This window comes from Narcine bancroftii, chromosome 3 (genome assembly GCF_036971445.1).
Source record: "Narcine bancroftii isolate sNarBan1 chromosome 3, sNarBan1.hap1, whole genome shotgun sequence".
NCBI lineage: Eukaryota > Metazoa > Chordata > Chondrichthyes > Torpediniformes > Narcinidae > Narcine > Narcine bancroftii.
In genome coordinates, this window is record NC_091471.1 from 253,154,505 (window position 1) to 253,226,593 (window position 72,089).

General features: G+C 37.4%; 1 protein-coding gene and 2 long non-coding RNA genes across 3 annotated transcripts; 1 reads left to right on the forward strand and 2 right to left on the reverse strand.

Moving 5' to 3' along the window:
• Positions 1-22,359: 22,359 nt before the first annotated feature.
• Positions 22,360-32,281, reverse strand: LOC138756451 (uncharacterized). Its single transcript, XR_011353076.1, has 3 exons — positions 32,196-32,281; positions 30,533-30,601; positions 22,360-22,494 (listed from the first exon to the last, which is right to left on the reverse strand). It is a non-coding gene; the product is annotated as an uncharacterized lncRNA (long non-coding RNA).
• On the forward strand, positions 32,185-39,079 carry LOC138756450 (probable G-protein coupled receptor 139). Its single transcript, XM_069922941.1, has 2 exons — positions 32,185-33,015; positions 37,681-39,079. The coding sequence occupies exons 1-2, from the start codon at positions 32,916-32,918 to the stop codon at positions 38,514-38,516; spliced, it is 936 nt and encodes a 311-aa protein (XP_069779042.1). The 5' UTR covers positions 32,185-32,915; the 3' UTR covers positions 38,517-39,079.
• Positions 39,080-47,862: 8,783 nt separating this feature from the next.
• Positions 47,863-58,137, reverse strand: LOC138756452 (uncharacterized). Its single transcript, XR_011353077.1, has 3 exons — positions 57,436-58,137; positions 56,010-56,078; positions 47,863-48,008 (listed from the first exon to the last, which is right to left on the reverse strand). It is a non-coding gene; the product is annotated as an uncharacterized lncRNA (long non-coding RNA).
• Positions 58,138-72,089: the final 13,952 nt, after the last annotated feature.

Genomic DNA, 72,089 nt, shown 5'->3' on the forward strand with positions numbered 1-72,089 from the left:
CGAGGTGTTCCTCATTTTGACCAGACTGGTGATGCAAGCACTGTAAGTGTGAAGTGGAAGGCAAGGCTGGAAGAATTTGAAGCCTACGCCGACAGTCGTGGCCTATCTCTCGATAGCGGTACGGTGGAACAAAAAGTGCAGAGAAGGGCGTTACTTCTTTTCACTGCAGGACCCACAGTTCGGGAAACTTTTAAGACACTTTTGAATACAGGTAGGAAGGATGAATACCAGAAAGCAGTCGATGCATTGAATGCACACTATGTAGTGACACCGAATGCTACATTTCAACGCCATTTGTTTCGGAGAACGAAACAAGAAGATGGATAAACAGTTGCTCAGTACCTGACGAGATTGCGCCAGCTGGCTGTTGGATGCAATTACATGGCAGCTGATTTGGACAACCAATTATTTTATCAAGTCTGCAGCACTGCAGATCAGACAAGCTCAGGAGACGTCTGCTGGAAAAAGTGAGTGAGTTGAAGCTCACCGATGCTTTAGCTATTGCTGCTGCATTAGAGGCTGTTGAGGGGAAATTTCATACCATGACCCTGAAGGACAACTCAAGCCAGCAAGTTAAGAGGCTATCACATAACCAGCCAAGATATACGTTGAGACATGACGTGGAGTGTTATCGATGTGGAAATAGAGGTCATTTTAGAAAAGACCCATGCTGCCCAGCAAAAGGGAAACAATAATAGAGAACATTAAAAAAAAGCCAATACATTCAGGTATGGGTCGCGGTTGGCGAAAACCCTATCCCTTCATGGGAAATATTTTAACAATTTAAACATGTTAATCCATGTATGGGCTCCAAACTTTAACAAATAGAAAATTATTTTTAGATTATTTGTTATCTTCTCTAACGGAATACATGACCTCTTCTCTGCATGCCGACAGTGAATAGTCAATTCAATATCATTCTTCCATGTAACTGCAAGGCATTTCCTAGCAATTTGAAAATTGCTCAACTTTAACTATAAGCATAATATTTTATATTATCCAATAAAATATTATTGTTTAAAATTGAATTTCAAATTTAAATATAACTTCCTAAAATTCTTTAATATTATTCAAAACTATTAAACCGTATCACATTTCCAACCAAATGAAAGAAAGTTCCTACTTCCATATGACATCTAAACCAAAAATATGAAGTGACATATTAAACTTTCTTCACCGGGGTTAAATATAATTGATGAAAATATTTCTAATGCATCAATCAGTATCGCACATTCACACTCTTAGACATACTATCTTCGCATATCAATATCTAATCATCTGGGGAGATGGATATATCTTCATCTGTCCTGTGCATTTATGAATAAATGTTTGTGTCGCCATAATAAAGAAAGCTTTATGCGCATTGTTTTATGTTTTTTTGTGACACATATGTTGGTCAGCAGCCACGAGGTGGAGCTGGCTACAGGGAAGCAGTGGAATATCACAGGACACCAGAAAATTGGGGGAACAACACACATTTGAGATTGAGAATTGAGTTGATGACCCATTGGGTGGTGACCAGGACACTGGACCGATGAAGGGCTCTGCAGCTGAAGAAAGGACATTCAGCGGACGGTGAGACAAGGAAAGGAACCGATGGAGGCCACGGGCTGATGACGACTTCGTGTGAGATATTCACAAGGGACTGCTGGAGAGTTGCTCAAGAACTGGATGAATGGGTATCACGAATCTGAACTGGGAGTCGAGAGGATGCCTGTGTGCTGTAGGTGGTGGAAAAAGATCCACGAGTGAATTTCCAGAGACATTTAAGAGGCCCGTGAATGTGCGGCATGGGAGCGTGGTGGGATGGGGATATAAATCATGTGGAGAGATTTGGTATTTCTCACTGGATATCATAGCCGATGTCAACATATTGTAGTGGCTCCATTGGCCAGTTCCTGAGCTCCTTTGTGCAGAATGTGTCCTTTTGAGCTGCAAGTAACAAACCTAGAGATGTGTGTTTGAGAGAGGACGGGGCTGTTGTTGGAACAGTTGTTCAGGAGACTCTCCCGCCCTCCCCCAGATAATGAAGAATCACAAATATTTTTAAATTCTCACTATTTATCATAAGCGCTTTCGCAGTCACTTATGCATCAAACTGCAGTTAATGTAGACAAGAATTATATATTGGTCATGGTCATGTCTGTAGGACACGAGGATGGGAAAACCTATCGGACAAGTTAATATGTTTCAACTGTTCATTGTGTAGTCGCTGATGTGAGGTTTGAGGTACCTGAACATGTGCTGAACTATTTTAAAACATAATGATCAACCTTTCAAAAATAAACGATCCTGCGCTACTGCTGACCGAGAGGTTAGCGTCCGACTGCAGAAACCTGACGGAAATCTGTGACCTTTGCTTTCGTGCAGAAGCGAATCCGTGGGGGTTCGCATTTCCCTTCCACTGTCCCCTCATGTTATGGTCACAGATTATGAAAACATTTTCATTCAGATAATTAACACTTTAGATGCTGAAATTGGAAGGAATGATGAACATGGTGGGTCGGACGAGGGTGAAACACAAAGGGGCGTCACGTATTGGGCAACGGGTGGCACTGTGCTCTCTCTCTGCTAAATGTGCCGCCGTTTGTTATTCCCAAAGGTTCGTTTAAATTCCTGCACCTGCATCGTTAGGCACAAACAAGAATGTTGGCTGTGTTTATGCGACGCTCATTTCTCTGGAGGTAACATCAATTACCGTTTATTGATGATCCTGGGATAGATGAAGGCTGTACATCTCGCCGCTCTCTGCTACTTTCTTACACAGAGCTGTCCCTTTCAGACTCCCCATCATCGTCAAGATGAGAGTTCCACTCACTGTCTTTCCATTTTCTTCGTTGCCTCCAATATTACAGACAATTATGATTTACTACCCGATTGTGGCTGTGTTCGGGGTCCTGGGTAAGTGATTGCACCTGGATTTGAAAGAGGTGATTTCTTCCGGCAGTTATCTGGACAAAACATGGATTTTGGCCTCCACTGCTCAAAATTTAATGCAATTTTATGATAATTTGGATAGACCATTTAGTGAACAAGAAGTTAAGGAAGCACTTAAACGTTTACAGAATTATACGTCTCCACGAGAGCATGGATTTCCTGTGGAAGTTTGTTAAGGAATTAAAGACTTAATAATTACTTCATTTATGCTAGTATTGTAGCTCAGTGCCAATGACTCCGCAAACCGAGGCGCCCCTTGGTGTTTCTCCGTCGAGTTCATACCCTCTTCCAGAAACCTTTTCAATGGAGAGAATTATGGTTATTCCTAACAAAGTCAGATATCCTTTAAGATCACCCTCATTTCGACCAATTTTATTGTATAACATTGTTCATAAAGTTATAGCGAAGATCTCAGCAAATAGAATAAATATCCGTTTGAGATTTCATATATATTGATCAACAGTTTTCTTAAAAACAAGAGAAACATCTCAGGATATAGTAAGATTATTGTTTAAGGCACAAAGAGGCGACTAAAGTTGCATTAGGTAACATAAAAAGCTTTTGATATATTCGAAAAGATTATTTAAAGTTTTAGGTAAATTTTGTGTTGGATTTAAGTTTGTAAATTGGATTAAAGCACTTTACAGATGTCCTCAAGCTGAAGTATTAGCTAATAGGCAAATATCTAAATAATTTAAGTTCAAGTTCGTCATTTATCCTTGTTTCAGACGTGGCCAATATCTACTCTGTTTGCATGTAATATAGAACATCTTGAACAATCTATTTGTATTGATGAACAGTTAAAAGTGTTTATGATAAATCAACTGAGCATAAGATTATTTGCAGATGATGTCTTTGTATGACAAAGACATAATGAGAGTCTGACAACTCTCACTATTTGGACTTTTAAAGCAACTGATAGATTATGAAAAAGTTTCTGGTTGTAAAATAAATTGGGATAAAACTGAAGATATGGAATTAGTTCAAGGTGATTATTCACAATGTAAATTAGATATTTAGTTCATATGGTCTAGCAATGTGATTAAGTATTTAAGAATACTTGTTTCAGACGTGGCGGATTTCTATACCATAAACTTTATTCAGGAATTAAACAAAATTGAATTTGTGGAAACATTTTCACCTTTATACAATTTAGCGACCTATTAAAGATAAAGGTAAACCTTTCAATTTAATCAAATGCACTTTAATCTTTCTCATTAATGGAACATAATACTAATTATACAATGATTGCAGATTTACATCTATCATAATCCCTAATTACTCAATTTTATCAGTCCATCAAAATTTACCAATTTGCCTAGATTGATCGTAATTGATCATAATTTTCTTCACAAATTGGTAGCTTTTCTTCCAAGACACTTAATGTCTAGAAAATTTACCGTACAATTCAAAACAATTTTGAAAATAAATTAAAGATTGTTTCGGATTATTTAAATATATCCAAAAATCATCAGAAAATAAATTAGCCTTATATTCATCCTTTCCAATTCTTATACCTGTAATATTTTCATTCTGCCTGATATCCAGAGCTAACAGTTCAATGTCCAATGCAAAGAGTGCTGGTGACAAAGAACAACCTTGATGAGTTGAACGTGCTCATATAAAAAAGGAAGAAGATTCACATTTTGCAACCAACCTTGATACAGGAGTATTATTTCATGCCTTCACCCAACCAATTAATTAGGGTCCAAATTTCTATTTCTACAAAATTTTAAGTAACAAATTGCATTCGACCCTATCAAAAGCTATTTCGGCATCTACTGACACTACCATTGGTAGGTTAGGTTGCTGACGTGAAGCATTGATTAATGAAACAACTCGAAGAATATTATTCAAAGCATACCTATCTTTAATAAAACTGTGCTGGTCAGAAAGTACTAATTAAGGTAAATACTTTCCTAAACTATTTGCTAATAATTTCACTATTGTTTTATAATACACATTAAATAAATATTTTAAAATAAATATTAAATAATAAATAAATTTATTTTAACAAAGAAATTGGGAGATAAGAAGAAACCTTCAAAGGCTCTCAGTCTTTTTTTTTGGTGTAACATTTATGATTGCACTCAAACACGAGTCTGTTAAAGCTTTTTCCTGAGTTACGTGATTAAGAACATCCATGAATACAGAGACCAGATCAGCAGAAAAAAAAACATCATATCCTGGTTACTTCCCATTAGGCATTTGTTGAATAACATCCTTTATTTCTAAATCCATAAAAGGAGAATCCATCTTTCTCACATCCTCCTCCTTCATTATTGGTAAGTTTAAATCTGGCAAAAATTCTTCAATAGAATCATCGTCTCACACTCCCTCACAAGCATTTAACTTCTGACAAAATAACAAATTGGTCATTAATTTCCTGTGGTTTAAAAGTAACTGAATTATCCTTCCTCACAGCATAAATAATCCTTGAAGCTTGTACAGTTTTCAAGTGCCATGCCAAGATTTTATGTGCGCTGTCTCCTAACTCATAATAACATTGCTTAGATCTTTCAATCAAATGGTGAAATAGTTTATTTTGCAATGTTTTATATTTTAGCTTCAATTTTGTCAAAAAAGCCTTATTATCTTCTGTAGAATTCCTTTTAAATTACTTTCGCAACTGTGCTATTTATTTATCCAACAACTGAGACTCTCCCAGAAATTTTTCATTTTTCATTTTTCATTTTCCTTTGATTTCATGGAAATGCATTGAAATCATCCCATACAATAAAATTACTCCTGACTGTATTCTTATTCAAATCTAAATATATAGCAATTTGATCCTTAATAAATTTTACAAATTCCATTTCTTTCAATATCATTTGGTTAAATAACCAATGAAAGATAGATTGATTAAAATCTGGTCCCACCCAAGAAATAAACAGCAAATAATGCTCAGAAATTATATGACTCTTATATTCAGCTTGAGTGACACTTGCTTGCGAATGTACTGATGCGACAAGTCAAACCTAGAAAATGAATCATGACGTGAAGAATAAAATGAAAATTCTTTCTAAGTAGGATTTAATCTTCTCCAGACCTCTATCCAATTCATTTCTTTCATCAAAGAAACCAATTGAACTGCTGCTTTCAAATTTCTGAAAACTTTCAGAAATTTGTCCAATAATTGGTCTAAAACACAATTGAAGTCTCCCCAATCAAAATATTCTCTTTGTCTTGACCTAAAGCTAAGAAAGCCTCAGACACAAGCTGTTCATTATCAACATTAGATGCATACATATTCAATGAAGCCGATTGTTCATTCATCAGATTTGTTTCAATTGATTCCTTGTTCTCTACTGGAATTCTTTTTTTAAAGATTTAAATAAAGTATTTTAAGAATTGTTATGGAAAGTTACATTAAGAAGAGTGGCAATGGGTATATTGACCTAGAAGTAGGCTTTAGGAGGTTTGCAAGTACCTAATATTTAAAATTATTATGAAGCAGATCAATTAAGATTTATTAATTTTATGTTAGATATTTCGCACCCCTCCTTATTGGGTGAGGGTGGAATTGTCTGCGATATTGGAACCTTATCTCCATTAGTTTCTATGGGGACCCAGTGTGAGATACATCTGGACAAAAACAAGTAAGACGAATAAAGATTAATGCAGGAAATGAAACTTGTGGATATATGGAGGATGCAACACGCAAGAGAGAAGAAATGTTCAGATTATTTGAATAGGCACAAAACTTAAATCAAGAGTTGATATGTTTTTGTTTGTCAGCCCATATTCATGGGAGAGGAAGGAAAACTGCATATAAAGCCAGGTCACTATCACATCATTCACCCTATTATTAGCAATAGAACAGGAGGATATCTGACCAAGAACATATAGATAGTTAAACTCCATGCTACTTAAAAGATGGGAGTTCAGGGAATTGATTGAATGCTAAATTAAAACATATTTTTAAATAAGCGCAGGATCATTGAGAGACAAATTTATATTACGGGATGCAATGAAAGCCTTCATTAGAGGGCAGCTAATATGTTATGTGACTCAGATGAAAAAGGATTTTAACTGGAAAGAGAACAGTTGGAATGGGAGATATTAAGTAGAGGAAAGGAATTAGTAAAATATAATGACATAACGAAAAGGATAGAATTACAATTAATTAAGATAAAATAAAAAAATATTACAATCGTACAAGTTAGAGAAGAACATAATGAAAACAAAGCAAAAGTATTAGAAAATGGGACAAGAACACATGTAATATTAGCCTGGCAACTTAAAACAGTTAAAGCACGATACTGGCTTCAAGGGAAAGGGACAAACATATTACATATAATCCATCAGATATTATTGAAAACTTTAAGGAATTTTATGACCAATTGGAGTAAACTCAGTACGATGGGCAATATGATAAAAGAGATGAATTTTGAGCTAAATTGGACTGCCAAAACTGCGAGGAACAAAACAAACTAATAAAATCATTTGAAATAGGGAAAGTAAAGGATTTATTGAAAATAAGCTGCTAAACAATAAAACACCAGGTGAAAATACATTTTCAATACTTTAAAACATTTAAGAGTTATTAATTCCTCCTCTCCTGGAAGTAATGAACCAGATAGAAGAAACACAAAACTTCCCAGATTCATGTAAGACTGCAATAATTACAGTAATACCAAAGATGGGGAAGGATCCATTAACACCAGCATCATATAGACCAGTATCTCTACTTATCTCAGAATATCAGATAATTGCAAAATGATTAGCACAGCTTAGCCGATTGTTTACCTGAAATAGTGAAACACGATCAAACTGGATTTATTAAGAAAAGACGAACAGCAAACAATGTCTGTAAACTTATTAATCAAATTCATGCAGTTGAAGGAAATAAGAAACCAACAGTGGCTGTTCCTCCAGATGCAGAAAAAGCCTTTGACAGTGTAGAGTGGTATTACCCATTTAAAATATTACAGAAGTTCAATCTAACATGAAAATATATAAATTGGATTAAAGCATTGTATACTGAACCATTGGCGAAGTTAAAAGTAAATGGATTTACTTTAAAGGAGAAGGAGTATAATATCAGCTTATTTGCAGATGACATCATAGTATACCTAACAGAACCAGAGGCATCAGTAAAAGAATTACATAAGAAATTGAAGGAATATGGAGAAATATATGCGTACATGATCAACGCAAATAAAAGTGTAGTGATGCCAATGAGTGATGCAGATTATACAGAATTTTAAAAATGAATCACCATTTATGTGGCAAGCACAAGCAATCTGATACCTCAGGATCAGGTTAGATAATAACTTAATCCACTAATACAAACTAAATTATCAGCCACTAATAAAGAAATTGCAAGAAGACTTAGAACACTGGAAAGAATTACTGCTAACGTTGATAGGGAGGGTAAACTGCATTAAAATGAACGTGTTACAAAGAATAAAATACTTACTTCAAACATCACCAATTCCCTTAACAGAACCATTCTTTAAGGAACTAAATAGAATAATTTGGAAATTCTTGAGTAAAGGGAGGAATCCAAGGATAGCGGTAGATAAATTAGCAGAGAGTATAATCAAGCTGGTTTAAAGTTACCACATTTTAGAAATTATTATAGAACCGCACAATTAAGGTATTTATCAGTTTTTACCAGAAAAGTGAAAAATAACCCAGAATGAACTGAGATAGAACGAGAATAAATAGGGGAAAAGATACCAGAAAGGATAGTTTATAAGTGGGATGAGAGCTGGTGCAATATAAAAACCCAGCAGTACTGCATCATTTTCTTAATACATGGAAGAAGATCCACTTACAAAGAAAAAAACATGAATGATCAAATACCAGAATTACTATTGACGCATAATCCACCAATAAAATGAATAGAAAAACGTTTTTGTGAAATACTTTATTAAATTTTGAACAATTGAAGAGTAAATATGGAGTAACGCATGGTATAATGTTTGCATATCATCAATTGAAAGATTATTTAAAGTATAAATTGGGAAATAGCTTGAGATTACCTGAAGGAAGCAGCTTTGAATCCGTTATTACAGACAAAATGATCATCAAAAGATTTATAACCATTATGTACACTAAGATGCAAGATAAATAAAATGAAATAAACTATTAACCTAAGCAGAAGTGGGAAAACGATCTAAACATAAAGATAAAAAAATGAAGTATGGGAAAATTTATGTTCGTGAACGATCAGGAAGACAATAATCACAACATTATGCATGATACAGGATAATTGGTTACACAGGGTATATAGTACTCATCTAAAATTTAAAAATGGGATTCAACAATATCAAATATGTGTTTTCACTATACGAAGAATATGGGAACAACATTACATGCAACTTGGGCATGCTTGAAATAAATACCTTTAGGGGAAGAATTAATTCAGAGACTAAATAAAATTACAACAATAAACCAAAAAAATCAGAGATTTTCTCTTTTAGTAACTTAAGAAGTAGCGGAATAGGCCTCAAATTGGATAAAGTGGAAAAGAAATCATTATGATAGATTTAGCGATAGCAAAAAATGTATAATGTCATCTTGGAAAATGGAAGGGAGCATGAGTATACAGCAATGGTACATGGAAATGAATAAATGTATTCCATTGGAAAAAATTAGATATAATTTTAAAAATAAAGTCACATCGTTTTAACAAATTTGGGAACCAGACATGGAACATATCAGAGAGAGCTTGCCTACGAATCCAGCCCCTAATGAAAATGATAAGAAGACAAAAAGACTAGATTCAGCGTGTTTATTTTCCATTGTGTGAAAAGATTGTTTTATGGTTTTATGGTATTGTATATGTTGATTATTTATGGATTTGGATGGGGTGAGTTGATGGGAGGGAGGGAAATGGGGGGATAAAGGGGAGAAAGACCAGTGTGTAATTTTAATGAGTTATGTTTGTACATATTTTGATTGACGTGATTCACAATGTAAAAAATAAAAAAAATGAGAAGAATTATACATTACCCCTCAAAAATTTAATAGATGGAAATTAGATATATCCGAGCATTGCTTTAGATGTGGTGAAGATATTGGAATTTTCATCATTCCATTTGGTCTTGTTCAAACGTTAAGCATTTTTGGCTTTCTGTTAGCATGTTTTTGCAACAGATTTAGAATGCTATTTTTCCGTTGAATCCAGAGTTAATTTTGAAGGGGATTTTTGAAAATATAGCTCCTAAATTATATTTATCAGATTTTCATCTGAATCCTTTTTAATTAGCTCTGATGATATCAAGCAAATGTATTACAGTTAGTTGGAAGTCAGGTGTCAATTTAACATTAGGGAGTCCACAAAGAGAAATTCAAAGTTGTATACCATGAGAGAAAAAAAATCATATAACTTGAGAGTTTTTTTTTAATGGAGTTGCATTCCGTATACTCGAACATTAGGTTTAAATGTATAAATAATTCATTTGAAACGTCTGGACCAATGAGTTTGTGTGAAATGATTTTAGGAATCTTTTGAATGTTTACAAAAGCAATATAATTTAATGTACATATAATTAGATATAGATATAACCATATATATATATATGATAGCATGTTAGTCATTTAAGTTTAGTACAGTTTATAGTTGGTTGGGGCAGGTAGAGGACCCGTGTTTGGTGTGTGTTATAAATGGGCTTTCATTCTGTAGCTTTCTTTCTTTTTTGTCTCTATTGAAATCAACAATATTCAATGTATCATTTGGAACAATGTGATATATGATTTCTATTTGTTTTATATATGTTAATTACAAATAAATAAAATCAATTCCTGGATTCCGGCAAAATCTTAGTAAATCTTAATAAATCTCCACACTCTTTGAAACTTATTGAATGTTTTCCTTTTCAAAGGTGACCCCAGGTTTTGTGTCATCCCTGAACTTTGCCAATTCAGAAAGTCATTATTGTCAGAAATAAAACTTCTCACACGAGTCTCTTTAAAATTGATGACACGACAAGCTTTATTTACAAGTCTGCAGAGTTGGACTCAACTGGTTTCTCACCAGTTAAGCCCCGATACATACAGTGCATTGATTTTTATACCCTTATTGTTTGCCCTTCCCCTTCTTATTAATACTGTTTTAATTGGTTAGTATTACAAAAGCATTCTAAGTATAACTGTATTTTTAATTATCACGTTCGTTACGTACGCTGTGAACTCTACATACACTAAATTCTGTTTCTCACCCTTCTTATCAATCCTTTGTCTCCTGCATGTCTCTCACTATGACCATGAAAAGATAGGTTTAAAAAAACATATTCAGCAGATCCTTTTGTCCTTGACTGCTAGTAAACTCCCTGTCCGTTCTGGCTTCGCTGTTTATGATTAATCATCACATTTTAACTTAAGTCGTTTTAACCTAAATTCTCTATATAACAATCCACCCCTTTCTCTCTTTAAAATGTGTTGAATATATATATAGATATGAATGGGGATTTTAACCTAGGGAAGAGAAACGTTTTATGATACATTAATCTCACGCTGAAATAAAAGTCTTACAGGGTCTCCCATTCCCCCTGGTTGCATAGCTTGTTGGACCATGGAAATCACCAGGCTGCGTAGACAGGGAATAATACAGGGCAAAATAAGTAGGAGGAATAAAATACCTCCGATGACCCACAAGAAGGTACGCCACCAGGTTCCTCCAAACCATTTGTCCATCCAATTTAATTGTGGGAAAGGATGCCAGGTTTGAACCGGTACATGGGACAATGTACGAATATTATCAGCGATTTTTCGAATGGCTTTGCCATTATCATCAATCTGTAAGCAGCAGTTAGTCAAATTAAGCTTTCCACATACACCTCCTTCTGTGGCTAGGAGATAGTCTAGGGCCAGACGGTTCTGATATATAGCAGAGCGCATTTGACCTTGCTGGGATGCAAGTAATTGCAGGGCTAGAGCTGTTTGATTTGTACCAATTTCAAGGACTGCTTGTAAGCGAATTATGCGATTTAACATATATATAGGAGTACGATAACCCCAGGATCCATCTTGAGCCCATGTAGCGGGACCATAATATTGAATTATGCGTTCTGGAGGCCAATCATCTCCCCATTGTCCCAAATGTACCGTGGTAGAGCGGGGTTGACGGTGTAATGTATCAAAAACCTTCACGCCTAATTTATGACCATGATCGTGGGGTAGGAGGAAAAATTCTGGGCGGATTATTCCTAGGAAACAAGTTCCACTCCACTGTGAGGGAAGATGAGTATAAGCTTTATTACCACATACCCGGAATAATCCATTTGGGGAAACTCCATACCCCCTTTCCCAAACTCTTTTAAGAACGGGATTTGATTGGTATGGTCCTGTGATGGTGGAAGTGGTACAATTCCAAAACTGAATACTGCTATTAGACAGGGGTAGGCAATTAGTTTTAAAAACAGTGGATAAGAACCAAGTCTGGGGTTTAGGAAACCAAGTGAAAATACCAGGCGAAATGCGAATCCATACAGCCTTGCAGGGACTTTCTCCTACTGGGTATTTGCCGGCTCGTGAGAGACAATAAAAACCAGAGGGGACGTTAGAGAGAGACCAAGTTTCTCTTGATCTCGTTCGGTTCGTTGTCCAAATTCGGGAAATCATGGTCAATGAATTGAGGGGCTCCCCCCACCAAGGCCATTGCTCTGACATCCGTGGACCCCCGCAGACCCAACAATTGGTGACATTAAAAGTTCCTGCAATTTTAGTTGCCAGATCTACAAAAAGGTTATCTCCCCCAACTGCATTACCGAAACTTACATGGTTATTTGGATGGACTCGAACTAAGTCCGGCTGTCTTAAAGGGACAGGCATTTTCGAGTGTGGAGTGTAACTTTTCATTGGAACAGTACGCTGGTGTATGCAAAACCAGAGTCCATCAGGGCATGGTGGGCTTGAGTCACCCTTCCAACCGTTAAGAGGGAAAGGAGTGGTATTAGGAATCTGTATATAATGACCCATATTATTTCCTTCTTTTTCCACACAAGGGGTATATGGATGTTGGGTGGTATTTTCTGCCCAGCATTTCTCAGGAACTGAGGTATGGGAAATGAAATTACCTTCCTTTCTTCCCCAAATGTGGTCCTGAAACAGGACCACTGTGTCTCTGCATTTCTTACATTTCACACCTGATAAAGACATAGGCAAACTGAGAAAAATCAAAGAACATAACAATAACATTGTGAATTAAGTCTTTTTGCGAAATCGTAAGGTAAGAGGTTTTTCTCCAGGAACACAAGTCCAATCTGAGTTCGTATCAGGGTCCTGAGGCGCCTCTACAGGTCCCTTAAATCTGGATGCGTGTGTCCACCCCTTCTCTCTTGTTCGTGCTGCAGCCTCTGTAGTTAAGAGAACTTGGTATGGACCTTCCCACTGGGGCTGGAGTTTTTCAGTTTTCCAGGTCTTGATGAGAATCCAGTCTCCTGGTTCCACTTTGTGTAAAGAAAAGTCTAAAGGCGGTGTTTGTGCCAATAGTCCTCTCTTTCGTAAATCTGCAAAAGAGCGTGACAGTGCCTGTAAATAGTTCCTAACAAATATATCCCCTTCCCCCAAGGTGGGACACCCCTCAACTGTACTCCAGAAGGGAAGCCCAAACATCATTTCATAAGGGGACAGCCCTACATCTTTTCGTGGGGCAGTACGAATTCTCAATAAAGCCAGGGGCAGACACTTTATCCAAGGCATTTTAGTTTCCACCATTAACTTTGTCAATTGCATTTTTAGTGTTCCATTCATACGTTCAACCCTCCCTGAGCTTTGTGGATGCCAAGGGGTATGTAATTTCCAAGAGACCTGTAATGCATTACAAATCAATTGCTGGATTTTTGAAGAAAAATGTGGACCCCTGTCTGAGTCTATAGAATCCATTATACCATATCTGGGGATTATCTGCTCTAGGAGGAGGCGAGCTACTGTAGAGGCTGTAGTATTTATTGTTGGGAAGGCTTCCACCCATCGGGTAAAGTGATCTATTATCACCAACAGATATTTCCATCTTTGGACTTGAGGTAACTCTGTGAAGTCGATCTGGATACGTTGAAAAGGGCGTATGGCTAATGGTTGACCTCCCATGGTCCCTGTCCTCATTACCTTCTTATTAATTTTTGTGCATAGGTAACAATTCTGCACCTCCTGTTGGGCCAAGGTGTAGATTCCCTTACACACATATTCTCGAAGCACTGTGTCACATAAGGCTTGGGTGCCCCAGTGGCTCTGATGATGCAGGTGTTTTAAAATATTGCGAGTTATTTCTTTATTTAGAACCATTCTTCCATCTGGTGTCTTCCATGTTCCATCAGGCAACTGGCTTGCGCCCAGCTGATCCATGTCCTTTTCTTCCTTAGCAGTGAAAATGGGAGCTTTCTTTATGCCTTGCCTTATTGGGATTAAGGTCAGCAAACGGACTTCTTGTTGCATGGCTGCTCTTTTGGCTTCTTCATCAGCCAGTCTGTTTCCAATTGCTGTTGGGTTATCTCCCCTCTGATGGCTTGGTATGTAGACCACTGCTATTTCCTGGGGTAATGTCAAGGCTTCTAAAGTCAGAGTAATCATCTGTTCGTGTGCCAATTCCTTTCCTCTTGATGTAATTAGACCACGCTCCTTCCAGATCTTACCAAAGGTATGCACTACCCCGTATGCGTATTTGGAATCTGTGTAAATCGTTCCAATTTTCTTTGTCAGTATTCTGAGGGCTCTCTGCAAGGCATATAGTTCACAGGATTGTGCTGACCAGCTTCCAGGTAGTCTCGTGGATTCTACTACTTTCCAAGTATTTCCTTCTATTATAGCATACCCATTTCTTCTCATTCCGTCAACACATCTGGCGGAGCCGTCAATGTAGAATTCATATCCTTCTCCCAGCGGAGTATCGCAAAGGTCTTCTCGGGTCTTGGTCTGAAGATCTGTCAACTCGACACAGTCGTGCTCCACCTCTCTCTCTGTTTCACTGCCGTATAAAATCTGAGCTGGGTTGCAGCTATTAATCTTTGCAAACTGTAAATCTTCTCCAACCATTAAAATGGTTTCATACTTTAATATGCGAGAATCAGTCAGCCATCGATGGGCAGTTTGTGTTAATAAAACACTCACAGAATGGGAGGTGTACACAGTCATCTTTCCTCCAAAAGTAAGTTTACGTGCTTCCTCTAACAACAGAGCAGCAGCCGCTACTCCCTGGATACACGTCGGCCATCCGCGAGACACTGGGTCCATCATTTTGGAAAGGAAAGCCACTGGGTGTCGCTGACCGCCTTTTTCCTGTGTTAAAACTCCCACAGCTGTTCCTTGGTTATGAGTGACAAATAGCTGGAAGGGCTGTTTTAAAGAGGGCAGAGTGAGTACTGGGGCTCGTGTCAGGCGATGCTTCAAGTCCTCGAACCATCCCTCCTCCTCCTGGGTCCATTTCAATGGATATTCATTTTCATTTGTCAGTTTTTCATACATAAACTTCACCAAAGCTGAGTAGTCCTCTATCCATAACCTACAGTAACTTAAGAGTCCCAGGAATTGTCTTATTTCCTTCTTATTACGGGGTAACGGCATTCTAGTGATTCCCACAATCCGTTCAGGGGTAATCCGTTTCTGTCCTTTACTTATCTGGTGTCCCAGATTTATCACAGTTCTCTCAACAAACTGTAACTTGTTCCTGGACACCCGTAGACCCTTTTTCCCCAGATAATTCAAGAGTCTAATGGTATCTCCCCTCATTTTTTGTTCCTTGGGTCCTGATAATAGTAAATCGTCCACATACTGCATTAGTTGGGAATCATCAGATTGTGGATAGTCCACCAGGATTTGTTCTAGCATTTGTCCAAACAGGTTTGGAGATTCAGTGAACCCTTGGGGCAATACAGTCCACCGAAACTGTCTCCGTCTACCTGTCCATGGATTTTCCCATTCAAACGCAAACATATCTCTACTTTCCTCTTCTAATGGACACGTCCAGAAGGCATCTTTCAAGTCGATAACACTAAACCACTCATGGTCTGGGGGAATCCGACTCATAATAGTATAGGGATTAGGCACCACTGGGTGGCGGGTCTGAACAATAGCATTCAAACTTCTTAGATCCTGAACTAGGCGATAGGATCCATCTGACTTTTTCACTGGGAGTATAGGGGTGTTATAAGGTGACATGCATTCTTCTAATAGTCCGTCTCGTATTAGAGTCTCAATTACCGGCTGTAGCCCTTTTTTCCCTTCCAAAGAAATAGGATACTGACGTTTCCTTACCGGCTGATGACCTGGTATTAATGTGACATGTAAAGGTGGGATGTCCAGACCTCCTCGATTTCCCTCCTTATACCAGACTCTCTCGTCAATCTGCCGTTCATCCTCTTCCTTTAAAGCGCAGAGGTGGACTCGCACTTCTCCGTCCACAGGGAGAGCACCCAAACCTAGGAGAGCCTGTAAGTCCCTTCCTAGGAGGTTAAATCCAGCCGACGGTAATAACAAGAGGTCTTGTACCCCTTCTCTTTCTTCCAGTTTCACTGTTACTTGGGGAATTATTGATACCATTCTGGGAGCCCCTTCTATCCCAGAAATTGTCAAATTACTTTTTACAGGCTCAGTTCCGATTGGCACAGTTATTACGCTACTTCGTTCCCCTCCTGTGTCCACCATAAACACCACCTCTTCTCCCTTGGGACCAATTTTTAGTTTTACCAGGGGTTCCCTCTTATATTTGGTCCCTAACATTTGGAACCCCTGACACCCCTAATCTTCTTCCATAAGTTCAAGGGCACGCAATTCCCTCTTGTATCGGGGGCATTCCCTCTTAAAGTGTCCTTCCTCATTGCAGTAATAGCACTTAACGAACCTCCGGGGTCTTCCCTCTCTTGGATATCTTGGATTGTTTAGAGGAAGGTTTTGTTTTCTTTCCCCTCTGGATTCAGCATTCATCTGTCGGATAGTGTGTACCATAACCTTTGTCGCCCTCTTTTGATCTTCTTCTTCTCTCTGCACATATACTTTTTGTGCCTTTTTTAACAGGTCACTTAGGGGTTTTTCGCTACAGTCCTCCTCCTTTTCTAGTTTCTTTCTAATGTCCTGCCATGATTTGGAAACAAATTCAATTCGAATAAGCTGTTCACCCATTGGTGTACTAGGGTCCACGCCAGCATACTGTTGGACATTCTTTCTCACCCTCTCCAAAAAATCAGTAGGGGACTCGTCTTTCCCCTGGTGGTTCCCAAATGCCTTGGTAAAATTGTGACCCTTTGGCACAGCCTCCCGTATCCCTTTAATTGTCCACTCTCTATATTGTCTCATACTTACCAATCCCTCGGGTGTTCGTTTGTCCCACCTGGGTTCATTTAAGGGATATTTTTGTTCATGGGGTCTGGGGTCCCCAGGTTGTTCATATTCCCACATGAGGAGGGCAGCCCGTCGAATCATCTGCCTCTCCTGGGGTGAGAATAATGTTCCCATTATTGCCTGCATCTCTTCCCACGTATATGTGTTTGGTCCCAGGAATTGGTCGAGCTGTTCAGCCAGTCCTATAGGATCTTCCAATAACTTTTTCATTTCTTTCTTAAATCCCCACACCTCTGTACTAGTTAGGGGAACATTCACATATCCCGTTCCCCCTCCCGGTCCTCCCATAGGAACTTCTCTCAGGGGATTTAGGTTTATTGAAAACTTTGATGGTCCTGGACCAGTCTGGGATCTTGTCCAGGGTCGGTTTACCAGTGGAAGTTTAGGGTCCGACTCCCTTAATTCATCCTTTTATCTCGAATTTACATATATGTTTAATGCTTGTCTAACCCAATCCTCATCAGATCCAAATTTCGGCCACCAGACCGAGGAACCTTTAATAGGTTGTTTTGACCAAAGGAGACAATATTGGACCATCTTTTTCTTGTTTTTGTCCCGATATCTTTTACTATCCAAATTTTCAAACATTCTCCCCAAAGGGCTGTCAAGGGGTACTCCCAGGAATTGTCCTGAATTTTCAGACGAGCCCTTAGTTTTGATCCTCCCATTTTCCCACCTAGATCTGTTTATCGTTGCTGAGGACCCTCTCGTTCTGGACCCTACTCCCTTCTTCTCAGACGCCTCGTCGGAGGTACTGTCCCTCCTTCGGTTACCGCTGAGGTTTTCCTGGGGTTGACCCCTCTCTTCTCGGCACTTCGTCGGAGGTGCTGTCCCTCCTTCGGTTACCGCCGAGGTTTCCCTGGGGTCTATCCTAGAGTCCCGCGACAGTGTCCTCACGCTACGACAAAAGATCTATACCTGATCTATTACGTTAGGTTTTTATCCAAACAGGTGTATCCCGTTACACCTGTTACCCAATCCCCACACCACAATCGTAAGTCGTCACTTACCGGTGTCTTCCCGGGGATTGAACCGTCACCCTTCTCCTCTCCGTCTTGTTGTGTCACCTTGTCCGGATACCACTCGCTCAAGCCGCCCGAAGCGACGAGCAAGGGACTAGGAGCCGCTGAACTCAGCGGGGTGCACCGCCTCCGATGTCCCTCTTCTCGCCTCCCCTCACGGCCGGAGTGTAGATCCCGGACGAGCCCCCATTTGTCAGAAATAAAACTTCTCACACATGAGTCTCTTTAAAATTGATGACACGACAAGCTTTATTTACAAGTCTGCAGAGTTGGACTCAACTGGTTTCTCACCAGTTAAGCCCCGATACATACAGTGCATTGATTTTTATACCCTTATTGTTTGCCCTTCCCCTTCTTATTAATACTGTTTTAATTGGTTAGTATTACAAAAGCATTCTAAGTATAACTGTATTTTTAATTATCACGTTCGTTACGTACGCTGTGAACTCTACATACACTAAATTCTGTTTCTCACCCTTCTTATCAATCCTTTGTCTCCTGCATGTCTCTCACTATGACCATGAAAAGATAGGTTTAAAAAAACATATTCAGCAGATCCTTTTGTCCTTGACTGCTAGTAAACTCCCTGTCCGTTCTGGCTTCCCTGTTTATGATTAATCATCACATTTTAACTTAAGTCGTTTTAACCTAAATTCTCTATATAACAATTATTTTATTTTATTAAGGTTAATGTACAAAATTATCCCTTCCTGTCCCCCAAATTCCGTTGCGTCGATTTCAGGGAATTATGTATCTGTATTCCTAGATCTCACACTCCTTTCACAATCTTCAGGGCCTTGCGATTTACCATGTGCATCTTACCTTGCTTTGTCCTTCCAAAATGCAACAATTCGAACTTATCTCTATTAAATTTCGTCTGTCATTTTCATCGAATTATTCCAGCTTGTACAGACAAAGCCCTGTCGAAGTGTGGCTGTGCTCATCGGGCAGAACTAGTAAGATAAGACATAGTGAGGAAATAATATCATCAATACGATCTGCAAAGTTAGCAAGGTTTCGGATAGTGGAGTGTAAATCAGGGTTCGAAAATTGTCAAAGGAAGTGTAGAGGGTGAATGATTGGTCGGGGATGTTTGACATTTTAGTGGAGTTCTGCAACATTGGAGATCGGATGTGAATGATGTGGGAAATGTTGGGCCAATTGTTAAATTTCCTACTGTTAAGTTTTCTTCAGTGGAGTCAACGCCGATGCTCAACCCATCACAGAAAGAAATCTCGGAACGTGCAGTAACGGGTTTAATTGATATATACTGACCATGCATTTGTGATCTTTCTTATTTAATAGCTAACGTCATGTCGATTGTGATCCTTTCTCGGGGGAAATGCGGTCTGTCCAGGTGTGTGTCTCGCTACCTCGTGGCCATGGCAACCGCGGATCTGTTGGTCGTGTTTCTTGAGGTGATACTGTCTCGTGTGAATTACTATTATTTCCCGACAACGTTCCTGTTCATAACTCAGGTGTGCGCTTTCCAGGTTACACTGATGCACGCCGCCACTGATATTTCCGTGTGGTTTACTCTCGCGTTTACATTTGACCGATATGTGATGATTTGTTGCCACAAACTGAGGGCGAGGGTTTGCTCCGAAATAACAGCGCGCAATGTGATAACAATATTGTTCCCGCTGTTCGTCTGTAAAAACATCCCTTGGTTCTTTCTATATGAACCCATGTTTACTGTGAGTAAAACAGATTGGTTCTGTGTTTTTAGAAGTCAGGCTTGGACCCATCCTGGATGGATATTATTCACGTGGATTCATCGAGTGTTGACTCCTCTGTTCCCAATGTTAATAATATCACTTCTTAATGCTCTGACGGTCGCGCGTATTGTTGCAGCCACCAGAGCCCGCAAGGTTCTGAGAGGCAGCAACAATTATGCGGATGAGAATGATTCCGAGGTTAAAAGCCGAAGGAAGTCCATCATCTTACTCTTTGCAGTGTCAGGAAACTTCATATTGCTTTGGATGACTTATTTAATATTTTTCCTGTGGATGCAAATAACACAACATTTTGTCATGACCAGTGCAAAGGACCCAATGTTAATCGCGGACCAAACCAGTTACATGCTCTTGCTTCTGAGTTGCTGCACAAATACTTGCATTTATGCCGCGACTCAGTCTAAATTCAGGGAGGAGCTGATCAACGTGATGAAATATCCGGTAAAAATACTATTGAAATGTTTAATTGGAGGAAAATAACTTCTGCTTTCTAGATACAATCTTTCAGATTGTATGTATGTTTTTTGTAATGTTAATTTCTGTATACCACTTTTGTATTTTAAGGATTGTTTCCATTTTCAGGTTGTTATAATATATATTTTTTGCAACTGGTTGCGCTATCATAATAAATGTTATTTGGTCACTGTCTAATTTTTGACCTAATGTTTTGTCTCATGTTATTTAACAGACATTCTTTGCATTATTTAGTATTTTATTTTTTGTGAGTTATTTTGTTATTAGGTTTAGATCTTCCAAGAGTGTTTTAACTTTTGAACATGTCGTTTACAATGGAAGCATCCATCCCATGCTGTTGGGTATCACTATTTTAATTTCTGTGGACTAATTAATAATCTTTGTAGCCAGTTATATTGTATCATATATTATTTTGTATTTGCCGTGTTTCTCATTGTTTCTGTACATAACTTCTTCCTTGTTTCCTTCTTTATCTCTGTGTTAAAAACTTTTTATTTCCTAGCTTTGTTTCTTTTTGTACTTTATTTCATCCTCTTCGTTATATTACAATATGATACACATGTTGGAAATAAATATTTAAATTATCATTGTGTCTGTGATTAAATATTCATAGTTGCTACTTTTTCAGAATCTCAATCTATTTCCCAGTTTATCTTTTAAATAAGTTTTCAATTGGTAATATGTAAACATTGTACCTTGAAATATTCCATATTTATCTTTTAATTGCTCAAATGTGAATAAATTGCCTCCCAAAAAAAATATATCTTGGAAGCAGATGATCTACTAGACAAAATTGAAATTCAAAGAGCACATAGAACATTGGAACTAAACCCTTTTTTAAACTAAAAACCACGATCCATAATAATAAGGTTATGAAGACACAGAACGAGAGAAAAATGTTAGAGCGGAAAAGGATAAAGTAATAGAAACTACTGGAATATAAAGGACCAAAACAATTTCTATCCAGACATTAGCTTCGAGCTCTTAAAAGAAAGGAAATAATTGAACCTGACAAAGCAGACATTATGGAAGAAAGGCAATAATTTAAATCTACGACATCCAGCAGTATTAAAAATATTCATTCCAGGGCAAAGTAATAGACTGTTCTCAGACCTGAAAGATGACCAACACTCACCAGAACAATTGCATAACAGACAACAAAATGAGAAGTATTATAAAAAACTATAAAAACAATTTACAGATATTTATAGGAGGAAAAAAGATAAGAAAAAAGTGACAAAAGCTTTGTTACATATTTGGAAAATATATAGTGTTCCTCTGGGGTGGTGTCTAGGTAGAGAAAAACGAACTGCTATTTCAAACTCTGTTGATTTTTGCAGTTATTACCACACCCAAATAGATAAGTGAATTGTAGTTGTCTGACAAGGAGTCAAAGACAAGCCAATACGGGGGTGGGACATGGGGGGGGGGCTGGACATTCATTATTTTGTGTACGAATATATTATTTTTTAAATTTCAGTAGGAGTTTCTAGGATAATTTGCTTTTTCTAACCATGTCGTCGTGTATTAAGATGTGCAAAAATTATTTTTAAGTTTTTCGAAAAAAAAGATATCAAAGAGTTGAGGAGACGAGAGAGAATTGAACAAATAAGTAAAAGATTATTTCATGACTGTAAATATTAATGAAATGCTCAATCAAATAATAAAAAAAGAGGTTTCTAACTAGGCAAAAAAAACAGAAAGTCGACAATGCTTTTTTGCAAGAAACACATGTAACCGAGATATGACACAGCAAAATCAATAGAGGCTGTGGAGGCCATGTAGTGGAATCATAATAAAATTCTAAATGCAGGGGAGAAGCTATATTAGTCAACAAAAATCTACCAATCAATATAAAATAAATAATAACAGATCCAGCAGGTAGATATGTAATGACAAAGTGCCAGATTTATTCTGAATTTTGGAATTTACTAAACATCTATGCTTTTAACAAAACATCTTCAGACAAATGTCAGATACATGGGGTCATATCTTGCTCGGAGGGGAGTTCAACTTCAACCTGGACCCAGTGATAAACAAAACTGGAAGACAATTAAGAATAAGAATAAAGTAACTAAATTTACCCTAACAGCAATGCAGGATATGAAACTAATCGATATATGAAGGAGGCAACACCAAAATGAGGGACAATATTCACACGACTCAAAAAGTAGGCAGAAGACCTATTCAAGAATAGACATGTTTTTGTTATCGGCACAGATCCAAGGCAGAGTTAAAAATGGAATATAAATCAAGATTATTATCTGATCACTCTCACCTATTATTAACAATTGAATAAGAGGATGTGCCAGCAAAGACATGTAGATGGAGACTAAATCCTACATTGTTAAAAAGAAAAGATTTCAAAAGATATATTCTACAGCAAACTAAAATATACTTCGAGATAAATATGGAATCAATAAAAGAATAATTCATTTCATGGGATTCCATGAAGGCTTTTATTAGAGTAAAATAATTAGGCACATGACTAAAATTAAAAAGGAATATAATCAGGAAGTAGAACAGTTGGAAAAAGAGATAACAATCATTGAAAAGGAATTAGCAGAAAGAGAAGATACAGAGAAAAAGACAGAACTGGCAGAGAAAAACTTAAAATATGAAACATCACAACCCGTCCTCAATTATTTTTTTACACACATTTACCAGCTTGTCCTATTCGAGCCACAGCTACTGCTCCTGAACTGTAAGAAAACTGTAGAACTGAATCCAGTCTGTCAGAGAAAAGCCTATTTTACTCTCTCTGCTTGCAAAACCTCAGGACCCTCTTCGAAAAGGAACCTCCACTCAATCAGACAGTGGCTCCAAACCTGATCCTCCAATATCTTTCATCTTTTGCTTTTCAAAATAACAATCAATTTGATAAGTCTCTTGTGCACACCCCGCAGCTTTTTGGAAAGGAATTCGAAGCCAGTCTTTCAAGGTTTAGCAGAGTTCCAGTATTTTAAATGAGATAGTTTTAAAGTGTTTGTATGAGATTTACTCTAGAAGAACTTGGAACACTTTATCTCCCAAAATCATATCTATTATGATATATAATATCACATATAAATCACAAGCTATTCTGTCAGAATTGACATGGCCAATTTGGCATGAATGTGAAGAAGGGGAGACGCCGGTGTGCATGCTTAACCTTCTATGTCAATAAGGCGACTTTATTGGATAAATGGAACTTTGCTATCCATTCTCACCCACTGACTTCCGCTGATAGGAACAGTAGAGTGTAGTTTACCCATACAGCAGAAATCATCATGCAGCTCCTTCATATTGGTGACAAGTTAATATTCAGACCCCAGGTTAGGTTGATACATCCCTGGCAACATTTAGCAAATCTTAGGTAATTCAGTATTTTGATTTATTGAACTAGATTGAATGTTGAATCTCGGAGAAATGCTGAGGGACTAGGTGGTCATGGAGATTAATTCTTGTCTGAGACATATATTAAATTGAAGGCGTTTTTTGTTCTTCACGTGACATTTACCAGTGGATAATTATGGTATAATACCACCTGCAAAAATCAGGCTGCTTGAGACACTATGAGGGGTTGGTATCAGCTGCAGAGACCGGAAACAGGGTCTCTACTTGATCTGACCACCATCTTGTTAACAATATGGTTATGTGCCAGAGCAATCGAAATCACATCGGCAATAGAAATTTACCAAGACAAAAGGTCAATTTTAAACAATAGTTGTTTTTCATTGTATTTAAACATGAAAAGAGTATCAAATTTATCTTATTACTATTTAAGATAACTTATCCCAAATTCGCCATCTTCTAATTTTAACAGATTGGTATATAATGTCTGTACAAATTCTGAAAGGTTCTTTGATTCACCGTCCAATATCAATTCTCATTCCTCCAAGTTCACTGTTTCCAATGAATTTTTATACTCTGCACAGAATTGAACATTTATGAATTTCACCAGGCTTTGCTGTTGAAAGTGACATTAGTTGCCGCTCAGGAATATTCTTGACATTTTTCAGAGAGAGATTTGTTTATCGCGAGACACCAACTGACTCCTTCCTCTGAGCCACTTCAGTGTCTTGCTAAAGAAACGTGCCCCTAAAGGGTTGATAACCCTAATGGGTTGATAACATCATTCATTCAAATCACGACAGAGTTCATTTTGTTTCCCTTATTTGAAATGTAAAATCTTTTTTATTTGCAAATAAAGCTTGGATTAGACTGAGCTAAGAACTAAGAACTCACAACCGTCTTCAAAATGGGGGTTTCTATAAGTTTGCTAGCTTGTCATGCTCCATTCCCAGCTCCTACTGCTGAATGGTTGAACAGAATTCTCTCTCTCTATCTCGCTCTCTCTTTGAAAAAGCCCATTTTACTCTCTCTGCTGGCAAAACTAAATGATTTTCATTGAAGAACAAACTACATTCTAATAGTAACACTGTCAAAATTTCACATGCCAATGCACTTTTCCCACAATTGTTTCATTGAGCTAGATGAAACTGAGATCAATTTTACCACATTATATGATTTTAGCTGGGGATCATGGAGTGGTGTTCCAGCAGTCCTGCTGGGTAAAATCACACATTCAGACTTCATGAAGGCCTGTGTGCATGGAGCTGATGGTGGTTTCATTTAAATATTGTGTGACTGAGCTTGTGGGGCTGCTAAATTATAAAGAAGGAAACGTGCCTAATTGTAGAGGAAGTTAGGATGGTCCAAAATGAATACATTTCTTAATTATTCACAAGTGATAAAAACTTGATGATAGTGCGTTATGAATAGAGCAAGGATGTGTGCTGAATTATGTTCTTATTAAGGAAGGGGAAGTTTTGGATCTTGTAAAAGCAATGTGAATGAGAACGTCCTGCGGCTGGACATGATCTACCTCAAGTTGCGGTTTGTGAGGTGGAGATACCTTAAGACGTGGCTATGATCTTTTTGTTATCTTTGCGAACGGGAGAAGTGCCAGAGGATTGGAGACTTCGACAGGGCTTTGTCTGTACCAGGTGGAATAATTTGATGAAAGTTACAGAAGAAATTTAATAAAGACAAGTTTGAATTGTTGCATTTTGGCTGGATAAACCAAAGAAAGATGCACGCGGTAAAATGCAGAGCCCTTAAGATTTTGATAGAACAGAGACATCAACGAATACAGATATATGATTCCCTGAAATCGATTGAACTTAGGGGACAGGAAGGCATCTTTTAGTACCTTAACCTTCATAAAATAAAATAATGACTATCTGAATTGGAAAAGTTCAGGGGTGACACAAAACATGGAGTCACCTAAGAAAAGGAAAGAATTTAATAAGTTTGAAAGAGTGCACAGATTTAAGAAGATTTAGAAATTGACAGAGAGGGAAAGGTTTAATAGCTTTGGTCTCTATTTCCTGGAGGATAGCCGAATGAGGTAGCTTATATAAATTAATTGCACATATATATATATATATATATATATATATATATATATATATATATATTTAAGTCGTACCTTATTCACACAACAAGAGGCTTAACGAGCTGGTAGCTGAAGAAATGAACACGTCCTCAATAGTAACATATTAGAAATACTTGTATAGCTCCATGGCTGTGAGTGTTATGCATGGATGTGTACTGGATACACTTGAGTGGATCTGGGCAGAATAAACATAGATGAAAATGATGGAGAAGCCTATTTCCATGCCATAAAATTACATAGTGCTGTTTGATCAAGCATGCGTAGTGAATCAGTTTACACACACGGAATCAGATACTGAGCTTTTAATTCAATATGTAACATCACTAGGAGACTGGAAGGAGCAATCAAACTTAATGGGCGTGGGCAATTCTCGGTGAGGTAAATTGCAATTTTCTACTTGAGAGAATACCATCCATTGATTTTAAAAAGCGTAAAGAATGTAAGGCCAACCCAGAAATGTTTTGCTGAATCGCCCACATCGATGCTCATTATTCTGTTATATATTATATCTAAATGTGTTTTTGTAATGTGATAGAATGTGGCGATTTATTGCAGATCACTTCACAAAAGACATCTGATTTATAATGAAAGAGCAATACATAAGTAGAGATTTCAGCTTTAGAGTGAGTAGACTGAAACTTTGAAAAATGCTTATAGAGACTTCACAAGTAAGTGTTGTGGATCAAATACACTGATGCCTTTAAAGCAACAGATGCCCAGCCAGAAATTGATACCGATGCCAGTAATCTGTCTGGTTGCAATTTGCTTTTCTAAGGGGAGACATGTGGTTTTGCAAAGAGAGAGAAAGAGAGAGAGAGAGAGGGAGAGAGAGAGAGAGAGTGTGTGTGTGTGTGTGTGAGAGAGAGAGAGAGTGAGAGAGAGAGAGAGAGAGAGAGAGACAGACAGAGAGAGAGAGAGAGAGAGAGAGAGAGAGAGAGAGAGAGAGAGAGAGAGAGAGCAGAGTGGTCATTTGGGGGAGAAGAGATCAGCTATGTGGGCCTGTACACATGCTTTACCCGTCCGTCAGGATGATGTCCGCATGGTCATGCGTACATGCCCAGAATGTCAACTTGTGAAGTCCCGTGTCATTCCTCCTGGTTCGCATGGCCGAATAAAACAGGGTGCTCGCCCAGCTGCAGTTTGGCAAATTGATTACATAGTCCCCATGCCAGAATGTGTGTGTAAACGTTACGTCCTAGTAATGCTTGACAACTTTTTGGGCCTGGTTTTTGCTTTTTCCACGAAGACGGCTGACCAAGCTAGCAGTATCCAAGGACTAAATCATTTAATTTCTTGTTATGATCTTCCAGAGGAGATTTAGTCTGATAATGGCTCGCACTTCTCCGGGAAGGCAATCTGTGATTGGGCAAATGACAACAGTATCTTATGGGTTGACCATATTCCTTATTACCCGCAGGCTGTTGGGTTAGTTGAACGAATGAATGACTTACTGAAGGAACAAATTCATTTGTTAACACCACTGGGAACCCAGAAGAGGGGTGGAGTCATGTGCTGCAGCAAGCAGTCGACAATTTGAATCATCACCCTTTAAAAGAAGGTACACCTTTCCACCGACTTCTTCACGCTTCAGAACTACAGCCTACTCCAGAGGAAAAACAATCATTCCCCCCCCCACTCCTGAACTAGAAAATGCCAGACAAAAGGTATGGGTGGCACCACCAAGTAGTGGCCCTCCTGCAAAAGGAGAAATAGTGACACCTGCCCAGGGTAACACTCAGTGGGTAGCCATTGAGGGACAGAATGATTTAGTCTGTTTAAACACTGAACAGTTACAGTATCGTGAGTGACATGTGTCAGGCTTCTTTGTTTCATGTTCTCTGTTTTATGCTCCTGGTGATCTGGCTTAACAGCTGCTTTGGTGCCAACAATTGGATTTGTAATAACGAGGACGTTCCAAGGGAGTTGTCCATGGGAGACTCTGTCTGGTGATTTACATCAAGGAAGTCCTCGGTCACCCGCCTCAAGTGCAGCTTATATCGATATGTTCTTGCCAGTGCCGGTCTTATACTTTGTTTGTAGATGGACCAACTGAAGAGGTTTCCCCCTACTTCTGTGATGGTAATTTTTGTACTCGCTTTGTATCTTGTAATAACTCTGCTCCACCTGCTGCTAAGTGGTGGAAAGATTCCCGTTCTGTGGAGGATTGCTGGTCTGCCTCACTATCAAACATTCCTTCAGATTTGTCCGACAATTCCTTTCTCCATATTTCCTATGGATTAAATGTTTCTGATTGTTGGGTTTGTACTATAGGCCCTTTGCATGCTGGTACAGGCATTCCCATGATCCCCATTCCTTTCACCCGAAAGGAAGTTGCTCCCTGGAAATATTTTGACCCCTCCAAAGGCAGAATTTACATCCTGAGGAGGCTCATTTCTTTAATCTGAGTGATATTTTGGGTATTTTCCGAGGATGGCATCATTCTACCTCCTCTCATAATATCACACCCCCTATTTTATTGTTTCCCAATATGTGAAGGGCTCTGTCTGTTTTTGTAAATTCCCTGCCAAACCTGCTGATTCACCTGGATTCAGTAATTTTCTGACATATTCCCTTTTTATTTCCAAGCCCCCTGTGAATGGGACTTATTGGGTCTGTGGGTCTCGCGCCTATGCCTGGCTACCCCTTACCTGGGGTGGTTGCTGCTATGCCGTCCCCTGCCTACACCATATTTCCCGTTTAGAGGACCATTCCTCGCTTATGCATAGGTCCCCTGTCCTTCGGCATAGATGTCACCTTTCAGGTGCCGAGATTTTCCTTGGCGCCTTGATGCCAGGTTATGGTGATATTTGCATTTCCCTAGAGGTTCTCAAATTATATGATCTGATGAACTCTGTTGCCAATGAGACATCCTTTGCCCTTTTGCCTGTCAATCAGGGCCTTAGTGACCTTAGTGATGAACTCTCTGCCGTGAGGACAGTGGCTTTACAGAATCGTATGGCCTTGGATTTTCTGTTAGCAAAACAGGGTGGCACGTGTGCCATTGTCTGTTCTGAATGTTGCTCGTATATTCCTAATGGAACCACTAATATTTATGCTATTATTCAGCATGTTTTGAATTCTGTTCGTGAGCTCCAGCGTCTGGGTATTGTGGCCAACAAGGATAGTTTGAGCCTTGGTTGGAATCCTTTTTCATGGTTAGCTGGTACATGTAGGGGTTTAGGCCACGCTATTCTCTGTTGGTTGCTTGCTTTATTGCTTGTTTTTGTGATTGTTGTAGTTTTGATTTCTCTTTTAAGCTCTTTTTGTACTGAAATACTTGTCAAGTCTCGTGTCTGACAGTCTGTGACCAAGGGGTGGAATGTAATGGAAGATTCTAACCTATTTTTTAACCCGTTATTTTCTTAATTTGCAGCTCTTGGTTATGGAGGGCTGAGACCCTGTTTATTTCAAACTTGCAGCTTTGGGTTCTGCAAGGCTGGGAACCTAATTGTTTTTAGAATCAGCAGACATAAGCAAAATTCCACCGAGGGGCCAGAGATGCTGTTATCTGAAGAAAGGACATCTGTGTACCGAGAACGTTGAATCTTCCTGCTTGTTTTGGTCACAGACTGTCAGAGGCCTAGCCTTGATGCAAAATAAACCATTGTATTCAAAGTGATAAGCTGAAAATTATGTTATTCGTTAGAAGCCTAGCATGCTAGCTTGCTTGCTTATCTTTCTTGCTGTGCTAGGAATAGGTGCTTGGGTAAGCAGTTTTTGGGGTAATATAAGTCATGGTCCCGCTGCTGAAGTTTGAGACTCTCCGAGAGGTGACAACATCTCTCAGCAAAAAGAAGAACTTCTGGAGTCCAGCCAACGTCCTGGCCAGGGGAGGTGGACAAGCTGCTACCGGTGCCTTGACAACCTATTACAAGTGTGCAGTTGTTGCCTCGCTTCGGCAGTTGGGACCAGTCCAAGCCTTGATAAATATAGTCGGGAAGGGCTTGCATATCATAGTGTGAAATCAGCTTTTGAATTTGTAATAAACATTTGTATAATCTGAACTGCTCTCGGTGTTTGTGTGTCTAATTTTTTTGGTAGCTCAAACACTGTGACCAATGTAAAATGAACAAAGTGAGAGGTATAAGTTTACCCAAGACAAGGATGCAAAGTTGAGCAGAAAAGTGGCATGTGAACATGATAAATGTGCGGTGATGCAATTTGGAAAGTCAAACCAGAAGGAGGAAAAGAGGATAAAAGGATGTTGGGCTTCATTAATATGAGGATTGAGTTCAATTGTCCATTTGGGATGTGGCAACTCGACAAATGTATGTTGAGTTCACCCGGCGTATTGTGTTCCATCTGGTCACCTCATTATATGAATGGTGTGAAAGCAAAAGGAGGGGGCATGGAAGATTTGACAGCATGTTGCATTGTTTGAAAAATAAGTCTTATGATGCAAGGTTATCAGAACTGAGAGTTTTAAATTTGTTTAGCAAGGAAGAATGAGACTAGACTTTTAAGAGGGCTAAAAAAGTCTGAGAAGCACAGACTGGATAGACAATCAAAGCCTTTATCACAGAGCAGGAATCGTGAATACCAGAGTACATTTGTAGAAAGTGTAAGGAGGAAAGTTGAGGGTCGACATCACAAGTAGGTTTGTACACAGATTTGTGGCTGATTGTAATGGTATGACTTACCAGGAATCGAGATAGAGTATGAATCATCTGTGTCATTTAGGAGTCTCTCTGATAGACAAATGGATGAGTCTAAAATAAAGAGTTATGAGGCAGGAATGGTTTAGTGCATTTTTTGAATACATTATTTATAATTAAGAATAAATGATACACATCAATAAACAATACAGTATTTATTTTGTCCCACAAAAACCACACACCCATGGCTATCCATCCAAACTCAACCAGCCGACTATTAAACGTCACAAAAAATAAAGCAAAATGGAAACAATAAAAGAGAACATTAAAAAACCCAATACATTCAGGTATGGGTCGCGGTTGGCGAAAACCCTATCCCTTCGTTGGAAATATTTTAACAATTTAAACACGTTCATCCATGTATGGGCTCTAAACTTTAACAAATAGAAAATTATTTTTAGATTATTTGTTATCTTCTCTAACGGAATACATGACCTCTTCTCTGCATGCCGACGGTGAATATTCAATTCAATATCATTCTTCCATGTAACTGCAAGACATTTCCTAGCAATTTGAAAATTGCTTATCTTTAAATCTAAGCATAATATTTTATATTAACCAATAAAATATTATTGTTTAAAATGGAATTTCAAATTTAAATGTAACTTCCTAAAATTGTTTAATATTATCCAAAAACTGTTAAACCGTATCACATTTCCAACCGACTGTAAGAAAGTTCTTACTTCCATATGACATTTAAAACAAAAATATGAAGTGACATATTAAACTTTCTTCACCGGGGTTAAATATAATTGATGAAAAAAATTCTAATGCATTAATCAGTATCGCACATTCACACTCTTAGACATACTATCTTCGCATATCAATATCTAATCATGTGGGGAGATGGATATATCTTCATCTGTCCTGGGCGTTTATGAATAAATGTTTGTGTCGCCCTAATAAAGAAAGCTTTATGCGCATTGTTTTATGTTTTTTTTTGTGACACATATGTTGGTCAGCAGCCACGAGGTGGAACTGGCTACAGGGAAGCAGTGGAATATCACAGGGCATCAGAAAATTGGGAGAACAACACACGTTTGATATTGAGAATTGAGTTGATGACCCATTGGGTGGTGACCACGATACTGGACCGATGAAGGGCTCTGCAGCTGAAGAAAGCACATTCAGCGGACGGTGAGACAAGGAAAGGAACCGATGGAGGCCACGGGCTGATGACGACTTCGTGTAAGATATTCACAAGGGACTGCTGGAGAGTTGCTCAATAACTGGATGAATGGTTATCACGAATCTGAACTGGGAGTTGAGAGGATGCCTGTGCGCTGTAGGTGGTGGAAGAAGATCCAGGAGTGAATTTCCAGAGACATTTAAGAGTCTCGTGAATGTGCGGCGTGGGAGCGTGGTGGGATGGGCATATAAATTATGTGGAGAGATTTGGTATTTCTTACTGGGTATTATAGTCGATGTCAACATAATGTAGTGGCTCCATTGGCCAGTTCCTGAGCTCCTTTGTGCAGAATGTGTCCTTCTGAGCTGCATGTAACAAACCTAGAGATGTGTGTGTGAGAGAGGACGGGGCTGTTGTTGGAACAGTTGTTCAGGAGACTCTCCCGCCTCCCCCAGATAATGAAGAATCACAAATATTTTTAAAATTCTCGCTATTTATCATAAGCGCCTTCGCACTCACTTATGTATCAAACTGCAGTTAATGCAGACAAGAATTATATATTGGTCCTGGTCATGTCTGCATGAAACGAGGATGGGAAAACCTCTCGGACAAGTTAATATGTTTCAACTGTTCATTGTGTCGTCGCTGATGTGAGGTTTGAGGTACCTGAACCTGTGCTGAACTCCACTATTTTAAAACTTAATGATCAACCTTTCAAAAATAAACGATCCTGCGCTACTGCTGACTGAGAGGTTAGCGTCCGACTGCAGAAACCTGACGGAAATCTGTGACCTTTGCTTTCGTGCAGAAGCGAATCCGTGGGGGTTCGCATTTCCCTTCCACTGTCTCCTCATGGAATGTTCACGGATTATCAAAACATTTTCATTCAGATAATCAACACTTTAGATGCTGAAATTGGAAGGAATGATGAACATGGTGGGTCGGACGAGGGTGAAGCACAAAGGGGCGTCACGTATTGGTCAACGGGTGGCGCTGTGCTCTCTCTCTGCTGACTGTACCGCCGTTTGTTATTCCTAAAGGTTCATTTAAATTCCTGCATCTGCATCGTTAGGCACAAACAAGAATGTTAGCTGTGTTTATGCGACGCTCATTTCTCTGGAGGTAACATCAATTACCGTTTATTGATGATCCTGGGATAGAGGAAGGCTGTACATCTCGCCGCTCTCTGCTACTTTCTTACACAGAGCTGTCCCTTTCAGACTCCCCATCATCGTCAAGATGAGAGCTCCACTCACTGTCTATTCATTTTCTTCGTTGCCTCCAATGTTACAGACAATTATGATTTACTACCCGATTGTGGCTGTGTTCGGGGTCCTGGGTAAGTGATTGCACCTGAAATTGAAAGAGGTGATTTCTTCCGGCAGTTATCTGGACAAAACATGGATTTAAGCCGCCACTGTTCAAAATTTAATGCAACTTTCTGAATGACCAAGATAAAGATAATTTGGATAGACCATTTAGTGAACAAGAATTTAAGGAAGCACTTAAATGTTTACAGAATAATACGTCTCCACGAGAGCATGGATTTCCTGTGGAAGTTTGTTAAGGAATTAAAGACTTAATAATTACTTCATTTATGCTAGTATTGTAGCACAGTGCCAACGTCTCCGCAAACCGAGTCGCCACTTGGTGTTTCTCCGTCGAGTTCATACCCTCTTCCAGAAACCTTTTCAACGGCGAGAATTATGGTTATTCCTAACAAAGTCAGATATCCTTTAAGATCACCCTAATTTCGACCAATTTTATTGTATAACATTGTTCATAAAGTTATAGCGAAGATCTCTAATTGGGCTGTAAGATGAGATCGCAGTGATCGGCGTGGTTTAGCTATATCTTTAGGTTTTTTAAAAAAGTTGTTTTTAAAGTTTTTTTTAATTCAGATTTGTTTTTTCTTCTTTTTTGGGTTTTTTTTTCTCTTTTTTTCATTTATTGATATTAATTATATCTATTTTTTGGAGATAGTTCACACCCTAAACTGATCTAAATTTTTTTTTATGATATATTTTTATTCTGTAATATTATTGTTTTATATCTCTGTATTAATTCATTACTTACTATGTATTTTTTTATATCTCTTTGAACTGTATGTGTTTATAAATTATAATAAAAATAAAAAGATTGAAAAAGAAAGAAAAGATCTCAGCAAATAGAATAAATATTCCGTTTGAGATGTAATACATATTGATCAACAGTTTTCTTAAAAGCAAGACAAACATCTGAAGATATAGTAAGATTATTGTTTCTGGCACAAAGAGGCGACTAAAGTTGCATTAGGTGACATAAAATGCTTTTGATATATTCGAAAAGATTATTTATTTAAAGTTTTAGTTAAATTTTGTGTTGGATTTAATTTTGTAAATTGGATTAAAGCACTTTACAGAAGTCCTCAAGCTAAAGTATTAGCTAATAGGCAAATATCTAAATCATTTAAGTTCAAGAGGTCAAGTAGGGAAGTTCGTCATTTATCCTTGTTTCAGAAGTGGCCAATAACTACTCTGTTTGCATTGAATATAGAACTTCTTGAACAATCTATTTGTATTGATCAACAGTTAAAAGTGTTTATGACAAATCAACTGAGCATAAGATTTATTGCAGATGATGTCTTTGTATGTTTGGCTCAGACACAACTCTCATTATCTGGACTTTTAAAGCAACTGATAGATTATGAAAAAGTTTATGGTTGTAAAATAAATTGGGATAAAACTGAAGATATGGAATTAGTACAAGGTGATTATTCACAATGTAAATTAGATATATAGTTCATATGGTCTAGCAATGTGATTAAGTATTTAAGAATACTTGTTTCAGACGTGGCGGATTTCTATATCATAAACTTTATTCAGGAATTAAACAAAATTGAATTTGTGTAAAAATATTCACCTTTATACAATTTAGCGACCTATAAAGATAAAGGTAAATCTTTCAATTTAATCAAATGCAGTTTAATCTTTCTCATTAATGGAACATAATATAAATTATAGAATGATTGCAAATTTACATCTATCATAATCCCTAAGTACTCAATTTTATAAGTCCATCAAAGTTTACTAATTTGCCTAGCTTCATCGTAATTGATCATAATTTCCTTCACAAATTGGTAGCTTTTCTCCCAATTCACTTAATGTCTAGAAAATTTACCATATAATTCAAAACAATTTTGAAAATAATTTAAAGATTGTTTCGGATTATTTAAATATATCCAAAAATCATCAGAAAATAAATTAATCTTATATTCATCCTGTCCAATCCTTATACCTGTAATATTCTCATTCTGCCTGATATCCAGAGCTAACAGTTCAATGTCCAATGCAAAAAGTGCTGGCGACAAAGAACAACCTTGATGAGTTGAACGTGCTCATATAAAAAAGGAAGAAGATTCACATTTTGACGCCACCCTTGCTACAGGAGTATTATATAATGCCTTCACGCAACCAATTAATTAGGGTCCAAATTTATATTTCTACAAAATTTTAAATAACAAATTCCATTCGACCCTATCAAAAGCTTTTTCAGCAACTACTGACACTAACAGTGGTAAGTTGGGTTGGTGACGTGAAGCATTGATCAATGAAACCACTCAAAGAATATTATCCGAAGCATACCTATCTTTAATAATACGAGGCTGGTCAGAATGTACTAATGGAGGTAAATACTTTCCTAAACTATTTGCTAATAATTTCACTATTGTTTTATAATTCACATTAAATAAATATTTTAAAATAAATATTACATAATAAATAAATTTATTTTAATAAAGAAATTGGGAGAGAAGTAGAAACCTTCAAAGGCTCTCAGTCTTTTTTTTGGTATAACATTTATTATTGCACTCAAACATGAGTCTGGGAAAGCTTTTTCCTGAGTTACGTGATTAAGAACATCGATCATATCCTGGTGACTTCCCATTAGGCATTTGTTGATTAACATCCTTTATTTCTAAATCCGTAAAAGGAGAATCCATCTTCCTCACATCCTCCTCCTTCATTATTGGTAAGTTGAACTCTGGCAAAAATTCTTCAATAGAACCATCGTCTCATACTCCCTCACAAGCATTTATCTTCTTTAAAATGACAAAATTGGTCATTAATTTCCTGAGGTTTTAAAGCAACTGAATTATCCTTCCTCACAGCATTAATAATCCTTGAAGCTTGTACAGTTTTCAAGTGCCATGCCAAGACTTTATGTGCTCTGTCTCCTAACTCATAACATTGCTTAGATCTTTCAATCAAATGGTCAAATAGGTTAGTTTGCAATATATTATATTTTAGCTTCAATTTTGTCAAAAAAGCCTTATTATCTTCTATAGAACTCCTCTGAAATTCATTTTGCAACTCTGCTATTTGTTTATCCAACAACTGAGACTCTCCCAGAAATTTCTCATTTTCTTTTGATTTGACGACATGAAATGCATTGAAATCATCCCATACAATAAAATTACTCTTGACTGTATTCTTATTCAAATCTAAATATATAGCAATTTGATCCTTAATAAATTTTACAAATTTCATTTCTTTCAATATCATTTGGTTAAACATCCAGAGAAAAATAGATTGATTAACATCCGGCTCCACCCAAGGGAGTTGTTAAACTCCACCCAAGGGAGTTTAATTAGCTCCGATGATATCAAGCAAATGCATTGCAGTTAGTTGGAAATCAGGTGTCAATTTAACATTAGGGAGTCCGAAAACAGAAATTCAAAGTTGTTTACCATGAGGTAAAAAAAATCATATAACTTGAGAGTTTTTTTAAATGGAGTTGCATTCCGTATACTCGAACATTAGGTTTAAATGTATAAATAATTCATCTGAAAACTCTGGTTCAATGAAGTCTACGCTTAATAAATTATCTTTGTTTGAAATGATTTTAGGAATCTTTCGAATGTTTAGTAAAACAATATAATTTAAAATATATATAATTATATATAGATATAACCATATATATATTCATAATTCATGATAGCATATTAGTAATTTTATATATATATATATTTATAATTCATGATAGCATATTAGTAATTTAACTTTAGTACAGTTTATAGTTGGGGCAGGTAGAGGACCGGTGTTCAGAGGGTGTTATAAATGGGCTTTTATTCTGTAGCTTTCTTTCTTTTTTCTCTCTATTCAAATCAACAAATATTCAATCAATCATTTGTAACAATGTGATATATGATTTCTATTTGTTTGATATATATATTAATTCTAAATAAATAAAATCAATTCCTGGATTTCGGCAAAATCTTAGAAAATCGTAATAAATCTCCACACTCCTTGAAACTTATTGAATGTTTTCCTTTTCAAAGATGACCCCAGGTTTTGCGTATTCACTGAACTTTGACAATTCAGAAAGTCATTATTTTATTTTATGAGGGTTAATGTACTAAAATATCCCTTCCTGTCCTCCAAATTCCGTTGTGTGGATTTCAGGGAATTATGTATCTGTATTGCTGGATCTCACTCTCCTTTCACAATCTTCAGGGCCTTGCGTTTTACCATGTGCATCTTACCTTGCTTTGTCCTTCCAAAATGCAACAATTCGAACTTATCTCTATTAAATTTCGTCTGACATTTTCATCGAATTATTGCACCTTGTACAGACAAAGCCCTGTCGAAGTGTGGCCGTGCTCACCGGGCAGAACTAGTAAGATAATTAATAGTGAGGAAATAATATCATCAATACGATCTGCAAAGTTAGCAAGGTTTCGGATAGTGGAGTGTAAATCTGGGTTCGAAAATTGTCAAAGGAAGTGTAGAAGGTGGATGATTGGGTCGGGATGTTTAATATTTTGGTGCAGTTCTGCAACATTAGAGATCGGATGTGAATGCTGTGGGAAATGTTGGGTTAATTGTTAATTTTACCATTGTTAAGTTTCGTTCAGTAGAGTCAACGCCGATGCTCAACGCATCACAGTAAGAAATCTCGGAACGTGAAGTAACCGGCTTACTTGATATATACTGACCACGGATTTGTGATCTTTCTTATTTAACAGCTAACGTGATGTCCATTGTGATCCTTTCGCGGGGGAATTGCGGTCTGTCCAGGTGTGTCTCTCGCTACCTCGTGGCCATGGCAACGGCGGATCTGTTGGTCGTGTTCCTTGACGTGATACTGTATCGTGTGAACGACTATTATTTTCCAACAACGTTCCTGTTCATAACTCAGGTGTGCGCTTTCCAGGTTACACTGATACACGCCGCCACGGATATTTCCGAGTGGTTGACTCTCGCGTTTACATTTGATCGATATGTAATGATTTGTTGCCACAAACTGAGGACGAGGGTTTGCTCCGAAATAACAGCGCGCAATGTGATAACAATATTGTTCCCGCTGTTCGTCTGTAAAAACATCCCTTGGTTCTTTCTATTTGAACCCATGTTTACTGTGAGTAAAACAGATTGGTTCTGTGTTTTTAGAAGTCAGGCTTGGACCCATCCTGGATGGATATTATTCACGTGGATTCATCGAGTGTTGACTCCTCTGTTCCCAATGTTAATGATATCACTTCTTAATGCTCTGACGGTCGCGCGTATTGTTGCAGCCACCAGCGCCCGCAAGGTTCTGAGAGGCAGCAACAATTATGCGGATGAGAATGATTCCGAGGTTAAAAGCCGAAGGAAGTCCATCATCTTACTCTTTGCAGTGTCAGGAAACTTCATATTGCTTTGGATGACCTATTTAATATTTTTCCTGTGGATGCAAATAACACAACGGTTTGTCTTTACCAGTGCGAAGGACCCAATGTTAATCGCGGACCAAACCAGTTACATGCTCTTGGCTTCTGAGTTGCTGCACAAACACTTGCATTTATGCAGCGACTCAGTCTAAATTCAGGGAGGAGCTGATCAACGTGATGAAATATCCGGTAAAAATACTATTGAAATGTTTAATTGGAGGAAAATAAGTTCGGCTTTCGGGATATCGGATTCCACCAGCATTTAAAACCAGATAGTTTCCCTTCTGCCAACTGCAACCTGTTATCCCATGGAAAGATGGAAGAAAATACACGCAGCGCAATGCTTATTTGCCGCTAAATTTCAGTTTAAACAAAGCAAAGTCAAATCAATTCTTACAGTTTGTGATTCCCTGAACATTCTTATAACGTGGAAAATCATTTGAAATTGAATCAGCTGATGATCTCGCAACCGTTTGGTTTATTTTCCCAACGATGGAAGTTGAGCGAAGTGCCAGCAGCGTAGGGTGAGCCTTTTAATATATCCCCTGCTTCTCCGAGGGAGCAGTAATTGCGGATGGAATGGAAGGGAAGGTCTGAGATAGGATAACCGTTCATTTCACGAACTTCTGCATTTTCTTCGATCTTGGGTGATGTCACATTTGTGGCCCGAAATGTGAAGTTAATAAAACATTAAACACAAGTCTTATCAGGTAAACTTCTTAGTTTCTTTATTCTCCCGTTTTCCTTTGTTCTCCTGCTTGTGTTCTTATCTCTCTCTCTCATACCACGTGACTTCCGGTATATCTCATACATATTCATTATCATGACATCCCTCCTTTAATCAGAAATAAACTTTACCTTCACTTACCAATATCCCTCGGAAACTTACAAACATCGTAACTCATGGTAATACTATAACTCTACTACATAAAGTTTACTTCCTACAGCACTGATACATGATCTTTATGATATAAGATTAAATACTGTCCAAAGTTCTTATCAAACTATGGCACAAAGTCTTCGTATCGTTTGGGCACTTTCCGGTTTCGTTTCGGCCTGTCTGCGATATTGTCGTTGCTTCTCGGTTGTTCACTCTCAGCGTCGGACATACTGCTCACCACGGCTTCGGGTGTTTCTGGCGCTCTAGTCACTTCATCAGGAGTGCTGGTAACTGCCTCTGGAACATCATCAGGTCTCTCAGTTTCAGCATCTCGTATTGGCCTTTCAACCTCTTTGCTCGATGTATCTCTGGACTGGTACCTTTTTACACCTGATACATTTCTCTAATACAGGACTCCAGTCGGAGACTTGACTGTCACCATACTGCCACTTCTGGATACGATAGTATAGGGTTGATGGTAATAAGGTGTATCTAGCTTACCACCAGTTTCATGCCTCACTAGAACATTATCTCCTGGCATGATGTCTGAGTACTTGGCTCCACGTTTCGAATCTGTGTACAGCTTTGCTGCACCTTTCTTTTCAGCATCGTGGTCCCTCATCTCCTGGTCATCTTGGATTTCCTTTATTTCTGGCATTTTTTGCGGATTTTTCTCCCAAAAAATGCTTCTGCAGGACTTTTTCCAGTGGTTGCATGAGGCGTTGCTCGATAGACAGCCACATAAGATAGCAATGCTTCTCGCTAATTTTGTCCTTCTGCGTGTGCAATCCTCAATCTTTTTTCAATGGACTGATTTTGTCTCTCTACTTCTCCATTGGCTTCTGGCCATTTCGGAGTTACTTTATGATGGTGCATACCTGTGGTCCTCATGTATTCTGCAAATGTCTCTGAAATGAATTGTGGACCATTGTCAGAGTATAATGTAACAGGTAATCCATATCTTGCGAATATCTCTGCTAACGCTTGTATTGTTTTTTCAGTGGTTGTGGACTTCAACACCACGTACTCATAGTATCTGCTGTAGTAATCTATCACTACCATAATTGATTCACCCGTCGGTAAAGGTCCAAGAAAATCAACAGCTACGTCGATCCATGGTCCTGTCGGAAGTTGCGTACTCCGGATCGGTTCTGGCGGATTACTCCTACTTGTGATTTGACATCCATGACAAGTTTTAGCAAATTTCTCTGCGTCTTTATCACAACTTGGCCACCATACCTTGGTCCTGAGGTTTTGCTTGGTACCAACAATACCTAGGTGTCCTTCATGCGCTAAGGATACGATCTTCGGTCTCAATCTTTGCGGAATCACCAATCTGCAACCTCTTAATACACACTGTCTGATGCAACAAAGTTCATCTCTAATGGAAATGTAAGCCTTGTGAGTACACTTGTCCCATTGTCCACTCTGTATGCATTCTCTTACTTCCATGAGTTCTGGATCACGTTCGGATTCTCTCTCGACTTCCTTCGTAGTCACAGCTTTCGGTGTGGCCTGAATAGCTATGAAGCATACAAAGCTCTCTGTTTCTGTTCCCAATTCTGACTTGGTTTGTGGACCACCATATTTCACCAATCTGGACAGCGGATCTGCAATGTTTGCTTTCCCTGCAATGTGGATTACTTTATATTTGTAGGGTTGTAGTCTGAGTACCCATCTCTCTATTCTGGCACATGGTTTGGATCTAGGTGCATAGATCACCTCTAATGGCTTATGATCTGTGATGAGTTCAAATTCAATGCCGTATAAATATGCATGGAACCTCTCACAGGCCCATACAAGTCCGAGTGCTTCTTTCTCTGTCTGAGAGTATCTTCTTTCCACATCTGATAACGATCTGCTGGCATAGGCAATGATTCTTGGTCGTCCATCATGCATCTGGACCAACACGGCTCCTTAACCAACCAGGTTGGCATCCGCTATGACTTTGGTTGATGCCGCTGGATCGTAATATCCAAGAGTTTTTGCATCTGTCCTCACCTCTGTTGCGTTCTGAGGTGCACGTGCCTCTTCAATAGCTTTCACCTTGGCCTCTGCAGGGTTTAGTCCTTCCCATGTAAGTCTCTGTCCCATGAAGTCCATTTCTGACACACCGAACTGGCACTTGTTTCCATTCACGGTAAGGCCTTCCTCCTGTAGTCTAGATAGTACACGCCTCAACCGTTTGTCATGCTCTTCCTTCGTTGGTGCATGGACTATGATGTCGTCAGAAATGTTGTCAACTCCAGGAATGCCTTGAATCACTCGATGGATTTCATACTGGTAGATCTCCAAAGCTGCATTTATTCCAAATGATAGTCTCTTGTAATGATACAATCCACAGTGAGTCACAAATGTTGTTACATCTCAGGAACCTGGATCCAGCTCTAATTGATGATAGCCCCATTTCAGATCAATTTTTGAGAATATCTTGCTGGTAATTAGTTCTTGAAGTATTTCCTCCACTGTTGGTATAGGGTGTCGTTCTCTAATTATAGCTTCATTGGCCATTCTCATGTCAACACATAGTCTAATGTCACCCTTTGGTTTGGGCACAATCACTTCGGGACTGACCCATTGTGTCAAATGTTCCACCGGTTCAATAATATCTTGTTCGATCAATTCTTTAATTTTGGCTTCGAGTTTCCCACGAAGTCCAAACGGAGTTCGGCGCATTGGTTGTGCCTTGGGTTTGACCGTTTCATCTACCACTAGCTTCAATTGTCGACCTTTCAGCTTTCCCACTCCTTGGAAGACTGCGGGGAATTCTTGCTTCAAATTCTCGTATGACTGAATTGAATTGACACAAGCTCCAATATGAAGTATTGCCAGGTATTGCGCTGTGCTTCTACTCAGCAATGGTTCTCCCCTCTCTTCTATGACCATAAATTCTGCTTCGGTGCACTTATCTCCAGCTTCAACAGTTGCAGTAAAACATCCAATGGTCTGCAATGGGTTGGTTGGATACAGTTTCTTGGAAAACCTCTTTGAGGTACAGATGATCTTTTTCCTTTTCAACTTCTACCATAAATGTCGATCAATCACATTACTGTCACTGCCTGAGTCTACAATGACCTGAACTGTCACTCCACCAATGATCACTGGGACCTTCTCATGATGTCCTTCATTCAACGTAAATTGGTAACAACTCTGTTCCTCCTGGGTATCATCATCGTCACCGTCTATCTGGCGAATGGTATCTTTCTTTCCAGGATACTTTCCTTTCCCCCAGGCTTTGCCTTTGGAAGTTGTACTCTTCCTCTTTTGGTCTGCATTGGATGAGCTTTTGCACTTCTTTGCAAAGTGGTCCTGACCTCCACACTTTCTGCAAACTTTACCTTTGGCCGGGCAATATGGGTCTTTTCCAAAGTGACCTCGGTTTCCACATCTATAACACTCCACGTCCTGTGTCGGCGTATATCCTGGCTGGTTATGGCGATGTGAGAGCCTCTTAATTTGCTGGCTTGAGTTGTCTTTCAGGGTCATGGTATGAAATTGCCCTTCAACAGCCTCTAATGCAGCAGCAATGGTTAAAGCATCGGTGAGTTCCAACTCACTCCCTCTTTCCAGTGGACGTCTTCTGAGTTTATCTGATCTGCAGTGCTGTACAAGTTGATCCAGTAATTGGTTGTCCAAATCAGCTGGCATGTAATTGCATCCAACAGCTAGCTGGCGTAGTCTCATCACGTACTGAGCAATTGTCTGGCCATCTTTTTGTCTCGTTCTCCGAAACAAATGGCCTTGAAATGTAGCATTCGGTTTCACTACATAGTGTGCATTTAATGCATCTACCACTTTCTGGTACTCATCCTTTCTTCCAGTATTCAAAAGTGTCTTAAATGTTTCCTGAACTGAGGGTCCTGCAGTGAAAATAAGTAATGCCCTTCTCTGCGCTTTTTGTTCAACTGTACCGGTATCTAGAAATAGGCCACGACTGGTCGGCATAGGATTCAAATTCTTCCAGCTATGCCTTCCACTTCACACTAACAGTGCTTGCATCACCCGTTGGATCAAAATGAACAATTCCACTATGTGTTAGAAAGTCAACGTCTGCACCAGCCATGAGGAAATATTCCAGCCCCAAAAGTACTGAGTCACAGAGAAATTTCTTATCACATGGAAGTTGTCTGTAAACCTCTGTAATCTTGTTTAGTCTTTAATTTTCTTCAAGCTTCTTTCATCCTCGTCGCCAATGTCACATTTGTGGCCCGAAATGTGAAGTTAATAAAACATTAAACACAAGTCTTATCAGGTAAACTTCTTAGTGTCTTTATTCTCCAGTTTTCCTTTGTTCTCCTGCTTGTGTTCTTATCTCTCTCATACCACGTGACTTCCGGTATATCTCATACATGTTCATTATCATGACAGGTGAGATTTCCTGATCCAGGTAGCATGGCCTCCAATAGAATACTTTGTATGACGCTCCTGTAAATATGGTTCAAGACAACAGTTTGTGACGAGCCCAGAGGACCCAAAATCCCAGAAGCAATCGATATTCAACCAGACAAATGGTTATTATTAAAAGTTGTTTTTAATTATTTTTAAACAAGAAAATAGTATAACATTTTAACTGATCTCCCTGAGTTAACCCCCTTCGTGTTGTAAGCGCACATGTATGTATGTGTGCTTAAGTTTAGAACAGTACTTTAATTCACAGTCCAATCTCACTTTTCCACTCCTCCAAGTTCACTGTTTGCTGGCAATTCTTATACTGTGCACAGAACCAGACATTGGTGCTTGAAAGTTAAATGGTTACCATTCAAGAAGTTTCATGTCGGTTTTTGGAGAGAGATTTGTTGTTAAATGGACGCAATCTGATCCATTCTAATCAGCCATATCATTGTCTTGCTAAACATATTTTCCCCATCCTCGTTTTCGAGATTAAAACTTATTTCTGTATGGACACCACAGTGTTTCTTTTTGTTTCTCTTATTTCAAGTGAAACATTAGGCAGCCACTCCTGTTCTCTTTTATTGGCCACAAGGGATTTGCCGAGGCTGAAACATGCACTCACAACCTGTCTTCGTTTTATTTCTTGCATTATGTGTCATATCAATAACAACATTCAAAAAAGATCACCTTCAATATATACATTGTAAAATTTCTATTTTATTCCCCTTTGCATCCCTCTCCACTACCTCACACCACTTCAATATCAATAAATAATAAAACACATAAAACAAAGGGAGAACAAAAAGCAAAAAAAGAAAAAATGTAGTACCGACCCCTTTCACATATTTAAATCTATTGTTCTAATAATAATGCTGTTTTAAGAAAGTTTGTGGTCAGCATTCTCAGACACATTTTATGTATGGTTTCCAAATTTGTTCAAATAATGTACATGCTCTTGGTTTTGAGTTGGTGCACAAACTCTTGCATTTATGCAGCGACTCAGTCTAAATTCAGGGAGGAGCTGATCAACGTGAGGAAATATCCGTTAAAAATTCTATTGAAATGTTTAATTGGAGGAAAATAAGTTATGCTTTCTGGATACAATCTTTCAGATTGTATGTATTTTTTTTCTAATGAAATACACTTGTTAATTTCTGTATACCACTTTTTTATTTTAAGGATTGTTTTCATTTTCCAGGTTGTCATAATATATTTTTTCCAACTGGTTGCACAATCATAATAAATGTTATTTGGTTTATGTCTAATTTTTGACCTAATGTTTTGTCTCATGTTATTTAACAGACATTCTTTGCATTATTTAGTATGTCATTTTATGTGAGTTATTTTATTATTAGGTTTAGATCTTCCAAGAGAGTTTTAACTTTTGAACATGTCGTTCACAATGGAAGCATCTATCCCATGCTGTTGGGTATCACTATTTTAATTTCTATGGATTAATTAATAATCTATTTAGCCAGTTATATTGTGTCATATATTATCTAGTATTTGTCGTGTTTCTCTTTGTTTCTATGCATAACTTCTTCCTTGTTTCCTTTTTTATCTCTGTGTTAAAATATTTTTTTCCCAGCTTTGTTTCTTTTTGTACTTTATTCATCCTCTTCGTTAAATTGCAATATGATATACATGCTGGTAATAAGTTTTTAAATTATCATTGTGTCTGTGATTAAATATTCATAATTGATACTTTTTCAGAATCTCAAGCTATTTACCAGTTTATCTTTTAAATAAGTTTTCAATTAGTAATATGTAAACATTGGACCTTGGAATATTCCATATTTATCTTTTAATTGCTCAAATGTGAATAAATTGCCTCCTAAAAAACAATCTTCTATTATCTTGATTCCTTTTCTATCCCATTCTTTGGAAAATAAATTAACCATTCTAAAGTGAATTAATGAGTTTTGTGTTTATATCATTTTTGGTATTTGCTATTTTATCTTTTTTTCTTCCAGGTGTATACTTTTCCATAATTTAAGTATGTGATGTAGCACTGGTGAATTGTTATATTGCACCAAATTTTCAACTCATTTGTAAAATATCTGTTCCAGGATATTTTCTTCCCATTTGTTTAATTCTATCTTAGTCCAGTCCAGTTTTTCTCCTCAATGATAAAAATGTCATAAGTACATTAACTGCACTGCTCTGTCGTAATTTTAAGGGTGACATCATCCGATGGAATAATGGCTGCGGAATTGAAGACATGGCAGAGAAAATAAAATAAAGAAAAAAACAGGATGGACATCAAAAACACAGAGGTCCTGAAAGATAAATAAAGCAAGAAGAACCAAGAGATGGCAACACAAAGGAAAAGACCAGAGAGACAGATAAAGATTAAGACAGGAAAACAGCAGGAAGAAAAGAGGTAGGCCTGACCATAAAAAGAATGTCCGATCCCTGAAACCAATGGACGCCCTTCTGGGCAAAGGCCCTCCTCGGAACAATGTACAAAGATGGCTCACTGAGCCACAACTTGATGCTTAATGGCTCATAACAACAAATACACTGATGGGAGGGCGGTCCAGCAATGGGACAAAGTTGAACTGACAGAAAAATCAGACAGATATCGCAGCAATATAAGGTGAATAGAAGACAAGAGAAGGAGCTAGAGAGAGAAAACAAAGAAGATGATAAAGACTTACATGTAAAAGAGGAAAGTAATAAAGATAAACAGTTAATAGATATTGAATATTTTGATGAACAAATGAAAACATTAAAATATATTTTAAAAACAGAATTTAACAATAAAAATAAAAATGGAAAAAGCAGAAGAGAGAATCTAAAAATTAGAGCTGGCCATAGCAGTTATAGAAAAAAAAAAACAGAAAAGTGGAAGAAAGTCAGACAGCTGTGGAATTAGAACTTAATGAACTAAAATAAGGGCCGAAGGATAGAGACAAAGAAATTAAAGAGATCTGTTCATTCACAAAATTGATGTGTTAGAGAATTATAGCAAATGGAACAATATAAAAATAGTAGGTGTACAAGAAGGCGTAGAAGGATCAAACAAAAAGGGATTCATAGAAGGTGGATCCAACAAGTCTTGGAAGTAGATGATCTACTGGACAAAATTGAAATTCAAAGAGCACATAGAACATTGGCACTAAAGCCTTATTTAAACTAAAAACCACGACCCATAATAATAAGGTTATGAAGACACACAACGAGAGAAAGAAATGTTAGAGCGGCAAAGGATAAAGTAAAAGAAACTACTAGAATATAAAGGACCAAAACAATTTCTATCCAGACATTAGCTTCGAGCACTTAAAAGAAAGGAAAGAATTGAACCTGACAAAGCAGACATTATGGAAGAAAGGCAATAATTTAAATCTACGACATCCAGCAGTATTAAAAATATTCATTCCAGGGCAAAGTAATAGACTGTTCTCAGACCTGAAAGATGCCCAACACTCATCAGAACAATTGCATAACAGACAACAAAATGAGAAGTATTATAAAAGACTATAAAAACAATTTACAGATGTAAACTGTAAAGATATTAATGTAAATATAAAGTTTAAGTTTGAAAAATAGGAGGAAAAAAGATAAGAAAAAAGTGACAAAAGCTTTGTTACATATTTGGAAAATATATAGTGTTTCTCTGGGGTGGTGTCTAGGTAGAGAAAAACGAACTGCTATTTCAAACTCTGTTGATTTTTGCAGTTATTACCACACCGAAATAGATAAGTGAATTGTAGTTGTCTGACAAGGAGTCAAAGACAAGCCAATATGGGGATGGGGCGGGGGGCTTGTCATTCATTATTTTGTGCACGAATATATTATTTTTAAATTTCAGTAGGGGTTTTAGGATAATTTGCTTTTTCTAACCATGTCGTCATGTAATAAGGTGTGCAAAAATTATTTTTAAGATTTTGGAAAAAAAGATATGAAAGAGTTGAGGAGACGAGAGAGAATTGAAAAAAATAAGTAAAAGATTATTTAATGACTGCAAATATTAATGAAATGCTCAATCAAATTAAAAGAAGGAGTTACTAACTACACAAAAAAAGAGAAAGTCGTCAATGCTTTTTTTCAAGAAACACATGTAACCGAGATATGACACAGCACAATGAAGAGAGGCTGTGCAGGCCATGTAGTGGAATCATAATAAAATTCAAAATGCAGGGGAGAAGCTATATTAATCAACAAAAATCTACCAATCAATATGAAAGAAATAATAACAGATCCAGCAGGTAGATATGTAATGACCAAGTTGCAGATTTCTTCTGAATTTTGGAATTTACTAAACATCTATGCTTTTAACAAAGCATCTTCAAACAAATGGCAGATACATGGGGACATATCTTGCTCGGAGGGGAGTTCAACTTCAACGTCGACCCAGTAAGAAACAAAACTGGAAGACAATTAAGAATAGGAATAAATTAACTAAATTTACACTAACAGCAATGCAGGATATGAAACTAATCGATATATGAAGGAGGCAACACCAACATGAGGGACAATATTCACACGACTCAAAAAGTAGATAGAAGACCTAGTCAAGAATAGACATGTTTTTGTTATTGGCACAGATCCAAGGCAGAGTTAAAAATGGAATATAACTCAAGATTATTATCTGATCACTCTCACCTTTTATTAACAATTGAATAAGAGGATGTGCCAGCAAAGACATGTAGATGGAGACTAAATCCTACATTGTTAAAAATAAAAGATTTCAAAAGATATATTCAACAGCAAACTAAAATATACTTCGAGATAAATATGGAATCAATAAAAGAATAATTCATTTCATGGGATTCCATGAAGGCTTTTATTAGAGTAAAATAATTAGGCACATGACTAAAATTAAAAAGGAATATAATCAGGAAGTAGAACAGTTGGAAAAAGAGATAACAATCATTGAAAAGGAATTAGCAGAAAGAGAAGATACAGAGAAAAAGACAGAACTGGCAGAGAAAAACTTAAAATATGAAACATCACAACCCGTCCTCAATTATTTTTTTACACACATTTACCAGCTTGTCCTATTCGAGCCACAGCTACTGCTCCTGAACTGTAAGAAAACTGTAGAACTGAATCCAGTCTGTCAGAGAAAAGCCTATTTTACTCTCCCTGCTTGCAAAACCTCAGGACTCTCTTCGAAAAGCAACCTCCACTCAATCAGACAGTGGCTCCAAACCTGATCCTCCAATTTCTTTCATCTTTTGCTTTACAAAATAACAATCAATTTGTAAAGTCTTCTGTGCTCTCCCCGCAGCTTTTTGGAAAAGAATTCGAAGCCAGTCTGTCAAGGTTTAGCAGAGTTCCAGTATTTTAAATGAGACAGTTTTAAAGTGTTTGTATGAGATTTACTCTAAAAGAACTTGGAACACTTTATCTCCCAAAATCATATTTATTATGATATATAATATCACATATAAATCACGCTATTCTGTCAGAATTGACATGGCTAATTTGGCATGAATGTGAAGAAGGAGAGACGCCGGTGTGCATGCTTAACCTTCTATGTCAATAAGGCGACTTTATTGGATAAATGGAACTTTGCTGTCCATTCTCACCCACTGATTTCTGCTGATAGGAACAGAAGAGTGTAGTTTACCCATATAGCAGAAATCATCGTGCAGCTCCTTCATATTTGTGACAAGTTAATATTCAGACCCCAGGTTAGGTTGATACATACCTGGCAACATTTAGCAAATCTTAGGTAATTCAGTATTTTGATTTATTGAACTAGATTGAATGTTGAATCTCGGAGAAATGCTGAGGGACTAGGTGGTCATGGAGATTAATTTTTGTCTAGGACATATATTAAATTGAAGGCTTTTTTTTGTTCTTCACGCGACATTTACGAGTGGATAATTATGGTATAATACCACCTGCAAAAATCGGGCTGCTTGAGACACTATGAGGGGTTGGTATCAGCTGCAGAGACCGGACGCAGGGTCTCGACTTGATCCGACCACCATCTTGTTAACAATATGTTTATGTGCCAGAGGAATCCACATCACAGCAGCAATATAAATTTACCAAGACAAATGGTCAATTAAACAAAAGTTGCTTTTAATGTATTTAAACATGAAAACTGTATCAAATTTATCTTATTATATTTAAGATAACTTATCCCAAATTAGCCATCTTCTAATTTTAACAGATTGGTATATAATGTGTGTACAAATTCAGAAAGGTTCTTTGATTCACCGTCCAATCTCACTTCTCATTCCTCCAAGTTCACTGTTTCCAATGAATTCTTATACTCTGCACAGAATTGAACATTTATGAATTTCACCAGGCTTTGCTGTTGAAAACGTCATTAGTTGCCGCTGAGGAATATTCTTGACATTTTTCAGAGAGAGATTTGTTTCTCGAGACACCAACTGACTCCTTCCTCTGAGCCACTTCAGTGTCTTGCTAAAGAAACGTGCCCCTAAAGGGTTGATAAGCCTAATGGGTTGGTAACATCATTCATTCAAATCATGACAGAGTTCATTTTGTTTCCCTTATTTGAAATGTAACATCTCCTTTTTTATTTGCAAATAAAGCTTGGATTAGACTGAGCTAAGAACTAAGAACTCACAACCGTCTTCAAAATGGGGGTTTCTATAAGCTTGCCAGCTTTTCATGTTCCACTCCCAGCTCCTACTGCTGAATAGTTGAACAGAATTCTCTCTCTCTACCTCGCTCTCTCTTTGAAAAGCCCATTTTACTCTCTCTGCTGGGAAAACTACATGATTTTCATTGAAGAACAAACTACATTCTAATAGTAACACTGTCAAACTTTCACATGCCAATCTACTTTTTCCACAACAATTCTTGCATTGAACTAGATGTAACCGAGATCAATTCTACCACATTATATAATTTTAGCTGGGGATCATGGAGTGGTGTTCCAGCAGTCCTGCTGGGTAAAATCACACATTCAGACTTCATGAAGGCCTGTGTGCATGGAGCTGATGGTGGTTTCATTTAAATATTGTGTGACTGAGGTTGTGGGGCTGCTAAATTATAAAGAACGAAACGTGCCTAATTGTAGAGGAAGATAGGACGGTCCTAAATGAATACATTGCTTCATTATTCACAAGTGATAAAAACTTGATCATAGTGCGTTATGAATAGAACAAGGACGTGTGCTGAATTATGTTCTTATTAAGGAAGGGGAAGTTTTGGATCTTGTAAAAGCAATGTGATTGAGAACGTCCTGGGGCTTGACATGATCTACCTCAAGTTGCGGTTTGTGAGGTGGAGATACCTTAAGACGTGGCTATGTTCTTTTTGTTATCTTTGCGAACGGGAGAAGTGCCAGAGGATTGGAGACTTCGACAGGGCTTTGTCTGTACCAGGTGGAATAATTTGATGAAAATTACAGAAGAAATTTAATGAAGACAAATTTGAATTGTTGCATTTTGGCTGGATAAACCAAAGAAAGATGCACGTGGTAAAATGCAGAGCCCTGAAGATTGTGATAGAACAGAGACATCAACGAATACAGATATATAATTCCCTGAAATCGATGGAACTTAGGGGACAGGAAGGCATCTTTTCGTACCTTAACTTTCATAAAATAAAATTATGACTATCTGAATTGGCAAAGTTCAGGGGTGACGCAAAACATGGAGTCACCAAAGAAAAGGAAAGAATTTAATAAGTTTGAAAGAGTGCAGAGATTTAAAAAGATTTAGGAATTGACAGAGAGGGAAAGGTTTAATAGCTTTGGTCTCTATTTCCTGGAGCATAGCTGAATGAGGTAGCTTATATAAATTAATTGCGCAATTAATTTATATATATATATATATATATATATATATATATATATTATATATATATTTAAGTTGTACCTTATTCACACAACAAGAGGATATACGAGCTGGTAGCTGAAGAATTGAACGCGTCCTCAATAGTAACATATTAGAAATACTTGTACAGCTCCATGGCTGTGAGTGTTATGCAGGGATCTGTACTGGATACACTTCAGTGGATCTGGGCAGAATAAACGTTCAACAAAGATGAAAATGATGGAGAAGTCTATTTACATGCCATTACATTTCATAGTGCTGTTTGATCAAGCATGCGTACTGAATCTGTTTACACACACGGAATCGGATACTGAGCTTTTAATTCATTTGTAACATCACTAGGAGACTGGAAGGAGCAATCAAACTTAATGGGTGTGGGCAATTCTCGGTGAGGTAAATTGCAATTTTCTACTTGAGAGAATACCATCCATTGATTTTAAAAAGTGTAAAGAATGTAAGGCCAACCCAGAAATGTTTTGCTGAATCGCCCACATCGATGGTCATTATTCTGTTATATATTATATCTAAATGTGTTTTTGTAATGTGATAGAATGTGGAGATTTATTGCAGATCACTTCACAAAGGACATCTGATTTAAAATGAAAGAGCAATACATAAGTAGAGATTTCAGCTTTAGAGTGAGTAGACTGAAACTTTGAAAAATGCTTTTCGAGACTTCACAAGTAAGTTTTGTGGATCAAATACACTGATGCTTTTAAAGCAACAGATGCCCAGTCAGAAATTGATTCCGGTGCCAGTAATCTGTCTGGTTGCAATTTGCTTTTCTAAGGGGAGATATGTGGTTTTGCAAAGAGAGAGAAAGAGAGAGAGAGAGAGGGAGAGAGAGTGAGAGAGAGAGAGAGAGAGAGAGAGAGAGAGAGAGAGAGAGAGAGAGAGAGAGAGAGAGAGAGAGAACAGAGTGGTCATTTGGGGGAGAAGAGATCAGCCATTTGGGCCTGTACACATGCTTTACCCGTCCATCAGGATGATGTCCGCATGGTCGTGCGTACATGCCCAGAATGTCAACTTGTGAAGTCCCGTGTCATTCCTCCTGGTCCGCATGGCCGAATAAAATGGGGTGCTCGCCCAGCTGCGGTTTGGCAAATTGATTACATAGTCCCCATGCCAGAATGTGTGGGTAAACGTTACGTCCTAGTAATGCTTGACACCTTTTCGGGCCTAGTTTTTGCTTTTCCCACGAAGACGGCTGACCAAGCTAGCAGTATCCAAGGACTAAATCATTTAATTTCTTGTTATGATCTTCCAGAGGAGATTCAGTCTGATAATGGTTCGCACTTCTCCGGGAAGGCAATCTGTGATTGGGCAAATGACAACAGTAACTTATGGGTTGACCATATTCCTTATTACCCGCAGGCTGTTGGGTTGGTTGAACGAATGAATGACTTACTGAAGGAAAAAAATTCATTTGTTAACACCACTGGGAACCCAGAAGGTGTGGAGTCATGTGCTGCAGCAAGCAGTCGACAATTTGAATCATCGCCCTTTAAAAAGAGGTACACCTTTCCACTGACTTCTTCACGCTTCTGAACTACAGCCTACTCCAGAGGAAAAACAATCATTCCCCCCCCCCACTCCTCAACTAGAAAATGCCAGACAAAAGGTATGGGTGGCACCACCAAGTAGTGGCCCTCCTGCAAAAGGAGAAATAGTGACACCTGCCCAGGGTAACACTCGGTGGGTTGCCATTGAGGGACAGGATGATTTAGTCTGTTTAAACACTGAACGGTTACAGTATCGTGAGTCAGGCTTCTTTGTTCCATGTTCTCTGTTTTATGCTCCTGGTGATCTGGCTTAACAGCTGCTTTGGTGCCAACAATTGGATTTGTAATAACGAGGACATTCCAAGGGAGTTGTCCATGGGAGACACTGTCTGGTGATTTACATCAAAGAAGTCCTCGGTCACCCGCCTCAAGTGCAGCTTATATCGATATGTTATTGCCAGTGTCAGTCTTATATTTTGTTTGTAGATGGACCAACTGAAGAGGTTTCCCCCTACTTCTGTGATGGTCATTTTTGTACTCGCTTTGTATCTTGTAATAACTCTGCTCCACCTGTTGCTAAGTGGCGGAAAGATTCCAGTTCTGTGGAGGATTGCTGGTCTGCCTCGTTATCAAACATTCCTTCAGATTTGTCCGACAATTCCTTTCTCCATGTTTCCTATGCATGCGCTCACCGATTAAATGTTTCTGATTGTTGGGTTTGTACTATAGGCCCTTTGCATGCTGGTACAGGCATTCCCATGATTCCCATTCCTTTCACCCGAAAGGAAGTTGCTGCCTGGAAATATTCTGACCCCTCCAAAGGCAGAGTTTACATCCTGAGGAGGCTCGTTTCTTTAATCTGTGTGATATTTTGGGTATTTTCCGAGGATGGCATCATTCTACCTCCTCTCATAATATCACACCCCCCTATTTTATTGTTTCCCAATATGTGAAGGGCTCTGTCTGTTTTTGTAAATTCCCTGCCAAACCTGCTGATTCACTGGGATTCAGTGATTGTCTGACATATTCCCTTTTTATTTCCAAGCCCCTTGTGAATGGGACTTATTGGGTCTGTGGTCTCGTGCCTATGCCTGGCTACCCCTTACCTGCGGTGGTTGCTGCTATTTAGCATATGTCATCCCCTACCTACACCATATTTCCCATTTACAGGACCATCCCTCGCTTATGCATAAGTCCCCTGTCCTTCAGCATAGACGTCACCTTTCAGGTTCCGAGATTTTCCTTGGCGCCTTGATGCCAGGTTATGGTGATATTCGCATTTCCCTGGAGGTTCACAAATTATATGATCTGTTGCCAATGAGACATCCTTTGCCCTTTTGTTTGTCAATCAGGGCCTTAGTGACCTTAATGATGAACTCTCTGCCGTGAGGACAGTTGCTTTACAGAATCGTATGGCCTTGGATTTTCTGTTAGCAAAACAGGGTGGCACATGTGCCATTGTCGGTTGTGAATGTTGCTCGTATATTCCTAATGGAACCACTAATATTTCTGCTATTATTCAGCATGTTTTGAATTCTGTTCGTGAGCTCCAGCGTCTGGGTATTGTGGCCAACAAGGATAGTTTGAGCCTTGGTTGGAATCCTTTTTCATGGTTAGCTGGTACATGTAGGGGTTTAGGCCACGCTATTCTCTGTTGGTTGCTTGCTTTATTGCTTGTTTTTGTGATTGTTGTAGTTTTGATTTCTCTTTTAAGCTCTTTTTGTACTGAAATACTTGTCAAGTCTCGTGTCTGACAGTCTGTGACCAAGGGGTGGAATGTAATGGAAGATTCTAACCTATTTTTTAACCTGTTTTTTCTTAATTTTCAGCTCTTGGTTCTGGAGGGCTGAGAACCTGTTTATTTTAAAATTGCAGCTTTGGGTTCTGCAAGGCTGAGAACCTAATTGTTTTTAGAATCAGCAGACATAAGCAAAATTCCACCGAGGGGCCAGAGATGCTGTTATCTGAAGAAAGGACATCTGTGTACCGAGAACGTTGAATCTTCCAGCTTGTTTTGGTCACAGACTGTCAGAGGCCTAGCCTCGATACAAAATAAACCATTGTGTTCAAAGTGATAAGCTGAAAATTGTGTTATTCGTTAGAAGCCTAGCATGCTAGCTTGCTTGCTTATCTTTCTTGCTGTGCTAGGAATAGATGCTTGGGTAAGCAGTTTTTGGAGTAATATAAGTCATGGTCCCGCTGCTGAAGTTTGAGACTCTCCGAGTGGTGGCAACATCTCTCAGCAAGAAGAAGAACTTCTGGAGTCCAGCCAACGTCCTGGTCAGGGGAGGTGGACAAGCTTCTACCAGTGCCTTGACAACCTACTACAAGTGTGCAGTCGTTGCCTCGCTTCGGCAGTTGGGACCAGTCCAAGCCTTGATAAATATAGTCGGGAAGGGCTTGCATATCGTAGTGTGAAATCAGCTTTTGAATTTGTAATAAACATTTGTATAATCTGAACTGCTCTCGGTGTTTGTGTGTCTATTTTTTTCGGTAGCTCAAACACTGTGACCAATCTAAAACGAACAAAGTGAGAGGTACAAGTTTACCCAAGACAAGGATGCAAAGTTGAGCAGAAAAGTAGCATGTAGATTTCAATGTGATAAATGTGCGGTGATGCAATTTGGAAAGTCAAACCAGAAGGAGGAAAAGAGGATTAAAGGATGTTGGGCTTCATTAATATGGGCATTGAGTTCAATTGTCCAGTTGGCATGTGGCAACTCGACAAATGTATGCTGAGTTCACCCGGGGTATTGTGTTCCATCTGGTCATCTCATTATATGAATGGTGTGAAAGCAAAAGGAGGGGGCAGGGAAGATTTGACAGCATGTTGCATTGTTTGAAAAATAAGTCTTATGACGCAAGGTTATCAGAACTGAAATTTTTAAATTTGTTTAGCAAGGAAGAATGAGACCAGACTTACTAGAGGGCTAAAAAAGTCTGAGAAGCACAGACCGGATAGACAATCAATGCCTTTATCACAGAGCAGGAATTGTGAATACTAGAGTACATTTGTAGAAAGTGTAAGGAGGAAAGTTGAAGGTCGACATCACAAGTAGGTTTGTACACAGATTTGTGGCTGCTTGTAATGGTATGACTTACCAGGAATCGAGATAGAGTATGAATCATCTGTGTCATTTAGGATTCTCTTGGATAGACAAATGGATGATTCTAAAATAAAGAGTTATGAGGCAGGAATGTTTTAGTGGATTTTTTGAAAACATTATTCATAATCAATAATAAATGATACACATCAATAAACAATACAGTATTTATTTTGTCCCACAAAAACCACACTCCCATGGCTATCCATCCAAACTCAACCAGCCGACTATTAAACGTCACAAAAAATAAAGAAAAATGGAAACAATAATAGAGAACATAAAAAAACCCAATACATTCAGGTATGGGTCACGGTTGGCCAAAATCCTATCCCTTCATTGGAAATAATTTAACAATTTAAACACGTTCATCAATGTATGGGCTCTAAACTTTAACAAATAGAAAATTATTTTTAGATTCTTTGTTATCTTCTCTAACGGAATACATGACTTCTTCTCTGCATGCCGACGGTGAATATTCAATTCAATATCATTCTTCCATGTAACTGCAAGACGTTTCCTAGCAATTTGAAAATTGCTTAACTTTAACTCTAAGCATAATGTTTTATATTATCCAATAAAATATTATTGTTTAAAATGGAATTTCAAATTTAAATATAACTTCCTAAAATTCTTTAATATTATCCAAAAACTGTTAAACCGTATCACATTACCAACCGACTGTAAGAAAGTTCCTAATTCCATATGACATTTAAAACAAAAATATGAAGTGATATGTTAAACTTTCTTCACCGCGGTTAAATATAATTGATGAAAAAATTTCTAATGCATTAATCAGTATCGCACATTCACATTCTTAGACATACTATATTCGCATATCACTATCTAATCATGTGGGGAGATGGATATATCTTCATCTGTCCTGGGCGTTTATGAATAAATGTTTGTGTCGCCATAATAAAGAAAGCTTTATGTGTATTGTTTTATGTTTTTTTTGTGACACATATGTTGGTCAGCAGCCACGAGGTGGAGCTGGCTACAGGGAAGCCGTGGAATATCACAGGACACCAAAAAATTGGGAGAACAACACACGTTTGATACTGAGAATTGAGTTGATGACCCATTGGGTGGTGACCACGACACTGGGCCGATGGAGGGTTCTGCAGCTGAAGAAACGCACATTCAGCGGACTTGGTGAGACAAGGTAAGGAACCGATGGAGGCCACAGGCTGATGACGACTTCGTGTGAGATATTCACAAGGGACTGCTGGAGAGTTGCTCAAGAACTGGATGAATGGGTATCACGAATCTGAACTGGGAGTCGAGAGGATGCCTGTGTGCTGTAGGTGGTGGAAGAAGATCCACGAGTGAATTTCCAGAGACATTTAAGAGGCCCGTGAATGTGCGGCGTGGGAGCGTGGTGGGATGGGGATATAAATCATGAGGAGAGATTTGGTATTTCTCACTGGATATCATAGTCGATGTCAACATAATGTAGTGGATCCATTGGCCAGTTCTTGAGCTCCTTTGTGCAGAATGTGTCCTTCTGAGCTGCATGTAACAAACGTAGAGATGTGTGTGTGAGAGAGGACGGGGCTGTTGTTGGAACAGTTGTTCAGGAGACTCTCCCGCCTACCCCAGATAATGAAGAATCACAAATATTTTTAAATTCTCGCTATTTATCATAAGCGCCTTCGCAGTCACTTATGTATCAAACTGCAGTTAATGCAGACAAGAATTATATATTGGTCCTGGTCAGGTCTGCAGGACACGCGGATGGGAAAACCTCTCGGACAAGTTACTATGTTTCAACTGTTCATTGTGTCGTCGCTGATGTGAGGTTTGAGGTACCTGATCCTGTGCTGAACTCCACTATTTTAAAACATAATGATCAAACTTTCAAAAATAAACGATCCTGCGCTACTGCTGACTGAGAGGTTAGCGTCCGACTGCAGAAACCTGACGGAAATCTGTGACCTTTGCTTTCGTGCAGAAGCGAATCCGTGGAGGTTGGCATTTCCCTTCCACTGTCTCCTCATGGAATGTTCACGGATTATCAAAACATTTTCATTCAGATAATCAACACTTTAGATGCTGAAATTGGAAGGAATGATGAACATGGTGGGTCGGACGAGGGTGAAGCACAAAGGGGCGTCACGTATTGGGCAACGGGTGGCGCTGTGCTCTCTCTCTGCTGACTGTACCGCCGTTTGTTATTCCTAAAGGTTCATTTAAATTCCTGCATCTGCATCGTTAGGCACAAACAAGAATGTTAGCTGTGTTTATGCGACGCTCATTTCTCTGGAGGTAACATCAATTACCGTTTATTGATGATCCTGGGATAGGTGAAGGCTGTACATCTCGCCGCTCTCTGTTACTTTCTTACACAGAGCTGTCCCTTTCAGACTCCCCATCATCGTCAAGATGAGAGCTCCACTCACTGTCTATTCATTTTCTTCGTTGCCTCCAATGTTACAGACAATTATGATTTACTACCCGATTGTGGCTGTGTTCGGGGTTGCACCTGAAATTGAAAGAGGTGATTTCTTCCGGCAGTTATCTGGACAAAACATGGATTTTAGCCGCCACTTTTCAAAATTTAATGCAACTTTCTGAATGACCAAGATAAAGATAATTTGGATAGACCATTTAGTGAACAAGAAGTTAAGGAAGCACTTAAATGTTTACAGAATAATACGTCTCCACGAGAGCATGGATTTCCTGTGGAAGTTTGTTAAGGAATTAAGGACTTAATAATTACTTCATTTATGCTAGTATTGTAGCTCAGTGCCAACGTCTCCGCAAACCGACTCGCCCATTGGTGTTTCTCCGTCGAGTTCCTACCCTCTTCCAGAAACCTTTTCAACGGCGAGAATTATGGTTATTCCTAAAAAAGTCAGATATCCTTTAAGATCACCTTAATGTCGACCAATTTTATTGTATAACATTGTTCATAAAGTTATAGCGAAGATCTCGGCAAATAGAATAAATATTCCGTTTGAGATGTAATACATATTGATCAACAGTTTTCTTAAAAGCAAGACAAACATCTAAGGATATAGTAAGATTATTGTTTAAGGCACAAAGAGTCGACTAAAGTTGCATTAGGTGACATAAAATGCTTTTTATATATTCGAAAAGATTATTTATTTAAAGTTTTAGGTAAATTTTGTGTTGGATTTAATTTTGTAAATTGGATTAAAGCACTTTATAGAAGTTCTCAAGCTAAAGTATTAGCTAATAGGCAAATATCTAAATCATTTAAGTTCAATAGGTCAAGTAGGCAAGTTCGTCATTTATCCTTGTTTCAGACGTGGCCAATATCTACTCTGTTTGCACTGAATATAGAACTTCTTGAACAATCTATTTGTATTGATGAACAGTTAAAAGTGTTTATGATAAATCAACTGAGCAGATGATGTCTTTGTATGTTTGGCTCAGACACAACTCTCATTATCTGGACTTTTAAAGCAACTGATAGATTATGAAAAAGTTTCTGGTTGTAAAATAAATTGGGATAAAACTGAAGATATGGAATTAGTACAAGGTGATTATTCACAATGTAAATTAGATATATAGTTCATATGGTCTAGCAATGTGATTAAGTATTTAAGAATACTTGTTTCAGAAGTGGCGGATTTCTATACCATAAACTTTATTCAGGAATTAAACAAAATTGAATTTGTGTAAAAATACCCACCTTTATACAATTTAGCGACCTATTAAAGATAAAGGTAAATCTTTCCATTTAATCAAATGCACTTTAATGTTTCTCATTAATGGAACATAATATAAATTATAGAATGATTGCAAATTTACATCTATCATAATCCCTAATTACTCAATTTTATCAGTCCATCAAAGTTTACCAATTTGCCTAGATTGATCGTAATTGATCATAATTTCCTTCACAAATTGGTACCTTTTCTCCCAATTCACTTAATGTCTAGAAAATTTACCGTATAATTCAAAACAATTTTGAAAATAATTTAAATATTGTTTTGGATTATTTAAATATATCCAAAAATCATCAGAAAATAAATTAATCTTATATTCATCCTGTCCAATCCTTATACCTGTAATATTCTCATTCTGCCTGATATCCAGAGCTAACAGTTCAATGTCCAATGCATAAAGTGCTGGCGACAAAGAACAACCTTGATGAGTTCCATTTGACCCTATCAAAAGCTTTTTCAGCAACTACTGACACTACCATTGGTAAGTTGGGTTGCTGACGTGAATCATTAATTAATGAAACCACTCAAAGAATATTATCCATAGCATACCTATCTTTAATAAAACGAGGCTGGTCAGAATGTACTAATTGAGGTAAATACTTTCTTAAACTATTTGCTAATAATTTCACTATTGTTTTATAATCCACATTAAATAAATATTTTAAAATAAATATTAAATAATAAATACATTTATTTTAATAAAGAAATTGGGAGATAAGAAGAAACCTTCAAAGGCTCTCAGTCTTTCTTTTTGGTATAACATTTATTATTGCACTCAAACATGAGTCTGGTAAAGCTTTTTCCTGAGTTACGTGATTAAGAACATCCATCATATCCTGGTGACTTCCCATTAGGCATTTGTTGAATAACATCCTTTATTTCTAAATCTGTAAAAGGAGAATACATCTTCCTCACATCCTCCTCCTCTGGCAAAAATTCTTCAATAGAACCATCGTCTCACACTCCCTCACAAGCATTTAACTTCTGATAAAATGACAAAATTGGTCATTAATTTCCAGAGGTTTTAAAGCAACTGAATTATCCTTCCTCACAGCATTAATAATCCTTGAATCTTGTACAGTTTTCAAGTGCCATGCCAAGACTTTATGTGCTCTGTCTCCTAACTCATAATAACATTGCTTAGATCTTTCAATCAAATGGTCAAATAGGTTAGTTTGCAATATATTATATTTTAGCTTTAATCTTGTCAAAAAAGCCTTATTATCTTCTATAGAATTCCTCTGAAATTCCTTTTGCAACTGTGCTATTTGTTTATCCAACAACTGAGACTCTCCCAGAAATTTCTCATTTTCTTTTGATTTGACGACATGGAAATGCATTGAAATCATCCCATACAATAAAATTACTCTTGACTGTATTCTTATTCAAATCTAAATATATAGCAATTTGATCTTTAATAAATTTTACAAATTTCATTTCTTTCAATATCATTTGGTTAAACAGCCAGCAAAAAATAGATTGATTAACATCCGGCTCCACCCAAGGGAGTTGTTAAACTCCACCCAAGGGAGTTGTTAAACTCCACCCAAGGGAGTTGTTAAACTCCACCCAATGGAGTTTAATTAGCTCCGATGATATCAAGCAAATGCATTGCAGTTAGTTGGAAATCAGGTGTCAATTTAACATTAGGGAGTCCGCAAACAGAAATTCAAAGTTTTATACCATGAGATAAAAAAAATTATATAACTTGAGAGTTTTTTAAATGGAGTTGCATTCCATATACTCGAACATTAGGTTTAAATGTATAAATAATTCATCTGAAACCTCTGGTCCAATGAAGTCTTATCTTAGGTAATTCAGTATTTTGATTTATTGAACTAGATTGAATGTTGAATCTCGGAGAAATGCTGAGGGACTAGGTGGTCATGGAGATTAATTCTTGTCTAAGACATATATTAAATTGAAGGCGTTTTTTGTTCTTCACGCGACATTTACGAGTGGATAATTATGGTATAATACCACCTGCAAAAATCGGGCTGTTTGAGATACTATGAGGGGTTGGTATCAGCTGCAGAGACCAGACGCAGGGTCTCGACTTGATCTGACCACCATCTTGTTAACAATATGGTTATGTGCCAGAGGAATTCACATCACAGCAGCAATATAAATTTACCAAGACAAATGGTCACTTAAACAAAAGTTGCTTTTAATTGTATTTAAACATGAAAACAGTATCAAATTTTTCTTATTACTATTTAAAATAACTTATCCCAAATTAGCCATCTTCTAATTTTAACAGATTGGTATATAATGTGTGTACAAGTTCAGAAAGGTTCTTTGATTCACCGTCCAATCTCACTTCTCATTCCTCCAAGTTCACTGTTTCCAATGAATTCTTATACTGTGCACAGAATTGAACATTTATGAATTTCACCAGGCTTTGCTGTTGAAAACGTCATTAGTTGACATTTTTCAGAGAGATTTGTTTCTCGTGAGACACCAACTGACTCCTTCCTCTGAGCCACTTCAGTGTCTTGCTGAAGAAACGTGCCCCTAAAGGGTTGATAACCCTAATGGGTTGATAACATCATTCATTCAAATCACAACAGAGTTCATTTTGTTTCCCTTATTTGAAATGTAACATCTCCTTTTTTTATTTGCAAATAAAGCTTGGATTAGACTGAGCTAAGAACTAAGAACTCACAACCGTCTTCAAAATGGGGGTTTCTATAAGCTTGCCAGCTTGTCATGTTCCACTCCCAGCTCCTACTGCTGAATAGTTGAACAGAATTCTCTCTCTCTATCTCGCTCTCTCTTTGAAAAGCCCATTTTACTCTCTCTGCTGGGAAAACTACATGATTTTCATTGAAGAACAAACTACATTCTAATAGTAACACTGTCAAAATTTCACATGCCAATCCACTTTTTCCACAACAATTCTTGCATTGAACTAGATGTAACCGAGATCAATTCTACCAAATTATATGATTTTAGCTGGGGATCATGGAGTGGTGTTCCAGCAGTCCTGCTGTGTAAAATCACACATTGGGACATCTGTCATCTTCATGAAGGCCTGATACTGTGTACATGGAGCTGATGGTGGTTTCATTTAAATATTGTGTGACTGAGATTGTGGGGCTGCTAAATTATAAAGAAGGAAACGTGCCTAATTGTAGAGGAAGTTAGGACGGTCCTAAATGAATACATTGCTTAATTATTCACAAGTGATAAAAACTTGATCATCGTGCATAATGAATAGAACAAGGACGTGTGCTGAATTATGTTCTTATTAAGGAAGGGGAAGTTTTGGATCTTGTAAAAGCAATGTGAATGAGAACGACCTGGGGCTGGACGTGATCTACCTCAAGTTGCGGTTTGTGAGGTGGAGATACCTTAAGACGTGGCTATGATCTTTTTGTTATCTTTGCGAACGGGAGAAGTGCCAGAAGATTGGAGAATGGCAATGGAAGACTCCTCGTTCTTTTTTTAATGAATATTGAGAATTCTAGGAATAATTGACCAGAGAGTCTTGCATCAGAGGTGTATCAACTTTTGGAGTAGATTCTTAAGGATAGAATCTGTGAGCATCTGAAGGATAGTCAACATGTATGTGTGAATGCAAACTCATAACATTTGAGAAGATAACAAACCAAATTAATAATGATATGCTTGTTGATGTGGTCTATATGGTTTTAATAAAGCATTTGACATGGTCCTCTGTGAGAGATTAGTTCAGAATGTCATAAGGCAGGGGATCCATGAAAACTCATGCGGGTGTCTAATAAACTGGCTTGCCTGTAGAATGCAGATAATAATATTGGAAGAACTGATCTGTGCTGAAATTCCTGGTCATTGTGCTTTTAGAAATGATCGAGATGAAGAGGAGGAAGGATGTACCAGAATGCATGCAAATGATATAAAAGTTGGAGAGTTTTGAATGGTGCTTAACGTTGTCATGGGTTACAAAAGGAGAGAGGCGGGATGCAGAGTTAAGCAGAAAAGTGGCATGTGGATTTCAACGTGATAAGTGCCGGTGATGCAATTTGGAATGTCAAACCAGCAAGATGAGAAGAGGATTAATGGATGTTAGGCATAATTAATATGTGGATTGAGTTGAGTAGTCCAGTGGGCATGTGGAAACTCTACAAATCAATGCTGAGTCATTAACACTGTACTTCTGGAGAGTTGCTTAAGAACTGGGTGAAGGTGTATCATGAATCTGAACTGGAAGGGAGAGGATGCCAGTGGGCTGAAGGTGGTGGAAGTAGATCCCCGAGTTAATTTCGAGAGACATTTAACAGGCCCTCGAATATTTCGCGGGGTGTGAGGGGTGGGGTGGAGGGGTGGGGTGGAGGGGTGGGGATATAAATCATAAATGGTATTTCTATCCGGATAAGATAGTCGGTGTCAACATACTGTGATAGATCCAATGGCCAGTTCGTGGGCTCCTGTGTGCAGAAAGTTGCCTTCTGAGCTGCTTTTCACAAAACTAGAGATGTGGGAGAGGGCGGGGGCTATTGTTGGAACAGCTTTTTAGAATACTCTCACGCCTCCCCCCAGATAATGAAGAATCACAAATAATTTTTAAATTCTCATTACTTGTCACAAGTGCCTGAGCAGTCACTTTTGCATCACATTGCAATTAATGCAGACAAGATTTACATGTTGGTCATGGTCAGGTCTGCAGGACACGCGGATGGGAAAATCTCTTGGACAAGATACGAAGTTTCAACTGTTCATTGTGTCGGTGCTGATGTGGCGGCTGAGATGCCTGAACTGTACTCAATTGCATTATTTTAAAAGCTAATGATTAAAGTTTCAAAATAAACGATCCCGCGCTGTTGTTGACGGAAAGGTTAGCGTCCGACTTCAGAAACGTGACGGAAATCTGTGACCTTGGTTTTAATGCTGAAGCGAATCTGTGGAGTTTGGCATTTCCCTTCCACTGTCCCCTCATGTAATGATCACTGATAATCAAAACATTTTCATGGAGATAATCGGGAAGTTTGATGAACGTGGTGGGTCGGACGAGGGTGAAACACAAAGGTTTACGGAAAGTTTTGCTCTGAGCTCTCTCTGCTAACCGTCCCGCCGTTTGTTATTTCAAAAGGTTCATTTAAACTCCTGCATCTTCATCGTTAGGCACAAAGAAGAATGTTGGCTGTGTTTATGCGACGCTCATTTTTCTGGAGGTAATAACAATGACCGTTTATTGATGATCCAGGGCCAGAGTTCAGCTGGGATAGATGAAGGAGGTATATGTAGCCGCTCTTTGCTACTTTTTTATCAGAGAGCTGTCTCTTTTAGACTTCCCATCATGGTCAAGATGAGAGTTCCACTCACTGCCCATCCATTTTCCTTGTTGCCTCCAATGTTGCAGACACTTATGATTTACTACCAGATTGTGGCTGTGTTCGCGGTCCCGGGTAAGTGATTGCAGCTGATTATGAAAGAGTAGTTCTCTTCCGCCTGTTACCTGGACAAAACATGGATTTTAGCCGTCGCTGTTCAAAACTTAATTAAACTTGTGTATGTCCAAGGAAAGGATACTTTGGATAGACCATTGAGTGCACAACAAGTTAAGGAATCATTTAAATGTTTACAGAATAATAGTCTCCATGAGAGGATGGATTCCAAGTAATGTAGCTTAGCTCCAAACTATCCTCAAACTGCGATGCCACTTTGTGTTTCACCGTCAAGTGCATAGCTCTTCCAGAAACCTTTTCAACGGTGATAAATATGGTTATTCCTAAAAAAGTCAGTTATCAATTATAAGCCCATAAAGGTCGACCAATTTCATTGTTGAACGTTGATTATAAAATTATACTGAAGATATTAGCAAATAGAATATATAATTGACTTTACGAGTTAATATATACATTCACTTTTTTTTCTCAAAAATAGTCAAACTTCTGAAAATACAGTAAAATTATTAAGTATCGTTCGTGAAATAGAAAAAGAGGCGATTTAAGTAGAGCAATTGTATTAGATGCAAAAAAAAAGCTTTTGATATATTCGAATAAGATTTTTATTTCGAGTTTTAGGTTAATTTGTGTTGGATTTAATTTTGTACTTTGAATTAAAGCACTTTACATAAGTCCTAAAGCTAAAGTAATAACTAATGGGGAAATATCTCAATCATTTAATTTGAATAGGTCAAGTAAGCAAGTTTGTCCTTTATCTACTGCTTTGTTTCCATTGACAATAGAACTTCTTGCACAATTTATTTGTATTGATGAATAGTTAAAAGGCTTCATGATAAATCAAACTGAGCATTAGGTTATTTGCAGATCATGTGTTTGTATGTTTGGCTCAGACACAACTATCATTATCTAGACTTTAAAAAGCAACTGATAGATTATGATAAAAGTTTCTGATTATAAAATAAATTGGGATAAAATTGAAGATATGGAATTATTACAAAGTGATTATTCACAACGTCAATTAGATATTCAATTTATATGGTCTAGAAATGGTATTAAGTAGTTACGAATTCGTACATATAATAACATGAAAAAATATATAAATTAATTTATTTTCCATTACATAGGAAAGTAAATGAGGAGTTGAATGAAGGATCCAAATTTTATTTGTATGAATTGATTGTATAAAAATGAATATGTTTTCGGAGAAATCAATACTTGTATCAGACATGGCCAATTTCTATACCACAACTTTTTTTCAGGAAATCAAGAAAATTGAATTCACAGAAAAATATTAATTTTTATACAATTTACTCGAACTATTAAAGTTAAAGTTGAATCTTGCCCTTTAATCAAATGCACATTAAATTTCTCATGAATGGTAGATAATTTAAATTATACAATTATTGAATTGTTCCATCAAACATTATCCCTAAGTACTGAATTTGATCAGTCCATCAAAATTTACTAATTTGTCTATCTTGATCGTAATTCCCATTAGAACTTGGTCGTATTTCAATTTTATCCCAATTCACTTTTTATCCAGATTATTTATCATATCACTCGAAACAATTTTGCAAATAAATTTACGTTTGATCAGGATTAGTTAAATATATCAAAACATCATCAGCAAATAATATTCTCCTTCTGCCAGATAGCCTGAGATAACGGTTGAATTATCAATGCAAAAATAAGGCTTGTGACAAAGGACAACACTGACGAGGTGAACGTGTTAATTTTAAAAAAGGAAGACGTTGTCCATTTGTCGCCAACCTTGCTATAGTATTAATATATAATGCATTTACCCAACAAATAAATAATGGTCCAAGTGTATATTTGTCAAAAACTTTAAATAAAGAAATTTTATTCGACCCTATCAAAAGCATTTTCAGCATCTAATGATACTGCCATTGGTAGGTCAGTTTGCTGACGTGAACCATTTAATCAATGAAACCACTTGAAGAATATTATCTGAAGTATACCTATCTTTAATAAATCCAGCCTGTTCAGAATGTTCTAATTGTGGTAAAAACTTTACTAATCTATTTGCTAATAATTTCTCTATTAATCTATAATCCACATTTAATAAAGAAATTGGTCGATAAGAAGAAACCTTCAAAGAATCTCTGTCTTTTTCTTGTATATCTGTTGCAGTCAAACACGAGTCTGGTAAAGCTTGTTCCTGAATTGCCTAATTAAGAACATCCATGAATACAGAGGACAGATCATCCTATAAAAATTGTAACAGTTAGCAGTTAACCCATCATTTCCTGATGACTTCCCATTAGGTATTTCTTGAATAACATCCTTTATTTGTAAATCCGTAAAAGAGAATCCAACTTTCCCACATCCTCTTCCTTTAATATTGGAAATGTTTAACACTGACAAAAATGTTTCAATAGAACCATCATCTCGCACTCCCTCACAAGTATATAATGTCAAATAAAATGGCAATAATTTGTCATTAATTTCCTGAGGTTTAAAAGTAACTGAATTGTCCTTCCTCACAGCATTAATAATCCTTGAAGCTTGTTCAGCTTTCAATTGCCATGCCAAGACTTTATGTGCTCTGTACTATAACTCTTAATAACATTGCTTAGATCTTTGAATCAAACGTTCAAATGGGTCAGTTTTCAATATATTATATTTTAGCTTCAATGTTGTCAAAGAAACCTTATGATCTTCTGTAGAATTCCTATGAAATTCCTTTTCCAACACTGCTATTTGTTTATCCAACAACCTAGGCTCTCCCAGAATGTCTTCTTTTCCTTTGTTGCATAACTAATTATTTAACCACGTAGAAATACATTAAAGCATCCCGTACAATAAAATTACTCCTGATTGTATTCTTATTCAAGTCTAAATCCATAATAAATTTTACAAAATACAGTTATCTATCAAGAATATTCTATTAAACCTCCAACGAAAAAGTGATTGATTGATTTCCGGCCCCACACAAGAAATAAAAATCAACCCCAGAAAATGAATCATGACGTGAAGAATAAAATGAAAAATCTTTCTCAGTAGGATTTAATCTTCTCCAGACCTCTATCAAATTTAGATCTTTCATCAAGAAAACCAACTGAACTGCTGCTTTCAATGTTTTCACAACTTTCTGAATTTTATCCACTAATGGGTATAAAACACAATTGAAGTCTCCCCCAATTAAAATATTCCCCTTAGCTTGACCTACATTTAAGAAAGCTTCAGAAACAAACTGTCCATCATCAACAGTAGATGCACAAACATTCAATAAAGATGATGGCTCCGCAAACAATTTTGTTTCAATTGATTCCTTGTTCTATTCCGAAATACTTTTTTCAAGATTTAAATAATGTAGTTTGAACATTTTTATGGAAAGGAACATTAGCAATTGCGGTGATGCATAAATTGTCCTGGAAATATACTTTGGGAAGTTTGTAATTGCCTAATTTATAAAATTATTATGAAGCAGCTCAATCAAGATCTATTAATTATATGTTAGATATTTCCAACCCTCCTAGATGGACTAGGGTGGAATTGGCTGCGATATTGGAACATTGTCCCCATCAGGTTGTATTTAAATGGAATACTCTCTTTCTACAGAAACATAATGTTTTGAAACATTTAAATCTTGAAACATTTATCAGAAATTTGGACTAAAAGGAATTTATTAAAAGGATCAAAAGGTATTTTATCTGTTCAAACCCCAATGTATCAAAATAAAGTGACTCCTTTTTCATTGAATAATAGAGTTTTGGAAGATTGATGGATTAAAGGAATAAAAAGATTGCAGGATTGTGTTGAAGAAGGTAAATGTTTATCATTTAACCAGCTTAAAGAGACATTTGGTATTTTAGAGAATTCTCTGTTTGCTTATTATCAAATTAGGGCATTAGTGGAAGATAAATGTGGAAGAGAAATGTAAATTTCAAAGTTAACTTAATTTGAATTTATGGTTTCATATTTTTCATATAAAGGTTTTATATCAGACATATATGCAGTATTAGAAGATACAATGGTTAAAATATTTAGATACTTCTCGGATTAAATGGGAGCATGATTTAAGTTGTGAGATTATTCAGGTGGATTGTGAAAATATGTGTTTTAATGCATTGACTAAATTAATTAATATAATGTGTAGTATGGATAATTATATTACATTGCATCAGTTATATTTAACCCCTTAAAATTGAAAAATATATCGATTTAGTAAGTCAGATTTGTGTTTTCGGTGTGGAATATGTTTTGTAACATTTATACATTCTGTTTCGTCTTGTGATAAAGTTCATAGTTTCTTGTTTAAAATTGGGAATTTTCTTCAAAATTTGTTTAAGATTCAATTTCCTTATTTTATAGTTATTTTACTCTCTTAGTGGACGTGGGGTTGGATAAATCTCAGAAAGCAATTATTCATCCAACATTACAGTTGCTCATATATGTATCGCTCTGTCTTGGAAAGTTGAAGCGGAGTTAAATGTAGTTCGATGGCATCATGAGATGAAGTCGTGAATCTATATGGAGAAAATAATATATAGTTTACATAATAATTATGAATATTTTGTTCAGATGTGTACATCATATATGAAGAACATGAATTTAGTACTATTGTAAATGACTAAATGTTTTTGTTTATTTTTAATGCTTCCCTTTAGGGATCTGTTGTGGGAACGAGGAGGGGATGGGTTTGTTTTACTGTTTTATTATTAGACTACTTATTTTGTAGCAGTCCGTTTATTTTTATTGGAAAAACGTACTAAATAAAGTTTTTAAAAAATGGAATTAAATAATATTAAGAATTTTTTTGAAAGATATGAAGGTGAGAATTTTGATTGGAAAAAGTATTTGTAAATATGAAATAGGTGGATTACAATTTCCTAATTTTTAGAATTATATATAAAGCATTACTATTAAGGTTTCCTGCCTCCACATTGCGAAATATTAAACCATCACGGGTGGAAGTTGAGTTAAATAAATTTGGAGAACTTACAGCCGAAGAATTTATTTGCAAATGGGAGCCAAGTTTAATAACTGTGGACATTATTGAAACATTTGATTAATATTTGGAATAAAACTAAATAAGAAAATGATGGAAGCTCTCTGTCACCAAAAATGCCATGAGTTAACCCTCTCATGGCTTTTTCAAAATGGAATCCCTTTTTAAACAAATGAAATAGAAAAGGAACTTTTAAAATAAGGGATTGTTATGAGAGTGGTAGAGTAATACCATTTGATCAGTTGAGAATTAGATATGATATTCCTTATAATAATCTTTTTGTTCTTTTCAATTGTGATCTTGATTGAGTGAAAAATTAGGATCACAAATTGTATTAAAAGGACTGTATGGAATTAGAACAATTGGTTACTGGCGGAATTGTCAAGAGGTTTATTTCATGAGCATATGTGAAACTTCAAGATATGACACCTAAATTCGGATTATTGGGGCATTGGAAAGATGGGGTCATGATTTGAATTGATCAATAGATTGACAAATTTGGCAACATTTATGTAAAGCTGCGTCTAATACGATTAACATAAGATATTGGTTACTTCAGAATAACCTTTTACATCAATTATATATTACGCTTCAAAAATTAAATAGATGGAAATATTGGAGCAATGTTTTAGATGTGGTTAATGTATTGAATTTTTTTAAATTCTACATGTTCTTGGTAAAACGTTAAAGCTTTCTGAATTTCTTTTAGCTACCTTTTGTAACAGATTATGTGCTATTTGTTCGTTGAATCCTGAGTTATATTTGATCGGGGGGATATTGAAAATTTGCTCCTAAATTAATTACATTTATCAGATTTTCAATTGAATTTTTAAAATTAGCTCTGGTGATAGCGAGCAAATGCATTGCAGTTAGTTGGAATTCAGATGTCTCTTTATCATCAGGAAGTCGGTAAACAGAAATTCAAAGTTGTATACCATACGAAAAAAATCATATAATTTGAGAGATACATATTCTGTTTTTTTTTAATGGAATTGCATTCCGTATGCTCGAACATTAAGTTTACATTTATAAATAATTCATTTGAATCTTCTGGACCAATGTAGTCTTCCCTTAATAAATCATGTTTCTTGAGAAATGCTTTTAGGTATATATATAATTAATTATAGTATATTATAGTATAATAGTAATTTAAGTTTTTCTATAGTTTAGTACTGTTTTCAGTGAGGGCAGGTAGAGGACCAGTGTTCGGAGGGGGTTTTAGATGGGCTTTTATTCTGTAGCTTTCCTTCTTTTTTCTCTCTATTCAAATCAAAATATATTCCATCAATCATTTGTAACAATGGTTTCTATTTGTTTTATATGTGTTAATTCTAAATAAAATATTCAAAAAATAATAATATCGGTATAACCTATCGCCGGTTTTTTAGAAGAACCGATGTCGGTGACATTTTCTTTTTGTAACTGACCATTCACATTTTGCGAACAAATAATAACTCAGATTGTTGAATTAATTTAATGTATTTTCCTCGCGGTACATTTAACCTGAACTACATGACCTATAAACGCGATCATTTTCACTTTTACAGTTTTGTTTGATGAACAGATCATCTCTCCCACTGCGCTACTCTCGGTAACATCTTAGCAGAAGGACCTCGTCTTTTTATTATAAAATAGCCTTTCCACGTTGCTGTGCACGGACACTTCCCCAGAACCTCGAGCGGACCATCGACCTAATATTCCTAGCTTGAGCAGCGCCTTTAATTCTCACTACTTTATGTGAAAGGGCAGGACATTGTTCATACTCATGCTTATTCCTTTCCTATTGTTGGACCGCATTCGGTAAAGACACAACTTATCATTGTTTCTTCTCAGAAGCACAAATCTTTATTCTCCCCTCATATTTCTCTTTACTGCAGCGAGATGCCTGTCCCCTAGGGGTTCTGCTCCCGCTCAGAATTCCTTGCATCGCGTTGAGCTTGAAGGAAGGCTGCATCTCTCTTGGAATCTACCCTGATATTGTCCCTCTTTCACAATTCCCTCTTGCACATAGAAAGTTCCTTGTG

What these genes read in the sequence shown, in the direction of transcription:
- LOC138756450 (XM_069922941.1), top strand. Translation starts at nt 32,916, where the DNA reads ATGAGAGCTCCACTCACTGTCTATTCATTTTCTTCGTTGCCTCCAATG. An exon ending in GGCTGTGTTCGGGGTCCTGG is followed by an intron (nt 33,016 to 37,680) that starts GTAAGTGATTGC and finishes CTTATTTAACAG; the next exon opens with CTAACGTGATGTCCATTGTG.